The 72089-nt window shown below is 44.3% G+C and overlaps 1 protein-coding gene across 1 annotated transcript; it reads left to right on the forward strand.

Moving 5' to 3' along the window:
• Positions 1-42550: 42550 nt before the first annotated feature.
• Positions 42551-50308, forward strand: LOC100194375 (uncharacterized). The gene is given in 13 exon segments (NM_001139410.1): positions 42551-42722; positions 42830-42925; positions 43029-43106; positions 44677-44757; positions 44844-45063; positions 45152-45210; positions 48156-48205; positions 48311-48398; positions 48477-48716; positions 48802-48894; positions 49027-49131; positions 49655-49771; positions 50091-50308. Coding segments are annotated over 13 exon segments (1371 nt in total). The 5' UTR covers positions 42551-42656; the 3' UTR covers positions 50169-50308.
• Positions 50309-72089: the final 21781 nt, after the last annotated feature.

Genomic DNA, 72089 nt, shown 5'->3' on the forward strand with positions numbered 1-72089 from the left:
TACTCAGCAAGTCTTACCCGACTAAAGAAAAGACTCTCAAGGGTATGCTGGCTTAAGGGAGTCAAGGTAAGGCTTTTCAATAATCAAAGACTCTGTTTTGCAGAAATGCTTATTAAAGTGGATCCTTAAAAATCCAGTTTTATTTGTCAAGTTAAGTAGAATTACCTGTAACTAGAGTTCTTTCTACCCTAGTTCAATCAGTTGACCTACACTAGCCAATTTCTTATCAAAACCATCATCTTTAGTGGATTGCTACGTATAGGGCAGTGACCAAGTCTTCATAACCGCGAAGGTACGTCGATCCGAATCGATTATACTCAGCTGAGGATCTCCAATCACACGACATATGTAGCACTTAACCCTTGCATATGTCAACCCGCCACCGGGGTTCTTAAGACCAGATCAGGTTCACGCAAACCGAGAGCACAGCTACACCACCGTCCAGCCTCTTGCCACGGAGGGTACACGCTACTCTCGCCACCGCTCCACGCCCATTTCGTGTTATCTTATTCTGGCCTTAGTCTGCCCGAGGCAAGGCTTACCCATGACGAGGCATGTGACCAGTTAAAGGGTCCTCGGTCAGCAAGCCTACATCGAGACGGTCCTTAATCGACTCAGACGGAGACACTACACCGAGACTCTCTTCTCGTGCAAGTCACCCGCCCGGTCTCAGCTTACTCATTAAACCCAAAAACTTGGTACCTGGCAGAGGTACATCTTTTCCGATGTTGAATCCATCACGGCCGTGATGGATCCACCATCAAGTTTTATTTTTGAAAACACCCTCCCACTTTGCCAATCATCTTTTGTAAAACAAATCCTTTTGTTTTTCTAAAGCAACACTAAGCATAGTAAAACCTTTTTGTAAAAACAGGGTTTCAAGGAAGGTAATCAAGTTCAAGGAAGGTAATGCAGGAATTGTTTAAGCATTCAACTCCTATCACCTAATGCTCATGAGAGTGCGAAGATAATAAAGATTTATTATCTAAGTCTTGAATACAACTTTCCTTCATGGAACTCCGAGAACTTAGGGTTTTTGGAGTCATTGAAGGAGTTCAAAGGGCAGGGGAGGTTTTAGGTTCTAGTTATCAAACATGGTCCAAATCAATTCAAACTCTACCCAAGGATTCTAAATAATGTGTAGAGCTCACATAAAAAGTTTGGACATTTTTGGGATTATTATCTATTTTCTAAAAATCCATAACTACTACTTTAAACTACTTTAAATGCCTTAAAATTCCTTATTTGATCTAAAAATCAGTCAACTATTTTTATCAAATTCTATGGAAAATAAGAAGCCTAGGAAAATTGGTTTCACAATTTTAGGATTTTTCTACAATTTTATACATATTTCTAAAGTTCTTCTGAAAAAGAAAAACGAAAAGGCTCAATAGTGATGGGCCGTTTCTAGCCCAGGCGGCCCGCTATGGGCGAAAACGCGCCCGCACGCGCGCTCCCGCGGGGCAGATTTGCGCAGAGGCCCTCGGGGTTTTCACTAACTGCGAACGGGTTCCGTCACTGTTACTCAGAGTCACTGACGCGTTACAGAAAAGCCCCTGAAGTTCTAATTCTTCGCAGAGGGAGGTCCCCGACGGCGCTCACGCCCAGCCGAGCTCCGGCGAGCGCCTGCGCCGGCTGAATGGGGCAACGGCTAGGGTCTCTGAGCGGCTGACACACAATTGGATCTATCCCGACCATTTCCCCTAACCCAATTTCACAAATGGTCACAAGGATTGCTCTGGCCACGGTGACAGCGGGCACCACGAGTAATCAATCGTGTTCCCGGTGATCCATGGGGCCTTAGCTCGATTGGGTGGGTTGGTGAGCATAACTAGTACATAAAGATGCTAAAACACGAACAAGTAAGGTATGATCAGACCTGGAAGTGGCTGGCCACGGCGAGGGTGCTTTTGCGGCGGCGGAAAACTGATTTGGGGAGAATTTGAAATTCGCGGGCGATGGTGAATGATCGAGGGTGGGAGCGGGTGCTATGGCTTCGGGATGATCTAGCGCAGTTGCCCGAGCCTTCAATTTATAGGGCTCGCAAGCGGTGGCCGGTGAATCGGGCGGGACGCGCGGTGGCCAGAGGAAGAAGAAAGCACTGGCGCAAACGCTAGGTGGCTTCTACCGTGGCGGTATCTCCGGCGATCACCGGACGCTCCTAGCGTAACTATTCGCGACGTGGTAAAGCACCCGGACACGCGGCGCAAGACCCAGCGACGGCGGCTCACCGGCGTTCTTATCGGTCCCAGCCGCAAGCCAGAGGGGATGTACAGGGGGTCATCGGAGTGGCGTCCAGCGCATGGGGAAAGACGATCTTTTTACCCCACGGCGCTATCCAACCAGCCAGGCACGAATCCCGACGCCGGTGACACGAATCGCAGCGGAGGGAGCCGTCGGCGGTGAGGACAACCACGCTGGCGGTCTGATCTACACCGAGCTTACTGTACCATGGCGCATCTACATCAGTTGCCTGACAGCCAAGTTCTAGGGCAGTTTTTCTCTCAAATTTCTATGGCAACATCCCCAAGTCTCTGCATTAAAGTTGTAGTGCTACATACCAGCTACAAATCGACTATAGGGATTAAACTTAGTTGAGCACTGGATCATGCTCAGAATTGAGCTTGAAGTTGATGTCAGTCCACTGTTAGTCTGAAAATTCAGACCTTAACAGCCTGACAGCCTGATTTTGAGCATGATTATCTCCAAATTTTTCACACGAACATGGCTTGCACTCTTAAGCAAAATTGTTCCCCTTTGTTTGCTATACAATTTTGATGTGGTGACCTAGGGCAAAAACCCTATGATTAAAAAGTTACAAAGCTCAAAAGTTGAGCCCATAACACTGTTTTTCAGACTTAGGATAGAACTCAATTGAGGTCTATTTTGCAATTAGGTCCAAAACTCAGGGTTTGGCTTGTAAATTCACATATGAGTGACCCAAATGATTTAAGATACTTATTTAACTTGGTTTTTGAACTTTAGTCCAAAAGTGGACTAATTTTGCACATAGGTCCCTAGGGTTTGGTTTTAGGATTTTCCAGGGTTCCATTTAGGGTTTTTGGTATCCCAGGGGTATAAATGTGATTCAACTTTATTTTTGGGAACATTTTATGACTATTCCCCTAGGGCTTTTAGGTTTTCTCAATTTGGGTTATGTTTTACCCCTTTAATCCCTATTTAGGGTTAAGCTTCCTACCTAGGGTTCTATTTGCAAAGTGCTATAACAATACAACTTGTTTGAAATTTTTACCTAGTGAATGCACTCTAGGTGTATCAAACATATGCAATGCCAATGTTTATGATGTCATGCTCAAGTTTTAGTTACAGTAACATCAGGGGTGTTACATGGCCGCTACGCATTACGGGCCTAATTTGTAAAGGCTCCCCTGTAATTACAGTCTGTAACCCTGCTTTATGGGAATATTCCGGGGATTACCTGGGCGCCTGAGGGCACATGCGTCCTTAACTCAAGATGCTGGGCACTCAGGCACCTATAAATACCCCCACACAGTGCCCTGAGAGGCTAGATTAACAGAGCAATTGCCTTCCTGAGCAAAAAACCTTGTCTGCATTACTTTTACTCCCCCGTTGGATCATCTTGCTCGGGAGAGCAAGTTCCAACATTTGGAGCCCACCGTTCGTGCTATGAAAAACCACCTGCGATGGCACCCAAGAGAGCTAGCTCAAAGGCAGCCCCATCCGTTGACGAAGCTGCGAAGGCAGCGCTGCTGGCTGAGAAAAAGGGCAAGGCCCTTGTCGACACCACCCACCAAGAAGGCTGCGAAGACGATGCACTCAGCAAGAGGCAGCGCAATGAACAACTCACACCCGAAGGCAGCCTTCGCACCTACAGCTCCGGAGGCCAACCGCAACCTCCCCCAGGCTTCGCTGCGCCAGAGGGTGTGGACGCCACCGAGGACGGCGAAGTCATCGGCGTTTCCGCAGAGGAACAACTACAGCTGCGTGCCTTGCGCATCAAGAACCGCAACCTCCAGAAGCAAAAGGAGATCCTCGAGGCCAAACGCCAACGTGTGTCTGCGCAAGCCAAGGTGCGCCAGATGATACACGACGAAGAGCAAAAGGCTCAGGAGCTTGAGCAAGAAATCGCACTCATGCAGCGTGAAGGCCAACTCGGTCTGCAACACGACCCACCCCTCCAACAGCATGCGCAAATCGAAGACATGTTCATCCCTTAGCGCGGACACGCCATTCCGCACGCCACGGCATTCCAAGGTGTCAACTACCTTGACGAGCGGAGTCCCCTGGCGCCCCACCTGCAAGTATCACCATGGCCCGCCAACTTCAGGGCAGGGACCTATCCCAAGTACAACGGCAGCACTGACCCAGCACAGTACATCATGAGCTATCAGGTCGCCGTTGCATCATCCGGAGGGGACGACGCCACGATGGCCAAGTCATTTATCATCGCCCTCAAAGGCCCGGCCCTCACCTGGTACACCAGGTTGTCCCTGTTGTCCATCGACTCCTGGAGAAGTCTTCGGGACAAATTCCTGCTCAATTTCCAAGGGTACTGCCCAGACACCGACGCCTTGGCTGAACTTTCACTCTGCAAGCAGCTGGAAAGAGAGACTCTGCGGGAGTACTACCGCAAGTTTCTGACCCTCAAGTCACAACTGCCTTCGGTTGATGACCAAATCGCCATCCACTACGCCATTAGTGGCCTTCGGGCCGGCGTCCTTTACAGCCACTGCATCAGAGATCCGCCTAGGAACCTCCAGGAGCTGTATCAGCTATTCGAAAAATACGCCAGATCCAAAGAGCTCCACCAGCGCAAAGTCGAGTCTTAGAGGAAACCTAAAGACTCTCCGCAGTCCAGCTGTACGTGGACGAGGCCTTCGCAAGCAGACTCCGGTCGGGACGGCCGCAATCAGCAACAGGTACACAACATCGCCAACCAGCACCCCGCTGACGAGGCCCCTCGCCGCCAAGAGTATCCCCCAGGGCCGCAGAAACGGAGCTCGCGGTCGGGGCCGGGGACGTGCGCAGCAGCCGCACAGATTTTACTGGTTGTTCCACGGCGAAGACTGCGTGCACCCCACAAGAGACTGCCCAGAGACGAAGGCCACCAAAGACAGGAGGGCACGGGCGCAACCAGCCGACAACCCTAGAGTTGTCGCGCACACATATCAACAACCCCCTCAACCATACAACCACGGCCCCGCTCCGCATCCACCGCACCACGCATACCAACACCACCAGGAGGTACAAATCGTACCTCCCCCACTCCCACCTCCACACCCGCAACAGCAAAATATCCACCACCCCAACCACCCCCAAGCCCCAAAGCAAAAAAGACTTCGCCGATCAGCCGTATCGCGGAGTCATTCACATGATTACTGGGGGGGTCCAGCGTCGACTTCGACATGAAGCGACAGAAGAGGGACCATTACCGCAACATCAACCACGTCGTCATCAATGGTCCAGTCATGCAGACGAAGTGGTCCCATGTGCCATTGACCTTCGACGCCCGAGACGTCGATCTGCGTAGTGAACCCCACATCGACGCCATGGTTATCAACTGCAGCGTGGCAGGCTGGGACCTGCACAAAGTCTTAGTCGACAATGGCAGCCAGGCTGATATTATTTTCCTCCATGCCTTCGACCGCATGGGCATAAGCCACAGCCTGCTCAAGCCTTCGGACAAGCCACTGTATGGCTTCAGCGGCAAGGGCACCTTTCCTGTCGGCAAAATAGAGTTACCTCTCTCCTTCGGTGTAGCACCCAATGCATGAAGTGAGCAAGTCACGTTCGACATCGTCGACATGGTGTACCCATACAACGCCATAATGGGTCGGGGCTCCATCAACAAGTTTGAGGCATCCATTCACGGAGTTTATCTGTGCATGAAGATCCTAGGTCCGCAAGGCGCCATCACAGTCTACGGCAACCAGCAGGCTGCGTGTAACATAGAAAGAGACTTCGTTCCCGGACAAAGGAACGTGCACTGCCTCACGGCCCAGCGCAAGGTCCCCGAGTCTGCCAGCCCAACCACCAAAGAACATGACAAAGCACAGCTGCAGAGCAACGACGGGACCAAGACTGTTCCCCTCGACCAGGCAACGCCCAAGCAGACGGTCACCATCAGCGAAGACCTCACTTCGCAGGACGAGGAGAGACTTCTCTGCTGTCTGTCCAAGAATAAAGACGTCTTCGTCTAGTTCGCCCTCGACCTGGTTGGAGTCAGTCGTTCCATCATCGAGCACATCTTGGGAATCGACCCTTCGGTGAGGCCGAAGAAACAGCGTCTGTGCAAGATGTCTGATGAGAAAACAGAAGCCGCCAAGGCCAAGGTACATCGCCTGCTTGAGGCCAAATTTATCGAGCCAATCGCCTACCCTACATGGCTCGCCAACGTAGTGATGGTGTAGAAGAAGAGCGGCAAATGGCGGATGTGCATCGATTTCACCAGTCTTAACAAGGCCTGCCCCAAAGACAACTTCCCGCTGCCTCGGATCGATAAAATCGTTGATAGTGCGGCCGGGTGCGAAGTCATGTCACTCCTTGATTGCTTCTCCGGCTACCATCAAATATATATGAAGGAGGAAGACAAGGCAAGCACCAGTTTCATAACACTCTTCGGCACATATTGCTTCATCAGAATGCCGGAGGGACTTAAGAACGCCGGGTCCACTTTCTCTCGGCTCACGAAAACGGTGCTCGAGGGCCAAGTCGGCAGAAACATATTTACGTAGGTGGACGACATCGTCGTCGCCAGCAGAAGCAAGGAAGACCATCTGGCTGATCTCGCCAAAACATTTGCGAACATGCGGGACGCACGACTTCGCCTAAACCCCGAGAAGTGCGTCTTCGGCGTTCGCCAGGGGAAAATATTGGGCTACCTGGTGTCGCACCGCGGGATTGAAGCCAATCCAACCAAAACTCATGCCATCATCAACATGATGCCCCCGCAGTCAGCCAGAGACGTCCAACGACTGACAGGCAGATTGGCCGCCCTCAACAGATTCATCTCCAAATCCGCAGAGCGAAGTCTCCCTTTCCTCAAAACACTCCGCGGCGCAAAAGACTTCGCATGGGGACCAGAGCAGGCGGTGGCCTTCGCTTCATTAAAGCAGTACCTATCAGAATTGGCAATTCTTACCAGCCCCAACCCCTCGCTACCCCTGTTGCTCTACGTCGCGGCTTCGCCGCATGCGGTCAGCGCAGCTCTGGTTCAAGAGCAGAACAGAGGGGGCACGATCAGGCAATGTCCAGTTTATTACGTCTCCGAAGTACTCACGACATCAAAATGCAATATGACGGAACTGGAAAATATCGCCTAAGCAGTTGTTATGGCCTCGCGCAAATTGCGCCACTATTTTGAAGCATTCAAGGTCCGGGTCACCTCAGATAGGGGACTCGGCGAATTGTTTAGAAACCCGGAGGCATCAGTCCGGATCGCCAAATGGGCAGCCGAACTCTCCGGCTACCACATCACATTCGAGCCCAGGACAGCCATCAAGTCGCAAGTCCTGGTAGACTTCGTCGTCGACTAGACTGGGCCAATAACACAGCCGGACCCATCCGCAGAGAAGGTGTGGACAATCCATTGCGACGGCGCATGGTGCCATGCGGGGGCAGGCGCCGCTGCAGTCATTACTTCACCCACAGGGGTCAAGCACAGATACGCAGCATGCCTCAGCTTTGCTTTGGAGTCTGACAGATGCACTAACAATATAGCAGAATACGAAGTTGTCATTCTCGGCCTTCGCAAGCTAAGGGCACTTGGTGTCACCACCTGCATCATCAGAACAGACTCCAAGGTAGTCGCCGGCCAAGTCGAGAAAGACTACACAGCGAAGGACCCCGCACTTATGCAGTACCTCGCGGCTATCTGCAGTCTCGAAAGACAATTCAAAGGTTTTACCTTGCAGCATGTGGACCGAGCCAAGAATGAGGAGGTCGACGCATTGGCCAAGGCAGCCGCCAGAGGCGAGGCCTTGCCCTCCGACGTATTCTACCATGTCATCGGCACGCCAGCCGTCCGCAGCCCAAAGGGGCTCCAAATAACCAATGACAGCGAGGGCCACCGCATAGTCAACCTCATCATGACCGAAGACTGGCGGGCACCAATAACCCTGTTCCTGCAGGGGTACTATCATCCAACCGATATCAATGAGGCCAAGCGCCTCAAACATCGAAGCCGGGACTTCGCACTAATCGAAGGCCAGCTTTACAAGAAGGGGGTCAGTCAACCCATGCTTAAATGTGTCACCAAGACCGAAGGCGTCCAAATTCTGCGCGAAGTCCACAGCGGGACTTGCGGCTCTCAAGCAGGGCCTAGGGCCCTAGCCGCAAAGGTTATCTGTCAAGGTTTCTACTGGCCCGCCATGATCTGCGCTGCAAATTGAGTCACAAGGTCCTGCGAAGCCTGCCAGAAATTTTCTCCACGCTCAGGAAGCCCTTCGCAATTCATAAAGCTAATCGCCCACACGTGGCCTCTTCAGCGCTGGGGCCTGGACATTGTCGGGCCCCTACCCACGGCCCAGGGGAACCTCAAGTTCACCTTCGTCGCCGTTGAGTATTTTACCAAATGGATTGAGGCGAGGGTTGTATCCACGATAACATCGAAGACTGCCCAGAAATTCTTCTAGCAAAACATTGTTTGCCGCTTCGGAGTCCCGTCCGAACTCACAGTTGACAATGGCAAGCAATTTGACAGCCAAGACTTCAAGGATTTCTGCTTCTCCATCGGCACCAAGCTTGCCTTCGCCTCAGTGTACCACCCACAATCCAACGGAGTTGTGGAACGCGCCAATGGTAAAATTTTCACAGCCGTCAAGAAAATGCTCCTCGACGACAAAAAAAGCAAGTGGGCAGACCTGTTACCTGAAGCGGTCTGGGCGCTGAACACGACTGAGTGCAGGGCGACTGGGTTCACCCCTTTCCGCCTTCTATATGGATCGGAGGCCATGACCCCGCAAGAAATAAAACATGGGTCACCACGAACAGTCACGTCAGCCGTCCCCGACGTAGACGAGCCTACTTCGAAGGACCTCATCGACGGTGACCGCGTCTTCGCCCTACAGGCTCTAAACAAATACCAAGCTCAAACAAAAGCATGGCGCGACCACACAGTCATCCCGAGGGAATTCAGCGAAGGAGACCTCATACTCGTCCGGACAGCTCGGACAGAGTCCCGGGGCAAGCTAGAACCAAAGTGGGAGGGCCCTTTCATCGTCAAGACGAAGGCGTCCCCCAGCGCGTACAGGCTCACAACGCCATCCGGCGAAGACTTAGAGCATTCTTGGAACATTGACAATCTTCGCAAATTTTTTGTTTGACTCCTCAGGGCCAGCTCGCCCTTGTAATTCCCAAAACAGCTTTATTCTGGCCCGCACTCTTTTCCTCCCGGGGGGTGAGGTTTTTAATGAGGCGGAGCCATGTAATATACACGCAAAAAATCCCCCGCAAAAAATTACAACGTCGAACAAAGGCCGCATCGACGGTCTTCGGCATTCGACAAACACGAAGTCACCGCGAGGGGCAGCGCTGGCTACCCTCGCGTGCGACAGTCCGTGCAAAAGTCGCCTAATGGTGCAGCCGGACTAGCACAACAAGTGCGCAAAACCAGTCTTCCCCAAAAGACTATCCGTGCAAAAGTCGCCTAATGGTGCAGCTGGACTAGCACAACAAGTGTGCAAAACCAGTCTTCCCCAAAAGACTATCCGTGCAAAAGTCGCCTAATGGTGTAGCCGGACTAGCACAACAAGTGCACAATACCGAAGTCTTCCTCCAAAGACTATCCGTGCAAAAGTCGCCTAAGGGTGCAGTCGGACTAGCACAATAAGTGCGCAAAATCGAAGTCTCCCTCAAAAGACTACCTGTGCAACGACCGACTACAGGTGCAGCTGGACCGACATAATAAACACGCTAAGACTTAGTGCACAAGTCCCTTACGGACAAGGCCGGATCAGCGAAGGCACACAGCCTCTTCATACAAATTATAGTTACATACGTACAACGAGGGCATCACACCTTACATTGGTTCAACCTTCGGGATAATACCCATCTCCCTATAGTTAAACAACATTATCCTCAGCTCCTCACCCTCAAAAAGACTTCGCAATTCCCCCTCACCTACACTCGCCCCAGCTGGCGAGGACAACAATTCATGGTTGCCAGTCCTGTCCACACGAAGACGACCACCCTCCACCTCACTCACTCTACGCTTCGCCACCGCCCTTCGACGCTTACACCCAACACTTGGACCGGGAACTTCAGCACCCACCACACGCGGAGAAGCCTCCGCCGCAGCCACATCCAATGCCGCAAAATAATCCAAATCATCATCCGAAGACTCTTTCGTCCACACCACCGAACTCCCAGAATCATCAGACTCAAAAAACTTAGACACAGAATCACCCGAATCATTTTCCGCACCCACGGTCGAAGCCGCCACAAAATTAGCAGTATCAGTAGCGGTTGCGTGCGCAGGCCCAAAATCTTGAACCTGCGCAGCAACCAAGGTTCAGTAACACAAACAAAATTTACTAACTCCCCCACACCTACTAAGCCACCTGCGAAGGCCCTGCCTCCGCCTTGGGATCCTCCGCTGCCAGCTCCGCCACCGCCTTCGGGGGGCCCTCCGCCGTCGGCGCAGGGGCTGGCAAGGAGCCTTCACCAGACACAGTGGGCACAGGTCCGGCGGAGGAGCCCTCAACAGCTTCAGGGTTGACCTCAGCCTCGGGCAGCACCGGGTTGACCTCAGCCTCGGACCGCGCGCCGTTTAGATCCCCAAGGTCTTTGACATCCTCAACACGCGCCATCTACAGCAACAGCACACTCATTCAGCAAACCCACATGTACCCACATTCAATCACACGAAACAACAGACAAGCCTTACATGCTCTCTCGCCCGATCAGACCGCTCCCTAACCGCCTCCCGACCATGAGGACCCCACATCCGATCGAAGAGGGCCCCCGCGGAATCCTTCACCACAGGGTCTTTGACCTTAAAAATTTTGCGCCCAAAGTTTTCATCGGCCCGGTCGAAGACCTCATAGTGCTTGCACCCCTCGCGAGACAGCGCATTCATAGCCCCTTCGCAGGTGACGAGGGAGGCAAAGGACATGAAGCCCTCAACGAGGGTCGGGAGTACCAGCAGTTCCTCCTGCAACCACTCGAGGAAGCGAAGGCCCGCCTCTCGGTCGGGCACCTCGAAGTCAGTAGTCCGCGCACCCAGCTCGCGGTACGAGTCCATGAGCTGTGCGCGCGTCCGCTCAATCTCCGAGCGCGTGGAGGCCTCGGCCTTGTCCACGCGGCTGCGCAGAGCGTTGTACCTCACTTCCCATTCCTCGGCGCGTTGGCTGGCGAGACTTCCCTCCGCCCGCGCCAGTTTGGCCTCCGCCTGCGCAGCCTGCGCCTCAGCGATGGCCTGGTTGGCCTCCTCCTTTCCTCCACCAGCTGGCGGCGGAGGTCCGTCTTCTCGGCCTCTAGGGCGGCCACCTTCTCCGCCAGCCTACAGTTTTTACTCTCCACAGCCGACTTCTCCCGAACGGTGTCCACGTGCTGCGCCCGAAGTCTCTCGACTTTGGCAGACACATCTACAGTAAGGGTACCCGACGCCACCCGATCGGCGAAGTCGGCCGCCTAACAGAAACACATAAGACCACAATCCCCATGGAAGCAGCAAATACTGAAGTCCGGCTCAACTTACTTGACTTAGCTGTTGCGCTAACTGCTGCGACGCCTCCCTCAGCCGGCGGGACATGGTGCCCGCCTCGTCCTTAACGGCGGCGGCCAACAAAATCTCGCCGCTCGCGCAGAAAGCGTCACCCTTCACCCCAACCACCGTGGTTGACGTCGTGGTTGCCACCGCAGGCGGGACAACAACCATTTGCCCCTCGCCCGACCCTGCAACGCACCGGTCAAAAAAAATTATTATTATTATATGCTTACCAACGAGATAGTCGTCCATGCTAATATTCGTGCCGAAGTCGGCAACGTGTTTCCCCGGCGAAGGCAGCTCCCGGACCTTCGCAGCTCCGTCCAGGGCAGAATTGGTTCCGCCGGCGCCGACCGCCTTCGTGCTCTCCGGCACCTTGCTGGATCCAGGCGTGGCAGGCTTCGCAGCCAGCGTCGGCTGGCTACCGCTGGGGACGGCAGCCTTCGCACTCCCCCGCGCTCTCTTCGCTTCACGCCTAGCATCGGGGAGCCTGATGACCGCCCGACACTTCTGCGCAGCATCCTAGCGATCCTTGTTCATCACTGCCGACACAACAGCAGCAATATTCCACCCGTAAGGAAACACTCTCAAGTCACGAGCCATGTGAGACGTAAAGAAGTCTTCGCCAGCCGCGCGAGGGATAGGAACGTTCTTGGGCCATCGACCCCCGGTAACCTCCAGCATTCGCGCCGAAGACTCCCAGAGCTCGGGCGAAGACATCCTTCCCCCGGGGGCCGCGCATGTCTCCATCAACTCCATAGCAAAACTATCGGAGACCCCCAGTTCTCCCACCGCAGTACCTAGCTTCCTTTTCTTAGTGGCCGGGGCAGCCTCCAGCGCGGGGTCGTCTTCAGTCACAGCCGCTGGTTTTTTCCCGTGGCGGTCGACAACGTCTTCCCCGGGATAACCGCCATACGGAAAACAATTCAACTCGAAGACCCTATTCAGGCGGTCGTTGGATCCACGTATATCCCAGCTCCGCTGGGCCTCCGTCTTCGGCACGTAGCGCCCAACAATTCGCACCGCCCCATCCTCCGCCTCACGCACAACCGCGGCAGGATCCCGCCCTCGCACATCCAAAGCAAAAAGCGGACTTCGCACTTTCCGTCCACCCAGGGAGGGCATCTCGCGAGGGCATACTTCGCCCAGCGCCCATCCATGCGCTAAGGGCCACACCCCATACCCTATGAATTCCTCAACTAGATCACGCCCACTACTCGTATGGGCAGCGATCCGAAGGGCCCTTTCATTCTCATCATCCTCCGCCACTTCAAATGGCGGGTACGCCACATAATAATGAGAGCACATAATGGCAGTGGGGAGCCCTGGGTGATCTTCGACTTCAGCCTCCGAAACATAGAACCAGTAGTCCCACCAGTTGCCCCACTTATTTCGGGCACAGGGGACCAGCTCCACAACTTCCATCGAAGTCTTCCCGGACTTCGGCGTGAAAGTGCACGATCCGAATTGTGCAATCTTATGTCCAATTTTTCTCTTCTGCCAGTGCAGACAGTATTGCTTGGCGAAGACTTCCACCGAAGGTTGACCGCCATACGACGTCGTTGCCCAGACATACTTCGCCAACGCCACCACGGCGTTCGGTGTCAGCTGATGAACCTGGACTTCGAACTTCTGCAGAACCTCCGACACAAAACGATGCGCAGGTAGACGAAGACCGGTGATGAAGAATGCCTCAAAAACAACCAATTCGCCCTCGGGCTCGAGAACCTCCTCTGCCCCCGGGACATGCCCAACCCCGCGGCCAAAATACCCCAACTGTTGCATATCTTGCACGCGGACCAACGACATCAGCGAAACACCGAATTCCACCGTATCACCCGGTCGTAATTCCGTCGCCGCCACAGTGCCCGAGGTATCTTCGGAAGACGCCTCGGCCGTCGGCGTGGTTGCAGCAGACGAGGAGGAAGACGGCATGGCTACGTATCGTTGACGGCAGCGGGCGGTCTGCTTCACGCGGGCCAGTTCTCCGACGAACAGGAGCAAGCAGGGCAGACGAGCAAGCGAGCAGTTTGAAAGGGAGGTTAGGGTTTTCGCGGCGCGCAGAAAGGTAAATTTCAATCCGCGCTGCCCCCACCCCCTTTTATACACAGTGCGCGACGCTTCGGGAAACCCGCAATCCAACAGTGCGGCGTCAATCAACGGTCATGTCAAAAACCCCCCGCGGAACCACTTCGAGCGAGGGCAGCGTCTCCACCATCTAGCGACGCCTTTGGCACCAGATGACTTAGTCGAACTAGTCCCTCGGAGGGCAAATGTTGGGGCGAAGGCGAAGACGCCACCTTTCGCTCGATGCCTTCGCCAGTCTCGCTGCACCAACGGAGACAAGACGACTGGCAGACTTTACCCTTCGTCCCACGCGTCGCAGGACGAAGGCCTATGACGAGGTCGTCCCATCCCGCGGTCTCGTCCAACACGGAGGCCCACGCGTGATCCGACCCATTGTAACAGGCCCTGCGTGGCCGCTACGCATTACGAGCCTAATTTGTAAAGGCTCCCCTGTAATTACAGTTTGTAACCCTGCTTTATGGGAATATTCCGGGGATAACCTGGGCACTTGAGGGCACATGCATCCTTAACTCAAGATGCTGGGCACTCAGGCACCTATAAATACCCCCGCACAGTGCCCTTGAGAGGCTAGATTAACAGAGCAATTGCCTTCCTGAGCAAAAAACCTTGTCTGCATTACTTTTACTCCCCCGTTGGATCATCTTGCTCGGGAGAGCAAGTTCCAACAGGGAGTTGAAGTATTTTCTAGGATTTCAAGTCAAGCAACTCCAAGAGTGCACCTTCATTAGCCAAACAAAGTACATTCAAGATATACTCACCAAGTTTGGGATGAAGGATGCCAAACCTATCAAGACACCTAGGGAACCAATGGACATCTCGACCTCGACACGGGAGGTAAATCCGTAGATCAAAAGGTATATCGGTTGATGATAGGTTCTCTACTCTATTTATGTGCATCTCGACCGGATATTATGCTTTCCATATGCATGTGTGCAAGATTCCAAGCCGATCTTAAGGAAGTTCACCTTAGGGCCGTAAAACAAATCTTGAGATATTTAGTTCATACTCCTAAGTTTGGCCTTTGGTACCCCAAGGGATCCACTTTTGATTTAATTGGATATTCAGATGCTGATTGGGCAGGGTGTAAGATTGATAGAAAGAGCACATCAGGGACTTGCCAGTTCTTGGGAAGATCTCTGATGTCTTGGGCTTCTAAGAAACAAAATTATGTAGCTCTTTCTACCGCCAAAGCCGAGTACATTGCCGCAGGCCATTGTTGCACGCAATTGCTTTAGATGAGGCAAACCCTTAGGGACTATGGTTACAAATTAACCAAAGTCCCTCTCTTATGTGATAATGAGAGTGCAATCCGCATGGCGGATAATCCCGTTGAACACAGCCGCACTAAGCACATAGCCATTCGGTATCACTTTTTGAGGGATCACCAACAACGGGGGATATCGAGATTGCATATGTTAGCACCAAAGAACAATTAGTCGATATCTTTACCAAGCCATTAGATGAGAAAACATTTACCAAACTTAGGCATGAGCTAAACATTCTTGATTCTAGGAACTTTGATTGATTCCTTGCACACATAGCTCATTTATATACCTTTGATCATATCTCTTTCATTTGCTATGACTAATGTGGTTTTGAAGTGTATTACATGCTAAGTCATAGATTGAAAGGGAAATGGAGTCTTCGGCGAAGACAAGGCTTCCACTCCACTCCATTGTATTATTTTCCTTCGCCGTCACTCCGCACTGTTCTCCAATTTGGTATAATCTTCACTCATATATTATTTACCAAAGGGGGAGAAAGTTTGAAAAAGGGCTTATATTTCACTCACAAGTAACCGTTTTTGGCGATTCATGCCAAAGGGGGAGAAAGTATTAGCCCAAAGCAAAAGGACCGCACCACCACCAATTTCAAAAATGTAGTCTTTCAATTGGTATTAAAAGAAGTTTTTCAATTGGTATCTTATTTTTGATATAATTTCAAATTGGTATGACTCCTTTCAAAATTAATATCTAAAACCCTCTTGAACACTAAGAGGAGAATTTCCTTGAGGGGGAGTTTTGTTTAGTCAAAGGAAAAGCATTTGAAACAGGGGGAGAAAATTTCAAATCTTGAAAATGCTTCTCAAAATCATACTCATATGCCTTTGACTATTTGCAAAAAGACTTTGAAAAGAATTTCCAAAAATATTTGCAAAAACAAAACAAGTGGTGCAAGCGTGGTCCAAAATGTTAAAATAGAAGAAAGCATCCATGCATATCTTATGAAATGTAAATTGGTTTAATTCAAAGTAACCTTTGCACTTACATTATGCAAACTAGTTCAATTCAGCACTTATATATTTGCTTTGGTTTGTGTTGGCATCAATCACCAAAAAGGGGGAGATTGAAAGGGAAATAGGGTCAAACCTTTTCCTAAATAATTTTGGTGGTTGAATTGCCCAACACAAATAATTGGACTAACTAGTTTGCTCTAGATTATAAGTTCTACAGGTGCCAAAGGTTCAACACAAACCAATAAAAAGTCCAGGAAAGGGTTCAAATAAAAAGAGCAAAAGGCAACCGAAGGCTGCCCTGGTCTGGCGCACCGGACAGTGTCCGGTGCACCAGGGAGAATCACTCCGAACTTGTCACTTCGGGTTTCTGGAATTGCCCTCCGCTATAATTCACCGGACTGTCCGGTGTAGCACCGGACTGTCCGGTGTGCCAAGTGGAGTAACGGCTACAGCGCCAACGGTCGACTGCAAAACTGAACAGTGAACAGTGCCAACTACGCACGCAGAGTCAGAGCAGGCGCCAGATGGCGCACCGGGCAGTGAACAGTACCTGTCCGGTGCACCACCGGACTGTCCGATGGCCCACATGTCAGAAGCTCCAACGGTCGAACCCTAACGGTTGGGTGATGTGGCTGGCGCACCGGACTGTCCGGTGCGCCCGTCGACAGAAGCCTTCCCCAACGGCCACTTTGGTGGTTGGGGCTATAAATACCTCCAACCACCACACTTCAAGGCATCCAAGTTTTCAGCCAACACATTCAATACAAGAGCTAGTGCATTCAATACAAGACACAAATAGAGTGAATCAAAATCTCTCCAAGTCCCAATTCCACTCAAAGCAATAGTGACTAGAAGAGAGAGTTTTGTTGTGTTCTTTGGAGCTCTTGCGCTTGGATCGCTTTTCTTCTTCCTCTATTCTTGCTTCCAAGTTCTTTGTAATCAAAGCAAGAGACACCAATTGTGTGGTGGTCCTTGCGGGGACTAAGTGTCTCAATTGATTGAGAAGAGAAGCTCACTCGGTCTAAGTGACCGTTTGAGAGAGGGAAAGGGGTGAAAGAGACCCGATCTTTGTGACCACCTCAACGGGGAGTAGGTTTGCAAGAACCGAACCTCGGTAAAACAAATCATCGTGTCATCCGCTCTTATTCGCTTGTGATTTGTTTTCGCCCTCTCTTTCTGACTCGATTATATTTCTAATGCTAACCTCGGCTTGTAGTTGTGCTTAAACTTTATAAATTTCAGATTTGCCTATTTACCCCCCCCCCCCCCCTCTAGGCGACTTTCGTTGCCGCGTTGCGATCTCTCTCTATATGATGAAATTCCAACCCTTCAAATTTGTCTTCCAGCTTTCGGACGGCTGTGCAGTACTTGCCCATAGAGTCGTTCAAGCAATCCCATTCTTTATTTATCTGACTTATGACCACCAGTGAATCTCCATATACCATCAATCTCTTAATGCCCAGTGATATGGCGATGTTCAGTCCGTGGATCAAAGCTTCATATTCTGCTGCAGTATTGGATGCTGAGAATAACAACTGAAGAGCATATTTAAGTTGTTCACCTCCAGGTGCAATGAAGAGGACTGCGCCTGCCCCCTACAGCTTCAGCGAGCCATCGAAATACATCCGCCATACTTCTGCAGTCTCCGGGTTATCTGGTACTTGTTGCTCGGTCCACTCTGATACGAAGTCAACTAGTGCTTGAGTCTTTATTGCAGTGCGAGGCCTAAACTCGATGTCGTGAGCTCCCAGCTCGTAGGCCCACTTGGCTATCCTCCCGATGGCTTCTTTGTTGTGGAGAATATCCCCTATTGGAAATCCAGTGACTACTATGACTTTGTGGTCGTCAAAGTAGTGACGGAGCTTGCGTGCAGTTAGAAGTACTGCATACAATAGTTTTTGAACTTGAGGATATTTCTTCTTTAAGGGTCCCAAAACTTCACTGATGAAATAGACGGGATGTTGTACTGGATATGCATGTCCTTCCTCTGCTCACTCGACTACCAACGCGGTGCTCACCACGTGAGTCGTGCAAGAGATGTACAACAACAGATCTTCGGTCGGCTGACTTGGCGTGGCTCGGCGTGGTGGCTTTAACACTGGCGGTGTTGTCAGGAACTTTTTCAAAGTATCAAGGGCTTCCTGGGCTTCTGAGGTCCACTAGAACTTATCCACCTTCTTGAGCAATTTGTAGAATGGTAAGCCTTTTTCTCCTAACCTTGATATGAACCTGCTTAAAGCTACCATGCATCCAGTAAGTCTTTGCACTTTCTTCTGTGACCGTGGTGCTTCCATCCTCATGATAGCCTCGATCTTTTCTGGGTTAGCTTCAATTCCTCGGTGGCTGACAATGAATCCGAGCAATTTTCCTGCTGGTACTCCAAAGACACATTTTTCTGGATTAAGCTTCCACCGATATCACCGCAGACTGTTGAAGACCAACTATAAATCTTCAATGATTTTTTCTGAGTTTTCTGTCTTGATCATCACGTCATCCACATAAGCTTCTACACACTTGCCCCAGTGATCGGCTAAGCATGTCTGAATGACTCTCTGGTAACTCGCTCCAGCGTTTTTGAGGCCGAACGACATGGATGTATAGCAAAAAGCTCCAAACGGGGTGATGAATGCAGTTTTTTCCTCGTCTTCTTTTGCCAGGCTGATCTAATGGTACCCGGAGTAGCAATCCAAGAAGGACAACACAAAACACCTGGCGGTTGAGTCTACCACCTAGTCTATTCTAGAAAGTCCGAAGGGATCCTTCGAACAATGTTTGTTGAGATTTGTATAGTCGACGCACATGCGCCAATCCACTTTATTCTTTTTGAGTACAAGAACAGGATTTGCTAACCACTCAGGATGCAGTACTTCTCTAATGAATCCTGCCGCGACTAGGCGAGCTAACTCAGCACGGATGGCTTCTCTCTTGTCGGGCGTGAAACGACATCGGATCGGCCTCGCCTGGGGATAGACCTTCAATTTGTGCTCGGCCAGCTCTCTCGGGACTCCCGGCATATCCGCAGGTTGCCATGCGAATACGACTTGGTTATCTTGCAGAAACTGGACGAGCTCGCTTTCCTATTTGTCATCCAGGTTGGAGCTGATGATGGCAGTCTTGCGTTCATCAGCGAACCCGAGGTTGATTCTCTTGGTTTCCTCAGTCGGTCGCATAGAGGTCACAACTTGAGCTTCATTTGCAGGTACTGTGAGGTCCTCCTTAGGCTTTGAGTTCGCCTGCGTAGAAGAAGTCGTTGATGGTTTAGTGGTGAGGGCCACCTGAATGGCCACTCGGAAGCACTCTGCGGTGCCTTGGAAGTCAGCACGCACAATGATGATTCCTTGTGGTCTAGGCATCTTCAATATCATGTATGTATAATGCGGAATGGCCATGAACTTCGCCAATCTAGGCCTGCTGATGATGGTGTTATATCCGCAGTCGAAGCTTGCCACCTCGAACCTCAGGAACTCGGTTCTGTAGTTTTCCAGAGTTCCGAAGGTGACCGGCATGTAGATGTGTCCGAGTGGATATTCTCCTTCAGTCGGCACGATGCCGAAGAAAGGAGTGTCTAACTCGTGGAGCTCTTTTAGTGCGACTCCCAAGCCTTGAAGTGTCCGGGGGAAGGTGACATTGATGCTGCTTCCCCCGTCCACTAACACCTTCTTTACCCTGCTCTCTCGGATCACCGGATCGACGAGGAGCGGGTACTTGCCCGAATGATCGAAGTTGAGCCACTAATCCGCCCGAGTGAAGATGATCGGGTGTTCGAACCATCGATACGGGGCGGGAGGACCGGTGGCCGCCACCAGTATCTGACGGTCGTTGAGCTTCTACTGCCTCTTACTTTCTTGCGACCCATGTCCGTCGAAGATGACGTTGACTTCTCCGTCGACGTGTGGGAATGCTCCGCCTCCTCCCCCTTCTTATTGTTGAGGTTGTCGAGGTTCTCCGGGTCCCCCTCGTGGTGGGGGAGGTGGTAGAGGTTGGAAGGGTCGGCCGTTCCCGATAGAGTGCTTGAAGTCTTTGCAGTTCCGGAGGGTGTGGCACATGTCCTTGTGGTACGGGCACTGGGCGTCGAGGATGTCGTCCAATGTACGTTCGCCTCAGCGAGGTGCTCCTCGGGCGTGAGAGGCGGGTGGTCCGGCGGTGTGGACTTCTTCGCGAGGCCTCTTCTCCCAACGCTTGTCGGGTTGTTGGTTCGTGTCGCATCGCGGTGCTGTCGGTGTAGGATTTGCTCCTCCGATGAGGTCTTGAGCTTGTTCGTCAGTGGTGATGTAGAAGTCCACTTCCCAGAATAGCTGCTCGGAGGTAGTCGGCGCCTTTTGCAGTATGGCTCGGACGAAGGCCGAGTCATTAGATCCCCGGTAGAAGTCCTCGATTACTGCTGCTTTTGCAACCTCGGGGATACGATTTCTCATGGTCTGAAACCTTTTGAGATACGACCGGAGAGTCTCATCCCCTCGGCGCTTGATGGATTTGAGGTCCCATGGCTGCGCTAGTTTGTCGGAGAGAGATTGGAAGTTGGCGATGAAGCACCGACTGAAATCGCTCCAGTCGTCGATGTAGTGTCGGGGTAGGTGTCATAGCCATTGCAGCGCATCTTGCCCGAGGACGATGGGCAAGTATGCAGTCATCACATCTTCAGTTGCCCTAGCGGCTCGGATAGCGGTGGTATAGACGACCAACCAGCCTCCCGGGTCCTACTTAGGCTCGTACTTGTCGACGTTGGAGACTTTGAAGTTAGGGGGCCACTGAATGGCCCTGAGACATGGAGTGAGCGCCGATACTCCACATGTGTCCTCCTGTCGATGATGATGATGTCGGTCCCAGGGAGGGGAGTTGTGGACGTGGTGCCTCGACCGTCCCCGGGTCGTGCCGCCGGTTGAAGCTGTTGCCGACTCAACTCTGGTGGCCTGACTTCACGCAGGGATGCTGTGATCTCGATCATACTCTTCTTGGCGTCGAATCTTGTTCTCGTGTCGTCGTTCGTGTGAAGCATTGATGGAGCTTCGTGCGTCCCGCCGACTGTTGATGGCATGTCGTAGATCGCTCGGAGGATGAGCGAGAGGCAGAAGATGATTAGCTGCCCGAGTGAGCAGCCGCCCTTAGCCCTCGGCGTCTAGAGTCTGGGGGAGGCCATCGGATATCCGAGCCAATACTCCACCAACCTCGCTCGGTGTGTTCATGGCTCGGGCGAAGTCGGGGTTCAGGTTCCGTCCGAGAAGAGGGTTCTCTCAGCGTTGTCTCACCTCCTGTTCGGCCTGCTCTTGAGCTTGCCGACGATCACATCGTCGGGAATTCCTTCTTTCCCTGAAGACCCGTTCTTCTGGAGTTTCTCCTACCTCTGAGATCTCATCTCGTGACACAGGCTACGCTGGATCCCGCTCTCCAGCTTCATGATGTCGCCGGATATTTTGGCGTCGGTTCCTTCGTTGGCGAGATTCCCGCTGAAGAGGTTCCTCCCCCAGCACGGTTGGTTCATCGTCGGAGACGAGGGTCGATTCCACTCTTCCCCCGATGAAGAGGACATCGGGTAGAATGGAACCGTCGTAGCGACAAGCTTCTTTCTGTTCTCCTTTGAGGGCAGAGGTACCAGAAGAGCAGCTTGATGAGCATTTACCTCGTTTGCTTCCTTTTTCCTTGTGATCCGTGTCCATTTTTCTATAGAGGAGGTGGACAGTGGGGTTCTCCGGGTAGACGGATCCTCTGCTCCTGGCTTGCTGGAGGTAGTATTCGCTCGGAGCGCTGGAGGGTGCGCTTTTTCCTGCTTCGCTCTGGCTTTCCCGGAGATTGTCGAGGAAGGTTTTCTCTCCGGCGGATCCACGATGTGATGTAGAGTTCCCTCTTCGTCTGCCACGGATGAAATGGTTCCGAAGCAGAAAACGGATCCAGGGCGGAGGATGATCTTGTGCTGGAAAGTGATGGCCATTGAGCTAGCTTGGATCAGTGACACACCCCCTACCTGGCACGCCAGCTGTCAGTGTTTTGGGTCCGACCGTGCACCCAGGGTTGCCCCTCGAGGTGCTTTTTGGAGTAGGACGGTGTTACCGACTGTAGCTCGATGGTTCATGCCGGATGCACGAGAGACAGTAGACAATCTTGTATAGGTTCGGGCCGCTTTGAGATGTGTAATACCCTACGTCCTGGTGTGGATCTTTTATGTGGTGGGTTACAGGGGAGTTCTCTAGTACCAGAGATGCTAGAGAGCTAAGTAGATGGCTAATGAGTGAGTTGTGTTCGAGGGGGTGCCCCCTAGGCCTTATATACTCGACCGTGGGGCGTTACATGTGGATATGATAACAACATGCGACTAAGTAATAGTGAACCGACTGAGCTTATCTTCCTATTATTCTGCCGACTTATCATCATTCAGCTCCGACGCCTGAGGCCGCAGCGTGGGAGAAACAGATCACTGCTGTGGATAATGCTTGAATTCATTGGGCCACCTAGGCTCGAGTTGATCCAATCTTGCGCCGATCCATTCTGCTAGACATTCCTCCCCAGGCCCACGAAGGGATGGCCTTGCGAAACAATGGGCCCAAGGCCTTTCGCGAGGTATTCTAGCCTTCTAGTGGACCCGGGGGATATATATCCCCCACAGGAGCGTAATACCCTACTCCACTTTGTTGGCTGTATTGTTGAGGTTCAAGATAAACTCGGGTCCTCCCGAACTCGGATGTTCCCCCCTCACTATTGTGTGTGCGCTCTCCCTTTTATAGCCCAAAGGAGGCACATACATGGTGACCGAGCCACCGACCAGTGGGCTTGGTAATCTAATACTAAATGTATAGAAGACTGAGTGACGAATCTTGGCATACCAAGATTTCCTATGCGACCATCAGATATCTTCTCTTGGTCTTCGTGTGGATTTCCTGCCAAGCCACACTCTTGTCTCGTCTAGTCAGAGCTCGAGCATAGGCTTTGATGTAGGTTGCGGTATAGCCTGATACGTTGTCGTGCATAGGGGAGTATGGACAGTGTCATCCTGCCCCCTCCACCCGTCTCTTCACCTGGTGTTGTAGTGGGAATAGCAAGAGTCATGATAGGAGTTACTCACACGCAGCGCAGTGGGTCAATGGTCTTTGCCTCGATAACACGTGGGTAACAGTGCAGCCCATGTGTTGCGGAACTGATCATGCCACCTGCCACCATAGTGGACCGGTGCACGTCTTATCTGTATTTAATGCAGGGTTGCCACATGCGAGTGGCTTTCATCAGGCTTCGCCTGTTGGCTTACGTCACGCGCCACAAGCCACAAGCCACATGGCGGCACTGGGACTCCGCCCGAGCGGGGAGCACGGACCAAGAGCTACTGGACACATGTGAAAGGGAAATGGCTCCAACCATTTTCTCTAATTGATTTTGGTACTTTATTACCATCATAACCTTATGGACTAACTTGTATGCCTAGTCTATGATTCACAGGTGCATAAGTTCACTCAACTCAGTTCTAAGTCAGAAACAACTCAAAACCAACCATAGAGGGGTAAATCTTGGAAAATATAAAGAATACCTAGTTTCACATTTTGGTCAAGTTGCATATACCCCTAGGAACCATTTTGACACATCTAAGGAGGTTGGAATGCTCAGTTTCAAAGAATCACTCTTTTGGAGCTAGTTTGGGCAAAATCAAAGTTATGAGTTGGAGACAAAAAAGTCCAAGAAATAATGCTTACACTAGTTGGATTGATAGCACATATCTTTGTCTAAATTATAGGAACACCCTAAAGGATAGTCAAAAGGATTTGAAAAAGAATTGAAGAAAAGAAAGAAAATTGGTATGCTGCTAGATGGCACTAGACTGTCTGGTGTGCACTAGACTGTCTGGTGTGCACTAGACTGTCTGGTGTGCACTAGACTGTCTGATGCTATTTATAGCGGAGGTCAACAAACCAGCTAGCCTCGGGAAAATTCGACAGGGAGCACCGGAATTTCCGGTGTGCACCGGACAATCTGTCAATAGCAGCAACGGTCACCTGCAACACAGAACGACTACATGTATGAGGTATTGTATACTATTCGGTGGTGCACCAGATAGGCACTGTTCATTGTCCGGTGCACCACCCAATTGTGTAGTTATTGCTACTTTTCTCCCACGGCTATTTGAGTGGTTGGGGTATAAATATCCCCTCAACCAGCACATTAAGGACATAAGACCCCTCCCAACCTTCCAAACATTAAGTGCAACATCTCCATGCATTCAAAGCTCTTCCTGCGCTGCATTTGTTCGATTTGTGCTTGAGAGACATAGCGGCTAGCGCATTTGAGCGTTGCAAGATCTTGTTGTCATTTGAGCTTTGTTTGTTCTCTTCGCTCTCGCTCTTATTCTCTTGATTGTAAAGTGAGGCAAGAGGCTCCAATTCTTTGTATGGAGGCCCTTGCGGGACTTGGTGTCCCGAGATAGTGAAGCATGCTCAACCGGTCTTCGTGATCGTTTGAGAGAGGGAAAGGGTAGAAAGATACTAGGCCCGCATGGCCTCCTCAAGGGGAGTAGGTTCTTCGGAACCGAACCACACAAAACAAATTGTTGTCTTCATTTGTGTTGATCATTACTTCTTGTTTTGATTCCTCTTCTCTCCTCTCTCTAAAGTTCTCTTGGTTATCTTTTTGAGTTAGCTCCCAAAATTATCCACGTTGATTGAGCAACTCGTGGCAAGAAGAACTCTCTTCCACACTCTGATTATATTCATACTTATTCTAATGCTAATCTCCGACGGAGATTGTGTTCAAAGTTTATAATTTTTAGGTTTTGCCTATTCACCCCCTCTAGGAGACTTTTAACGTGGCTCAACCAGACCTCCCATGATTGGGAGTCTGGAAGGGACTTAGGGAAGTCTGGATCCTTCCGTAATGGCTCAGGCACATGGCGGCATCGGACTTCCCTTGGTCAGGCGACTAGATGGCACATGTGGGGGTCTGAGACCGCCCCATAGGTGTAGTTGTCGAGTAGTCCCACCACCAGGACCTGAGATGACACCAAACCAAAGGTTTGAGGCCCTGCCGAACGGGCATAGGCCCTAAGTCATGGTAGATCACTCGTTATCCATGGCTACGGATAGCCACATGGGTCTTTCCTAGACCCAGCAGGAGTGGGTACCCCATATTTGGGGCACCGATAGTCATGACAATGGAAAAAGCAAAGAAAAAGGCAACATCTAGAAGGGTGATGCAAGTGCCTCAAAACATGTGATGAAGGCAAAAAAAGGCAACATCTAGAAAGGCGATGCAAGTGCCTCAAAACATGCTAACAAAGGTTGTTTCAGGTGTGAGTTCCTACAACATTTGTTCCGTCAATGCGCCATTGAGAAACATCTAATTGGCATGTATTGAGATTTGAAGAAATGCCAAAACTCATATGCTCACTTTGCCCGGTCACTTGTAGAAGCTTGGAATGAAGAGCCCCACCCTAAGTCGCCTAAGACTGCTGAACAATCTAGTCATGCCACCATGGATGTTGATGTCCACCACTGTTAGTGAAGCTCTGCTAGGCAATGGTGGTTTTAGTTATGATAATGGTGGTCTCATGGAGTAGATCGAGTTATCGACCATTAGCTCCATACTTAACTTCTTAGCTAATATTTTGATTTTGAAATAACTTTAATTTGGCCATGATGTAATAAATGCTCTCTTCTAACATACTTGATTTTGATAATTGAGATTGATTTTTTGTGTGATCTTGTTATACATATGTTGGTATGTATGGTTTGCTTGTCTTTATTTTGTTATATATTATCACCCTGAATGATAAATTTATATTTTATATATTTAGAACAAGACCGCTACTTCCCGTGATGGAGGCAAATGATAAAGTGTGTCTGATTGATGGTGCGACCATAAATTCAATACTTAGAGAGACAACTTATTTTTAGACACTTCAAAAGAAGGCTAAGAATATTACTACTATCATAAACAATAGTAACCATGTTGTAGGCTCTAGTAGAGACGCTATCATCCTCCATAATGATAATAGGTTCTTTATTGAAGAAGTGTTCTTGTATCCAAGAGCAACTCATACTTTCCTCACGTTCAAATATATTGGTCATAGTGGTTATCACGTTACAACTACATGTGCGGATGATGTTGAATACCTCCATATTACTACATCAGACATATGCGAGACAGAGTGGTATAAAAAACTTGACACCTCTTCTGGGTTGTATTTCTTTAGAATTAAACCACCTAATGAATTCGTGGCGATGTTTACTGAATTTAAAAATCTAGAGCCCTTCCGAGTATGGCATGAAAGACTAGGAAACATCATAACTAATTCTGCTGGCCATGGCATGAAAACTAAATAAAAAATATAAATACTTTCTATATGTCTCTTGTGCTAAAGAAAAATTGATAATTAAGCCTTCATACCTAAAAGTAAAGGCGGAGACCACGAATTTCCTAGAGATACTTTAAGATGACATCTGTGGTCCGGCTCACCCCCTGCCGATGCCCTTTATAAATTTCATGGTTCTTACATATGCTTATACTAAGTGGAGACACATGTTGTCCATACAGAACAACATATTTGCAAAAAAATATTGCCTAGATTATCTATTTGTGTGCGAGCTTCTCAAAGGACCGCATATAGCCAATAGGAATGAATAATGTTGGAGAGTTTACCTCCAAGGCATAAACATGGATCATTCTATACCCCATGTGCATACACAAAATGAACTCATTGGGTCCTTGCTTAAAAGAATAAAATTCATTACCATGCTATTTCTACAAGATAACACACTTCCAACTAGTTTTTGGGACACACAATTTTGCATGTTGCAGAATTGATTCAATATAAACCATATGCTTACCACTTTGCTTTTTCCCACCAGTTAAGGCGTAGTCAACAACCAATGGTTTCCAATCTATGTAAATTTGGTTGTGCTATATATGTGTTGATATCATGACCCTAGGTACATCCGTAGAACCTCGTAGGAAGTTGGTGATATATGTTGGTTATAAATCTCTATCCACAATCCAATATTTAGAGCCTAGAACTAGAGATTTGTTCATGACTTAGTACATTGATAACATCTTCAATGAAGATCATTTCCCAACACTAGGGGAATTGTACCTAAACAATAAAGAATATCGAGAAATTGCATGTGGTTCTAGCAGCATCCAATCACTTAACCCACACGCTAAAGAAACTAAACTTGAAGTTCAATGAATAATCTATACTACTCCTATTAAGATAGCAAGGTAGGCGTCCACACGAGCCGCACCCTCGCCTGCCCCCGCGCACACGACTCCTCCCCTCGGCCCCATCTTGGTGATATGGTAGTCGTCGTCCCCCCTCCCCCCGTGTGTTCTCTCTCACTACTCTGAACCCTAGGTGACGTTGCGCTCTCCCTCGTAGCTGTGGCTATCACGACGATAACCGCGTACCTGTCCTCTCCAACTCCCACAACATGACATCCTCCTCATCGTCGCAGCTTCCCCCGAACCCTGTCCACCAGCGCCTCTACACACAACGGCTCTGGCATCGGTGCTCGTGCTTGACTGGCTGACTCCAGCCTCTGGCACCCCCAACCCCACATCGTTGGCATCGTTGGCGCCGTCCGATCGGTAGGTGTGTGGATCCACGGCCTCCATGTGCGGATCCAGTTGTACGTTCCCCATATCTAGTGTCCGCTCGCCCGAGTGGGCTTTGATGCTCAGCCTGGCTCTCTGTCGCTGTGCATCGTCTCTCACACCATGCCAGCATGGCGCTTGATCGAAGCATTACTCTTCTGTTCGATGACGTCGTCGTGTTTCTCTTAGATGTGGCATACAACACGAAGAAGGGAGACGATGACATCGAATCTTCAAAGCCGAAAGGTGGTGGCTCCTTCATGCCAAGGCACCTCAGGCCAGGTGATACTTTCATTGCTTTTGCTGGGCACCGCATTGGCTACAAAGAGCCATATTCTTCTGCTATGTTGTGTAAATCATATCTGTCACTTTCGTTCTTGTCCTATGTCGTGGATACGGTGCCATCAATTTCGATGGGTGTTGGCCTACCGAAGTGTATAACTTTGTTCAGTAACAATCACTCTTTTAAGTAAAGGGTGCATGCAAAGTTGTATAACTCTTTTAAGTAAAGGGTGTATAACAGTCCAAATATTTGTTGTAGAAACCTGCAAAAATTCGTCCAGGTGATTGATGCAAGCATTGTGTATGGTCCTTGGACAAGGGAATCGTGTGGGTTTGGGTTTTTTACCATGGCTGCTGTTAAGGAGGCAGATCGCTACATCAAATATCTAGACCGTTCTGTGTTGCAAGGTCGGGTCATAACTGTTGAGAAGGTAAAATCATAAGATTGGGAGCATATAAGTTTCCTTTGTTTAATTTCGCCTCGCCTCGCTCGAGAAGGTTTGTTTTAGTTGATGTGGACAATTTATATTTGCCAGTGATAGATAGATGAATTCTACACCAACTTGAGTTTTCCTTTGGAGTCATTTTTAAGGCATTAAATCTTTTTTCCATGTAAATATGTTAAAATACAACCCTGTTCTATTTTTTATGTTATAAGAGGTTATCAAGTTGTGCTATTGGCTATCTATTTGCTCATGTCTGATGTGATAATTTGCTCATAGGTCATAGGTCTGTGACTCTGTGCTTGACATTATTTCATCCAACCTTTTGTATCATATATCACGATGGAAAAACATCTTGGGGATTTTAGGACTCGCTAGCATATTATTGGATGACCATATTTGAATCCTTCTAAAGTTCCTTAGATTATTCTGTGCTTGTAGTGAACTAATACTAACACCTGATCGACAATATTTTGTCAATCAGCAATAATCCTGAAAATTGGGGTTGACACATTTCTTTCTTTCTTTCAATTGGGGTTGACACATTTCTTTCTTTCTTTCATTTTTAAAGTAAGGGACTGCCACATTAGTCATATTTTGGACAGTCTTATTCTTTTGATGATGGTGGGCACACATGTTATGCTAAATTGAAAAGGTTTATTTCTGCACCTTCAGTTTTTGTGTTACCCATCTTGTATTTGCAAAGATAGAAAATAGAAAGTTTACCAACTAGCTCATTCCTGATAGTTCTGACTTCATTGTTTCTACCTTTGGGCACGTTGTGCAAGGAACTCTACATTTAGCCTTTGATGATAAATTATATCTCTGTTATCACTTGTTACTTTTCCATAGTTCCAATTTCCATAGACTGGTGTCTTATTCAATTTTCATCTAGATCAGCACCCTCACGGGATCGAGGACGAAGGGACCAAGGAAGAAGGCACTCCTTGGATGGGGGCAGAAGTTCCAAGTCCCTGTGGATCATGCTGAATCTGTTGCTCATGTTTTGTGCAGTCTTATTCAGTGTTAGATCAAATTGTTATCAGTATATGTGTGACACTATGAAAATCATTAAATAAAATAATATATTTAGTTAATAATGATATTTATGGTAATTAATTTTCTCTTAAGTGTTCGTTATTTATTTGCCTTTGGGATGATTTTTGAATGCTCATGATTGATTTTGAATATGTAATATCATTTCTTCCTAAATGAAAATTCACATAAATAATATAATAAATATTAGTCCAAGAATTAATATGTTGTTTATAAATAATTTTGGTTTGATTATTATGATTTTTAGGGTTATTTCGAAATGTATTTTGAATTCGGAAAAGGAAAAGAAAAAAGAAAAAGAAAAAAAGAAAAAAAGAAACAAAACCCTAACTAAATTGGCCCATTTGGCCCAGCAAGGAACCGCGCCGCGCCCCTGCCCTTCTCCTTCCTGTAGCCGCCGCCGGCCCCCTGGCCACCTCTCACTCCCTCTTCTCTCTCATTCCTCTCCCCTGCTCTCTCTGTTGCACACCAGCCGTCGCGCCCCAGTCGAGCGCATCCCGCGTGTGCACGCCGCCCGGCCGAGCGACTGCTGCAGCCAGAGGCCGCGCAACCTCGCCCCCGCCTCGACGCCCAGAGCCGCGCGCAAGCCCGACCCCGTCCGACCGCGCGCTGCCGAACCAGGACGCTGCGACCGAGCCACCCGCCCACGACCGTTCGTCTTCGTCGTTAATGGGGCTTCAATGTCGACCGTTTCTCCCTCCTCCATTACCTCCCTCTCTTCATGGCCGCCGCCCGCCATTAATGGCCACCGACCACATCCCTCCCCTCGGCGTCTCTCCCTCTCCCTCCCGCTCTCTATAAAAGCCCGGCCACACCATGGAGCTCTCCCTCCCAGCCGAGCCCTCTCCCTTTCTCCCACTGTCGAGCTCGCTCTCTTCTCGCGCCCTTCTTCCTGGCCGAGACCTTGCCACCGGAGCTCGCCCACACCGCCTCGCCAGAACTCGTGCTCGCCGGCCGGACCGTCTGCGCCCACCCCGGCCACCTCGACCGAGCTCCCTTCCGCTCCTCTGCCTCCGTGACCGACCACCAACACCGTTGTGCCGAGCGCTCGTCGCTGCTCTACGCCCTCGTCGGGAGCCGACCGTCGCGGCCGTGGCCGTCGTTGCCCGCGCCGGAGCTTGCCCGTGCAACACCCGGTGACCGTGCCCACACCATTCGTCAATCGTCCACCATCCGTGGAGCCTCACCGTCGCGCCCCACCGTCCAAACGCATCGTCGGAGTTACGCCGTTCGTCATCGACGCGATCGCGCAGCACACCAACTGGACCGTCCGCACGCCGTTCACCGCCCGTGGAACTCGCCGGAGTTCGTCTACGCCGTCGCCGTCCACCCCGCTGTCCGTGGAACCTCGCCGGAGTTCCATCCGCGCAACACGACGACCGCGCCCGTTCCCCTGCCGTCGAACCCCCTGTCCCGCTCCTGCTCGTCGACGCACATGAGCCCCTGTCGTCGAACCCCCTGTCCCGCTCCTGCTCGTCGACGCACATGAGCTAACCCAAGGTTGAAGATAACCTCGAAATATTTATTTTCTAAATCATGCGTTGAATTAATTTATGAATTTATGAATTATTGTTGTAATATTATGATGATACGATTTGCCGATTCATTTATGATTTTGGAGTTTATGATTCCGATGTATACGTGTGACCAAAATTGAACCCCGCGATAATATTTTAAAATGCGTATGATTTTATAATTCTAAAAATGAACACGATCACTATTCACTAACTTAGTGATTTTTATACTAGAAATATAGTTAATTTCGCTTTTGTGTGTGGAACGATAATTGTTAGTAGTAGTTTAAGTATAAACTTATTTGCATGAAGAAATTGAAATAGGCACTAAGTCACGTATTTTCTAGTCGAATGAAAATATATAGATTTTACTATTCATAATAAATGTATTCATAAGTATGACACTAAATTACGTAGAATTAGTAAAGTAATTATGTACGTAGTAATAACCATGAATAGGTTATTTAAAGTCCTATTTAGTAATTTACAATTAATTCTTAGTATATTAATGTTAAAGGAATTAAATAAACAATTTTTAGCATACGTATAAATTCTATTTAAGGAGAAAAATCGAAAGAATAGAATTTTATTACTAAAGAAATGGATAGTTATATTGGTAAATATAGGTTTCTTACTAAAGAATTAGAGAAGTTGTTTCTAACTACAAAATGACCTTTTAATAGACATCATGATTTTGATTTAATAGGACTTATTATAGATGTTTAAGTATAGCCGTATTAAATAGAAACTTAAAAGTAATATGTCATATAACTTTTCTAACAATTATATAATGGCTTAATTAAGTGCTCACATCGTCATAACTAAAACAATAGTTAATAACATACCAATGAATATAATATTCATATTTAGGTCATATGTTTCTAAACTAAATGTAAAGATAAATAATAGAGTAATTATGTCCTCTCATAACCTAGTTAATTAGATTTATATTGGTTTACAACTAGTTATATAGGCTTAAGTAATCATTTAATTAAAATTAGTTCATATTATTTATATATGTGTCACTTAGTTTTTCCTAAAGAATAAACTAAGGAAATTAGTGTTCATGTTCTTTAATAATAATGTTAGTTTGTATATTGTTTTGTATATGGCTTTCTTAATAAAATATAGGACATGTACTTTATAATAAAATATAATTGTTTGTTTATTGTCTTTTACATAAAAGTTCATTAAAACATATATCATAACTTTCCATAAATAGGTGTTTAATAATAATGATCTTTTCACATAAAATCTATTTAGACTTATATCTTAATTTGTCATAAGTGAAGGTTTAACAATGATTTATAATATGTTCCATAATGCTTCTAAAATTAATAACGTGTTTCGTAGGCCATTAACCTTAGATATATAATATTTATCTTTTCTAAAAAGGTTAAAAAGGTTTAACATCGTTCTAACGTGTTTTATCGTCTTATAAACCCTTAATATTAGACATATCACGTATGACGCTTTATAAAATATTAATTTGGTGAACCAAATATTTGTATACATTAATTAATATATTTTAAGCTCATGTCTTGTTTTATAAATTATAGATCACACATTTTTGAAAAGAATACCCTCGTATTATAACCATTACTTGCGACGTTTTAGAAAAACGAATGCTCTTTTCGTTAGGCTTTCTTTTAGCTTTACATATGGTGAATGTGGTATGTTATTGAGTGGTGTTTGTTCTTGTTTGTTTGTGTGATATTCAGTGGTTGATCTAGTAGTTAAGAATCAAGATCTATTCAGATCTGTGGAAGAGTCTCAAGTTTTCAATAAGCAAGGCAAGTGGACTTCTCCCTCTGCATACTCTGTTTGATCCCAAACAATACATTTAATAAAGTTTATTCTTCGATGAATATATGCATAATTTGATGGGTTACCTATTTAGATAACCTTTCCATCCTTACTCCTTGTTTAACCTGGGATTATGATCTAATCAAGTAGCTATGCTATTGCTACAACTTAACTTTATGCAGTTACTCCCGCTTATGATATTAATGTTCCAAAATGGTAAGTTTTCATTATTGTTGTTAACCCGATGGTTAAACATGATTATTGCATATTAATTGGAACATGGAGTGACCACCCGGGAAAACAGTGCTACCATGAGAACTATCATGGCTCTGGTCTTGGCTAAATAACTAGGGAAGTCTTATGTTGGGTGTTGGTCGTGGTCGACCGGAACAGGGGCATCTAGCAAGCGCTTATAGTTTCGGCTCAGGCAGATTGGATACGGGCATAGTTCCCAAAGCTTTACCCTGTAGTCTGGACTATAAGTTGGTTACGGTAGGTGTGCCTTATGCAGTTTGACCATTTCCAGCATTTGCGTAATGAGGACTCTAGGGAGAAGCCTCGTAGTGAGACCCTGGCCATTCACCTCGGAAGTGAATACGGGTCTAGCTAACCCGGGCTAGAAGGGAATCGCGACTCATGGGTAAAGATGCGCCACCTCTGCAGAGTGTAAAACTGATATATCAGCCGTGCTCATGGTTATGAGCAGCCTGGACTCCTCACATGATAATTGAACTTGAAGATGGAAATAAATCGAGATCCGATGATCTGCCAATGGTTTTGCTTAAGTGGTTTCACTTAAGTGTTTTTGATATACTCTTATACCTTTGCTTAATGGGAATACTTGGGATTCACACTTATTATTAAGACGGGTGTTGTTAATAAAATGTTGACCAACTAAAATGCTTACTGCTCAACCTCAGCCTCACCTTGTTACCTTGCATTAGTTTTTCCCCCACTTGCTGAGCCCCGACCATAAGTGAGCTCACCCTTGCTTAATTTTGATCAGAAGTTGCAGATGAAGATATGATGCTGAACTCCATGGATGCTAGTCTAGTGATACCCCCGGTCATCTTCCTGTGGATGGATGTCCATGTTCGTTGTACTTTGATGAATAAAGGTTAAGACATTATGTCTGTTTGAAGTGTAATATGTTAATATAATCGTTATTTACGCCCTTATGCATTGTTCTTTTGATATATTACACTTGTGACGTCAACATATGTGTGGAAATAGATCCTGGCACACATATGTTATGCACCCGGCTCTGCCCTTAGAAACAGGTGTGACAGAAGTGGTATCAGAGCAATGTGACCGTAGGTCGCTAGATTAGTTAGAAATGGAAAGCCCAGTCAGTCGTTCAAAACTTGACTTAATTGTCTCCATAAAAACTTACTTTATATAAAACCTCGTCTCTTTTATCTTCAACCCTTCTTGTCTGATTTTTGGTCTATCAGAAGGTTCTAATGAGAAGCATTGCAAGATGATCAAGCTAGGATTGCGGAACTTGAAGCGAAGTTTGCCAGAAGAAACCCTCTCGAAGCTGTCGACGATGCCCTATTCTCTATCTTATCCCCACTCTGCAAGAAGTTTTGTTATGGATCCCCTGGATCTATTATTTGATTTCTTGGCTAAGGTGATAGGATTGTTCTTTAGTACTAAGATTTTCGACTAGATCGGTAATGGCGATATTATATTATATTATAAGTGGTTTTTTAATCCCTAATATTGCTATATAACCCTTGACTTCTTATACTTTTGTTTTCTTTCCATTGTATTGCCACCCTTGCGCAATATCTACCTTGATATATTGAATTCTTTGTCTCCCTACTCCTACTTGAAAATGCCTCTCTATTTTGTCTCCTTGATAAAGCTTTCTCCCTAACTCACTTTATATCCTTGGTTGTATCATTTATCCTCACTTTAATAGTTCATGGTTATCTTATTTCACTCTTGGCCACCAACAAATAAGTCTTGTCTAACTCCTTGCTATTTCTTACCTGACTCCTTGACTTTATAATATCTTTCTTATTCCAAACCTTGTCTCACCTTTTGTTTTGGTTGAATGAGTAGAATTGGATTGTGTTGTGTTGGTATGTTTGAGTTCATTGTCCTTTGTGTTCATGTTTGATTTGCTTCTTTGAAATGATTGTTGGTGTATTGTGTGATTTTTGTCCACAATGGCATCAGTTAGCTAGGTAAAACCTTAGATATATTGGTTTTCTCTGCTCTCTATAATCTGTCTTTGCTCAACCCTTTCGTCCCTTCCATTCTTCCATACCCATACAGATGTCAGACCTTGGAATATCAACGACAAGTGATGTCACTAAATGCAAAGAATGCGGTGTGTTGGCAAATCAAAACAACACTATGAATAAAACAACTGATGAATAGAAATTCAAGACCCAAAAGGATGCACAACCAAACCAACAAACAATTAACCCTGGAACCTGTTGTTGTTGCGAGTATTATGGAATTCCTTGTCGCCAGATCAGTACAAACGAAAGTGAAACTACAAAACAGAAGAACCGGATTTTGTTTTCTGGTATAAAAAGACAATGGTCTCCCCAAGAACAACTAATAGCAGATGCACTATCAGACGATGAATTGTCAGGTATTCCAAAAAGGAAACATCACAAGAATGCCCAGCCCCAAGAAGAAACACATGAGTGTTACATTGATGGATGGACTATTACTTGCACACAGTTTCAGCCTCGTCGTCGCATCAGGTCCAAGAAACGAAAAGGTAAATATGGAAAAGGTCAAGAAATAACTTCAAGAAAAGCTTGCTATCAATGTGGACGTGAAGGTCATTACTTCCGTAACTGTCCTGAGAAGAGTTCACTACAGATCACCTCCGAGATTAAGCTATCTCAGTCTTCAGACATGGAATATGAACAAAAATGCACAGAAACTTCTACCAACACCATAAAGACAACTCCACCATGTAACTCATCAAATCGTGCTTGCTTTGGCTGTGGAGATACCGACCATCTTGTTAATGGTTGTCCTAAGAAGGATGTGGAGATCAATAAGGTCCAAAAGAAAAGACAACACCCTCAAACCCATGCATCAACAAAGAATAAACAACGGAAAGAGTCCACAGTAAGGATAAGTTATGCAGTGACAGGAACTATTCCATATGATAATGCGGTGATTTTTGGAACATTAGTCATTCACAAAACCATCGCCACCGTGTTGTATGATCCTCATACAACACATTCTTTTATCAGTGCCCAATTTGCAACAAAGTATGGTATCTTTAAGTGTCCCTTGAGATCAAGGAAGACCATCAGTACACCCGAAGGAAAAATGTTAGTAAACTACATATGTCCAAATGTAAGTGTTAAAATCAATGGGATAGATTTTCCAGTTGATCTTATAGTGATAGAATCAATAGGAAAGGATGTGATTCTTGGAAATAATTGGTTACAAAGAATTAAGGCAGTGATCCAACATACTGAGAGAACCATGTGTTTGGAAACCCCGTCTGGAGAAAGAATAGTAGTTGAAGACAATCGACCTCCAGCTCAGATTGGTACATCTATCAAGGAAGAATAATATATCGTTTAGCTAGAAGGAGTATGTCTCACGAAAAAGTGTCAAGTTGTTGCCCCTTTGAGAAATTGTAGTTGTGCTAAGTGATATATGAATAAATTTGGAGAATCTTTCGCACCTATTGTGTTTTGTCTTTTTATAAAGAAAATAAAGTATGGTGTCATCTATTATATGCAAACAATGTGATGCTCTATTCTAGTTGCCCTAAAGTCTCGCTCAAATCTTTCTCTCAATTTGTGCTCAAAGAAATACTCTTGGATCAGAAAGATGATTTGGATATCATGCTCTGAAATCTATAAAGTTTAAAAGATCTATGTTAAGGATTATAACACTTGTATGCTCTTGTAGTATGATGAAGCTAGGCGGAAATCTGAAACCATCCTTGTTCCTTAACTAATCTTATATTGGAAATCAAAATGTTGCTCTTTATCTTAATGTCATGCAAGCCTCTTATGCAGTCTGTCTCACTAACTCTTTTACCCTCTGACTAGATGATGAACCCTAATGGAAATGAAGTAAATGATGCCAACGACAATATTCCTACCTTAACAACTATGAACGAGAAAAATGAGTCACAGAGATATTCGATGAATAGAATGAAGAACAACAAAAGGAATAGAAAAATGTTTGGATATATGATTAGTTCACCCCAACCACAAGCAAAAGCCACGAAACACATGGATACCCAAACAGAAGAATCAAGTCAGACTCAGCTATATGAGATATAGACACCCAATCAACCCTCACCCCCTGTTGGTCAAGCAAAGTTGACTCGCAAAGAACTCAAAGCAAGAGGTGCTTGCTACTACTGCAAAAATGAAGGACACATTATTCGTGAATGCCCCAAGAAGCGTCTGGACCGACTAGAGAAGAAAGCTGCCAAGCATGACCTAAGCAATAGTTCAGAAGACCCACCATTTTATAAGTATGATGATGAAGGACGCTTGATTAGTATACATTTTGGAGCAAAGAAGTAAGAAAGTTCCTTAAGTTTGGAGGAGTTCAATGAGAACTAAGAACCTACAAATAAACCATGTATCACCTTTGTTTTCTTGCTAGCCTTTCTTAATCTCGAGGACAAGATTCTTTTTAAGAGGGGTAGATTTGTGACACTATGAAAATCATTAAATAAAATAATATATTTAGTTAATAATGATATTTATGGTAATTAATTTTATCTTAAGTGTTCGTTATTTATTTGCCTTTGGGATGATTTTTGAATGCTCATGATTGATTTTGAATATGTAATATCATTTCTTCCTAAATGAAAATTCACATAAATAATATAATAAATATTAGTCCAAGAATTAATATGTTGTTTATAAATAATTTTGGTTTGATTATTATGATTTTTAGGGTTATTTCGAAATGTATTTTGAATTCGGAAAAGGAAAAGAAAAAGAAAAAAAGAAAAAAAAGAAACAAAACCCTAACTAAATTGGCCCATTTGGCCCAGCAAGGAGCCGCGCCGCGCCCCTGCCCTTCTCCTTCCTGTAGCCGCCGCCGGCCCCCTGGCCACCTCTCACTCCCTCTTCTCTCTCATTCCTCTCCCCTGCTCTCTCAGTTGCACACCAGCCGTCGCGCCCCAGCCGAGCGCATCCCGCGCGTGCACGCCGCCCGGCCGAGCAGTAGCTGCAGCCAGAGGCCGCGCAACCTCGCCCCCGCCTCGACGCCCAGAGCCGCGCGCAAGCCCGACCCCGTCCGACCGCGCGCTGCCGAACCAGGACGCTGCGACCGAGCCACCCGCCCACGACCGTTCGTCTTCGTCGTTAATGGAGCTTCAATGCCGTCCGTTTCTCCCTCCTCCATTACCTCCCTCTCTTCATGGCCGCCGCCCGCCATTAATGGCCACCGACCACATCCCTCCCCTCGGCGTCTCTCCCTCTCCCTCCCGCTCTCTATAAAAGCCCGGCCACACCATGGAGCTCTCCCTCCCAGCCGAGCCCTCTCCCTTTCTCCCACTGCCGAGCTCGCTCTCTTCTCGCGCCCTTCTTCCTGGCCGAGACCTTGCCACCGGAGCTCGCCCACACCGCCTCGCCAGAACTCGTGCTCGCCGGCCGGACCGTCTGCGCCCACCCCGCCCACCCTGGACCGCCTCGCCAGATTTTACTATTCATAATAAATGTATTCATAAGTATGACACTAAATTACGTAGAATTAGTAAAGTAATTATGTACGTAGTAATAACCATGAATAGGTTATTTAAAGTCCCATTTAGTAATTTATAATTAATTCTTAGTATATTAATGTTAAAGGAATTAAATAAACAATTTTTAGCATACGTATAAATTCTATTTAAGGAGAAAAATCGAAAAAATAGAATTTTAGTACTAAAGAAATGGATAGTTATATTGGTAAATATAGGTTTCTTACTAAAGAATTAGAGAATTTGTTTCTAACTACAAAATGACCTTTTAATAGACATCATGATTTTGATTTAATAGGATTTATTATAGATGTTTAAGTATAGCCGTATTAAATAGAAACTTAAAAGTAATATGTCATATAACTTTTCTAACAATTATATAATGGCTTAATTAAGTGCTCACATCGTCATAACTAAAAACAATAGTTAATAACATACCAATGAATATAATATTCATATTTAGGTCATATGTTTCTAAACTAAATGTAAAGATAAATAATAGATTAATTATGTCCTCTCATAACCTAGTTAATTAGATTTATATTAGTTTACAACTAGTTATATAGGCTTAAGTAATCATTTAATTAAAATTAGTTCATATTATTTATATATGTGTCACTTAGTTTTTCCTAAAGAATAAACTAAGGAAATTAGTGTTCATGTTCTTTAATAATAATGTTAGTTTGTATATTGTTTTGTATATGGCTTCCTTAATAAAATATAGGACATGTACTTTATAATAAAATATAATTGTTTGTTTATTGTCTTTTACATAAAAGTTTATTAAAACATATATCATAACTTTCCATAAATAGGTGTTTAATAATAATGATCTTTTCACATAAAATCTATTTAGACTTATATCTTAATTTGTCATAAGTGAAGGTTTAACGATGATTTATAATATGTTCCATAATGCTTCTAAAATTAATAACGTGTTTCGTAGGCCATTAACCTTAGATATATAATATTTATCTTTTCTAAAAAGGTTAAAAAGGTTTAACATCGTTCTAACGTGTTTTATCGTCTTATAAACCCTTAATATTAGACATATCACGTATGACGCTTTATAAAATATTAATTTGGTGAACCAAATATTTGTATATATTAATTAATATATTTTAAGCTCATGTCTTGTTTTATAAAGTATAGATCACACATTTTTGAAAAGAATACCCTCGTATTATAACCATTACTTGCGACGTTTTAGAAAAACGAATGCTCTTTTCGTTAGGCTTTCTTTTAGCTTTACATATGGTGAATGTGGTATGTTATTGAGTGGTGTTTGTTCTTGTTTGTTTGTGTGATATTCAGTGGTTGATCTAGTAGTTAAGAATCAAGATCTATTCAGATCCGTGGAAGAGTCTCAAGTTTTCAATAAGCAAGGCAAGTGGACTTCTCCCTCTGCATACTCTGTTTGATCCCAAACAATACATTTAATAAAGTTTATTCTTAGATGAATATATGCATAATTTGATGGGTTACCTATTTAGATAACCTTTCCATCCTTACTCCTTGTTTAACCTAGGATTATGATCTAATCAAGTAGCTATGATATTGCTACAACTTAACTTTATGCAGTTACTTCCGCTTATGATATTAATGTTCCAAAATGGTAAGTTTTCATTATTGTTGTTAACCCGATGGTTAAACATGATTATTGCATATTAATTGGAACATGGAGTGACCACCCGGGAAAACAGTGCTACCATGAGAACTATCATGACTCTGGTCTTGGCTAAATAACTAGGGAAGTCTTATGTTGGGTGCTGGTCGTGGTCGACCGGAACAGGGGCATCTGGCAAGCGCTTATAGTTTCGGCTCAGGCAGATTGGATACGGGCATAGTTCCCAAAGCTTTACCCTGTAGTCTGGACTATAAGTTGGTTACGGTAGGTGTGCCTTATGCAGTTTGACCATTTCCAGCATTTGCGTAATGAGGACTCTAGGGAGAAGCCTCGTAGTGAGACACTGGCCATTCACCTCGGAAGTGAATACGAGTCTAGCTAACCCGCGCTAGAAGGGAATCGCGACTCATGGGTAAAGATGCGCCACCTCTGCAGAGTGTAAAACTGATATATCAGCCGTGCTCATGGTTATGAGCAGCCTGGACTCCTCACATGATAATTGAACTTGAAGATGGAAATAAATCGAGATCCTATGATCTGCCAATGGTTTTGCTTAAGTGGTTTCACTTAAGTGTTTTTGATATACTCTTATACCTTTGCTTAATGGGAATACTTGGGATTCACACTTATTATTAAGATAGGTGTTGTTAATAAAATGTTGACCAACTAAAATGCTTACTGCTCAACCTCAGTCTCACCTTGTTACCTTGCATTAGTTTTCCCCCACTTGCTAAGCCCCGACCATAAGTGAGCTCACCCTTGCTTAATTTTGATCAGAAGTTGTAGATGAAGATATGATGCTGAACTCCATGGATGCTAGTCTAGTGATACCCCCGCTCATCTTCCTGTGGATGGATGTCCATGTTCGTTGTACTTTGATGAATAAAGGTTAAGACATTATGTCTGTTTGAAGTGTAATATGTTAATATAATCGTTATTTACGCTCTTATGCATTGTTATTTTGATATATTACACTTGTGACGTCAACATATGTGTGGAAATAGATCCTGGCACACATATGCTATGCACCCGGCTCTGCCCTCGGAAATGGGTGTGACAATATGTTATATAAATATATGTGGCATATAATTTAGTTTGAAAAATAAAAAACAAAACCAAAAAATTCAACATTATCATATAGTAGTTAGAGGGAACTGGACAAAACGAATGGATAAAGTTTTGGCTCTAATCTTAGATATTTCTATTATGCTATTTAATCCTTTTCATGATTTTTGTATCTTTGCAATGATGATACTACAAGGAGAACATAGTATCCATCATGAGTTGGATCCAATTCAATTAGCTTATTACCAACAGTAACACTCAAGTCTACAAGGCCATGTCTCTTGCAAGCTGACAGTATTGTACCCCAGAAAACTAGGTCAGGTGGGGTGCTCATCCCTTCGATCAATTCAACAGCAACCTGAACAAGACCAGCATGACTTAGAAGATCAACCTTGCATCCGTAATTCTCCATCTCTGACTCAATGCCATATTTCTCTGCCATCAGCTTGAAATATCGTCGCCCTTCATCAACAAGGCTAGTACGGCGCTGGCATTCAGCACCTCACAAATGTGATGCTTGTCAGGCAGAACCCCTCATTGACAAACTTCTCAAAGAGCTGGACTGCGACATGCCCCAATCCATGGGTAGCAAGACCGCAGATCATGGAGTTCCAAGCAAACACATCCCTCATGGACATGGCATCAAGAACTTCATCCGCCGCTGCCACACCTCCACACTTACAAATTAGAATACACATCAATCCGTACAACACACCTAACTTCGCATTCACTCTTAATTGCAGCCAGCACGACTACATGCTTTCTCATTACTAATCCATAGAGGAAAGGAGTGCTTTCAAGTAAAGACTGATATATTTTGCTATACAGACTTTATATCAGTTTATCGTTCCGTATTTATGTTTTATACTATTTTTAACTTATATAGAAACACATTGACACATACCTAGTACATATATACAAACTTAGCAAATAATCTATTTGTAGAGTGAAGTTTAAAATAAAGAATATGAAAGGGGATAAATATAAGATTGGAGGCAGGTTTAGGTCCCGTTTGGTTCCATTAGTCTTAGGACTAAAGTTTAATCCAGAGACTAAACTTTAGTACCTACTCTGTTTGGTTGTAGGGACTAAATAAATTCTAAATACATTAAATACAACACATAGAAACCAAAATACATCTTTTCTTGTTTCACACCATTTTTTAGGCAAAAGCAATTGGAGTAAATGTTTCCATTTAGTCCCTTTTAGCATCTATGTGACGGACTAGAGACTAAAATCAGTTAGTCTCTATTTTAGTCCTTTCGTTTGATAAAATAGAGACTAAACGAAACTAAAAACCAAGAATTAAAGATTAATCCCTCTAACAAACAGGGCCTTACAACGTAGCCCCAATGGCGCCAATGGCCAAGTTCGTTGCATCGTAGGAAAGCCCGGTCCGACGGTAAGGAAAAGGCCCAGTTTGGCAATTGGAGCCCTAAAGCCTGCAGAGTCCCCCCCTCTCCCAGTCCGGTACTCCCCAAGTCCCCATCGGGCATCGGCGCTGCCACGCCACGGCCGACGCTTGAGACGCTCCCCGCCGCCTGCCAGGCCGCCACCGCGCGTGACTTCGCCTCATCCTCTCCGGAGATGGACTTCCAGGTCGTCGTCCTCGCCGGAGGCACCTCCGAGAAACTCTCGCCCCTCGTTTCCAAGGTGGTACCCCCCCCCCCCCCCCCCCCCCAAATCTCACCTCACCCCTTGCTTGTCCCGCGTCTTAACATGTAGTCCTGTACCTAAGCTTCCTCCTCGTCGCTGCGCAGGACGTTCCCAAGGCGTTGCTCCCGGTCGCCAATCGCCCCGTACTCTCTTACGCGCTGGACCTCCTTGAGGCCAGCGACCTCAAGGACCTCATCGTGGTGAGCTCATCGCTCTTCTGCTTCTCTTCCTCCTATCAGGGCTGTGGCCCCAACTTCCCAAGGCACGAGCAGGATATTGTTTAGCTGATGCGGTGTGATGCAGGTGGTTGAGGGGCAGGAGGCAGCGCAGCTTGTCGACGCTTGGGTATCCAGTGCGTACCTGGATCGGCTTCGAGTGGAGGTGAGTTTGGTTCTGACTGTTACTTGGAAAATTGCCTTTGTGTTAGTGCTAAGAGTGATATGAAATTGGAGCTGAGAAGATCGTACAAGCATATACCTTTGTTTTAAGGATGCATGCAGATAAATTAGTTGGATGACAGAACCAAACAAACCTTTAGAAGTAGATATTAGGTGAATGTTTTAGTTCTTAGATTAGATTCTCGTTCATGTGGATTTTGAGTTAGTTTGACTAGGCAATTAGACATCCATCTACTAGCATTGTTATTGGGACTTCATGATTTTTTGTGGAAAAAATTCTCGTGTCGAGTGGATTTTCATTTAAACAAACTGATCTTGAAGAGTGGATATGCTATCATACCTGATACCTGTTTGTCTGAGTTGTTGAGGTGCTGATATTACGACTATTGAAGGCTAATCAGTGTTTGAGAGGCTGCCACTTAGGTGTTGCTTGGCCTCCCCTACTGACCTTTTTGAGCGTGCTCCTATACTTTTTTCTTGCTACAACTTCCTTTCATGCTAGTTAGCCACCTAAGTGGAGATGAGGCACTAGGCAGCAGCCAATCACTCACCGAGTTTTGAATCGAATGCCTTCTATGACACATATGCTAATTTATTTATGATTTATGAATGTAGCATAACATAAACAAATCCTTTAGTTCTAAATAAAAATTTGATTTCAAGTATGTTCCCTCTATAGCTCAGTACCATTTCATGGTTGTAAATTGTTATTGAAACAAGAGTATATTCTAACTGTGATCTCCCATTTTTGCTCTTTATTGTGTTTAAAGTTGGAGTTAAGCTGGCTACTAGTTTGATTTTTACATGATTTATATTATTTTTACCAATGTTTGAATGTACCAAAACAATATACCCAAAGTTGACATGGGAAAGAATGGAATGTACCCAAAGATTTAGCCTTGAATAGGAGTGCGGGGAAAATGGCTATCCATGTGCCCAAACCTTGACTTGTGGGTTTTGTTGGGGTTTAACTCTTGCTTACCCCTACTTGCTTGGGACTAAAAGGCTTTGTTGTTGTTAGCAATGTTTGAATGTAATCTTCGTTGTTTTTTGAACACTTCGATGAAGTGAGAATGTGAAGCTTGCGGACTATGGGCCTGTTTGGTTCGTGCCTAACTGTGTCACATTTTGCCTAAGGTTAGTCGTCCGAATTGAAGAACTAACCTTATGCAGAAAAGTTAGGCAGCAAACCAAACATGCCCTATATGTCAATCCAAACATAACTCCATTAAACTTTAAATTTCTCGTGAGCATGCCTTTCTTCTATCTTATTTCCTTTTTCATCAATTCTAATCATTAAGCTCATGGATGTTTCTGTTCATGATATGTATAGAGTCAGTATAATATATGATTCTATTTCTAGTAACTTTATAACTTCTTGAGTTCATTCCTGTTTTTATGAAGTTTTCTCCTAATTCTTTGTTTTGTATGATTGAGATTTGTTTATTTATGGTATGCTACAAGCTCAATCTCATTGACAAACAATTGAATGACTGTAGGGGGAGGAACATTATTTCATTTTGTTTGCAGAAGTAACTCTTTTTTGTATTCAGGTAGTTGTGGTTTCTGAAGACCTTGGAAGTGCTGGTGCATTACGAGCTATTTCAAAGCGACTGATGGCAAACGATATTTTGGTAATGTTCCTTGTTTGTACTTTCATGTTATGGCAATGTTGGCAAAATGTTGCACGATTCTGACATATTGAGATGTGTTTGAATAGGTAGTTAGCGGTGACCTGGTAACAGATGTGTTGCCTGGGGCTGTTGCTGCTACTCATAGAAGAAATGGTGCTGCTGTTACTGCTTTACTATGTTCTGTTCCTGTCAGTGGTCCTTCAGACACTTCTTCTTCTAGTGGGAAAGATAAAGCTAAAAAGCCAAATCGTTTGAACATAGTAGGACTGGACAGGAGTAAACAATTCTTGTTACATATTGTGTCAGGTTTGCTTACTGTGATTTCATAAAGTGTAATAGAAGGCTAGTAATGTCATGCATGCATGATTCTCATACATGCCAATGTCACCTGTAGGAACTGATGTTGAAAAAGATATTCAAGTTCATAAAAGAAAAATACAGGCTGTTGGTCAGGTAAGGCACCTATTCTATGTATGAAGTCAGCTACATTTGTTTCTGAGGAATTTCACATTCAACGCTGTACTTATGTTGACATTGTTATGCATCACGATTCTTGAAAAACAAACAGGCCAATGCTAGGTTGTGTCAGTGTCAAGTTTTTGCAACTGGGTTGTCCTTGCAGTGATTTAGATAGACAAATCGGCTGCCATGGCAGCCATCTACATATAAGATATAGGATTGTTGATGGACAATTGGGTTCTTGTCATAATCACTCAGAACTAGTCTTGGGTTTTGGATGCCAAATAGGACTAAACATAGATTAAAAAAACTAATGATTATTAATTGATGGTTAGACTTAGACCATTAGAGGCCAATGGAAAAAATAGTTCACATTTAGCCTATTATCGTACGATGACTGTCAAGAACAAATCATTATGAGTTGCACCAATCTGATAAGTAATACTTCATAACTCACACCTCTTCATTTTCATTGGAAGCATCAGAAAAATGGAAACTTTCAGAAAGTCTATTTCAGCTTTCAACAATGTTCTCTTATATAAATTATAAAGTGCATCTCTTTACTATTTGTCTTCCCTATTTCATATACTGGCCTTCTAATCATGTTCATATTGCTGTGTTGTTGGGTTATGACATTGAACATATCTGATATAGTCGCTCATATGGAGTTTGGGCATTCCTTTACTTTTTAGAATATAATGATGTTAGGGGTGCAAGGAGTAATCTTGAGCCTGATTGGTTGATGGACAAAATTTGGTTGCCAAAACTTAGGCAAGCCAAGGTTTTGACAGCCATTTGGTTTGGTACCAAAGTTTGCCAATGCGTCACAATTGGCATTACCAAATCTATGGCAAATACTTTTGCCCAAGTTTTGCAACTCTTTCCAAATCTTGGGTATGGCAAATTTTGGTAGCTAACTAATCAGGCCCATTGTTAGAGCATCTCTAAGAGCTCCCAAAAGACTCGCAATTCTTTGATTTTTGGCAAGATCGAAAAAACATATCTCCAATAACCCCCAATTCCACCTCCCAATATTTTGTCACTTGGAAAAAATGAACCTCATGTGTGGACAAATTCGCGCAGTCACGGTCGCGTGTATCCTCCTTCGTGTAGTCGCGGTCAGCGCTAGACACCGAGCGCGACATGCATGTAGGGGTGACAATGGACTCTAAATTTTACACTATAAAACAATGTTTTCAAGTCGTCCGATCAATCACGATTAATCGTCCAAGTCGGTTTGGACCAATCGCGATTAATCGCCCAAGTCGTCCGACTAATCGTGATTAATTAACCAAGTCGTCTGACTAATCGTGATTAATCGCCCAAGTCGTCCGACTAATCGTGATTAATCGCCCAAGTCGGTCAGCCAGAACGAGTCGTCCGACTTGAAAACATTGCTATAAAATGTAAGGATCGGATCGGATTAGGATCGGTCTCTATTTCTATTCAGTTTTGAACTAAAAATAATTTAGGGCCCTAGGAAATTGTGAAGAAACATTTGAATCGCGATCCATTACACCCCTACATGCATGCACAACGACTGGGTTCCGATGCAGCCGTGACGCCCCTCTGCGCCGCGGCTTCTGGTAATGGAGGCACCCTATGTGCTCGGTGGTGGCTTCATGTGCTCTTGTGGTGGCGCCATGGTGAATGAGCCCCTAGGCGACACCTTGATCTGCCACAACAACATGGTGCACCACGACAGGTGGTACAATGACACCAAGCTGGCGCAAATCTGGTGCATCATCGCCACAAACAAGAAGTGCCACGAGCCCACGAGTCGTTGTGAGGAAGGGAGGGGCCGCTAGGTTTTCAGTCGGAGGAGCTGCCCATGTCGCTCGCGTCGTAGCGATGCGGGGGCTGAAGGTTCCCAGAAATAACTAGGTATTTTTATTTTATTTTGGATTTTTTTGCTCCTGTGTGCCCATCATGGGCACTGGTTTAGGATGTACCTTTAACAAATATAAATGTATTTCAAGCTTAATTCACCCTTTATTTTTTGATGTTTTTAAAAACCTCTGTTTAACAAAGTTGTGGGTTGGTATCACAAGAAATGGCCATTTTTGGCTAAAACTTTGGTGCCTTAGTTGTGGACACATTACTTGTTGAAAAGTATTGAATCTCAAATTTTATTGATTGATGAGTCGATCTGATATAACCTCAAACTTTACAAAAGCTCAACTTAGCTGTCAGAAGACTGAAAATCTCATTCTTTCTGTTGTCTGTGTCCGCATTATTTGTTTACATGTAGCACAGCAACTGCTAATATAGGAGTCATACTCTTCTAAGGAAGCAAGTGAAGAAACAATTGTTTTCAAGTCGGACGACTTGCTGGCCGTTGTTCTGGCTGAGTGGCTGACCGACTTGGGCGATTAATCATGAATAGTCGGACGACTTGGGCGATTAATCATGATTGGTCCAAACCGACTTGGACGATTAATCGTGACTAATCGCGCTTAACCTGACGACTTGAAACCAGTGGAAGAAACTTATCGTCCCTTTATGGACGGTCTGCTCTGGGAACTGAATGATAGCTCCATCGGTAGAACCTCCAGTAGAGAGGCTTGCCACTCGCCAGCCAGCTTTCCTGAGAGCTGGTTTCAGGGAGTTTTTTAGCCAGCCAGGGCTGGGTACTCCTTAAATGCGAAGCCATGGTGAAGTCTTCTCCCTGTGGTCAAGTTATTTTTTCTTTTTAAGATGGCCTTGGTCCCTTGATAGCTTAGTTGCAATTGCAATAGACGGTACTTGACACTTGGATGCTACCATTTTTATAATAGTTGCATTTTTTGTTGGATGCCCATATCAAATTTTAATGGGAAGTAATAACTGTCATGTTAATTGGTCTGTAATGATTTGGTTTAATTTAAATTCAGAAAAGCACTCAGTTTGAATGGTTTGATGAACTATAAATTCAACTAAATATGCTATCCTTTTGTTAGATGGAAATTCGAAGTGACCTAATGGATGCACATCTTTATGCTTTTAAGAGGTTTGTTTATATTTTGTAACCTTTTGGGATGTCTTATTTAGTCGTTCTTTTGAATATGCCCACACTCAAGCCATACATTTTGCTCTTATTTACTTCTGGTCACAGGACAATATTACAGGACGTACTGGAACAAAAGGAAGCATACCGTAGCATTAGACTTGAAGTCCTCCCGTATTTAGTTAGGAGTCAATTGGTATGCTCATGCTTTATAACATGTAAACATGCAACACTTCCCTCTGAAGGAGTATTTAACTGTTGTAAACATGAACAGAGATCAACTCCATCAGGTGGCAGTGGAACATCAGTTGACGAAATTGAGAGTAGTGCCTTTCAGTCCAGTGGTAATTTGCAGTGTTTGTCGCAGCATCGGGTCATTGCACCATCTGCTTTCAAGCAGGATGTATTATCAAGATCAAGTGGTGGACATAGGTGCTGTGCTTATATTGCTAGTAAAAGCAAATACTGTCACCGCTTGAACTCAATCCAGTCATATTGTGATATCAATCGAGATGTAAGGATTTCATTGTACAGGGATTTATTTTGTCACATGCACCACTATCAAATCATGATTAAATTATTATTATTTTATATTTCAGGTTATAGGGGAAGTTAGCCACCTGTCTGGTTATTCGTTTTCTGCACAAAACAATATTATCCACCCATCCTCTGTTCTTGGATCAAAGACTACAGTAAGTCTGTTAAACTACTAGCATTCTCTGTTCTTGGATCAAAGACTACAGCAAGTATGTTGAACTACTAGCATAGCATCATGAAATGGTTACAATTTCTATTTTGGCTTATTTTATTTTATGTTTGTTTAGATAGGACCACACTGTATTCTTGCTGAGGGTTCACAGCTTGGTGACAAGTGTAGTGTGAAGCGATCTGTGATTGGTCGTCATTGCCGAATTGGTTCCAATGTAAAGGTAATTCTAGTGTGGCTTGTTATTCCATTGTAATGATTTTTGTGTGCTCCAGGATATAAAAAAAATCACTACCAAGTTGTACATGCTAAAAAGTTCTACATGCTGGCTTATGTAGCAAAACTAGGAATTGGCATGTTGGGTGTGCATTACAAGGTACAGAAACTGGTTGTATTTGTAATCAATAGTGTTCTTTTAGTATTAAGAGTGTTCTGTAATATAGCCTTCCTTGCAGAGGCATAGGTATCCATATTTCTATACTATTCTTCTTTGCCATCATGCTGCATTCCTTGGAAAAGGAGTCAATATTCATGAACCTTTCAAAAGGTTTTCTGTTAGCTAGCAAGTTACAATTGATAATATATGTTCTCTGTAAGGTATCCTTTGTGATTGTCTACAATTATATCTTGATGCTTTATTGAATTACTGTTTGTCCTTGGATATCCATGCCGGATTTAAGTTCCATTCTCCTTTAAGATTCTTTGATTCCTTCTCATGAAAGAAACCATTTCCACCCTTGCTGCAGATCGTCAACTCTGTTGTGATGAATCATGTTGTTATTGAAGATGGTTGCCACATCCAAGGTTCTGTTGTATGTAATAATGTTCAACTGCAAGAACGGGCAGTTCTGAAAGATTGCCAGGTACTCTCTTCTGTACTCTCTGTAGCAGAAAATGTATGCACAAGAATCGACCAGCAGTATCTTCCATTGTGTCATAGCCTTACCAGGTTTATTTAATAGAAAAATAATCATTTAGTTGCCAAAAGTTTGTTTGTTGGGCTGTCAAGGTCCATAGTGATTTAGTCTTGATCAGGAGTGGAGCTCCTTAGTCGTGCAGTGATGGTCTTATCATGTGGACTGGAGTGCAGCTGCTTACCAGTTTGTTAACTGAAATGAATGCAAAGCTTAAATTCATATCTAGTGTCTTATTCAGTAATTTCTCCAATCTCACATTTTTCAGGTTGGAGCTGGTTATATTGTGACTGCTGGCAGCGAGCACAAAGCAGAATCCCTAGCAAGAAAGTACAGTGAGCTTTGACTGGTTTGTTAGATCCTGAATGTTTTTTTTTTGTGTTCACTTGAGATGCACCCCCTCAGAAAAAAGGGTAGCAGTTGTCCAAATTTTATAAAATGTCATTATGTACAACAGCACAGTTCAGTGCGAAAGGTTTGGTTGCTTATCTTTCCTACCAGGCGGCTTGTTAGAGCGAAAGGTTTGGTCGCCTATCTATCCTACCAGCTGCTTGAGCAAGTTGCATGCTGTCTGAGGACGATGGGTTGATAGTTGGGGCATGTAGTTGGGACCTACTATTGTCGGAAATTCTGGATTCGGTTTCTCTTCCGCCTTGTGTTTTTGTGAGGCCAGGTGATTGCCTCTTATACCCCTTAGGTCCTCTTAGGACCACAGGTTTCTTGAAATGCATGAATAGGAAAAATGCAGGAATAGAATGCGTAACATCTTGAATCCTACGGATCGAAAGCACACAAGAAACTGCAAGATTGAAACATTTGGACGGGGCGCATGAAAAATACAGAAATTCGTTGAGAGAGACATGTTTTTGTTAGCTTTCTTCTTTCTACATCAAAAATTATACTCCCAATGTTTTTTTTACTTTGTCGCCGTTTGATTCAAAAATGAACTAGCGGATGACAAATGTTCGAGATAAATATTCGAAAATGGAGTTAGTATATGATTTTGTATGAGACGATCTACGAGGTTGATACCTACCTATGTTTTTTATGTTGACTTTATGTCTTCTCGTTGTTGAGCATTGTCCACCAATTACACCATGTTACGTAGGACAGTTATAAATCATACATATATTCTAGAAGTAGTGTGGCTTGGGCGTATTAATGTAGGATGATGGGCTCGCACTGATTTTCTTCTGTTACTGAAAACGATAGTGGTCAACGAGTAAATAATTAGGATGAATATAAATTCTCAGGCCATAATCAGTTGAATAATCGATACATATTCTAGAAGTGGTATTTTGGCAAACAACTAGGTAGGACTCCACATGTACTATATGCGAATTGCGCTATGTCTAACAATATTATAAATTTATATTCTAAGTTTCTAACGTTCTTGTGGTCATTAGGCAGCTACCGGAAAAGGCTGTGGATCCGTAAAAAGGGAACCGTGGTATACGATGCGGAATTCTCCGTATTCTCTCTACTCGCGTTATTGGACACCGGATGCGAGTGCTGCTCGACTCCACTTCGGGTCTCGTCTGCATGCACGTGGTGGGTCCAATACGGAAACCAAGTTTTTTTTTTGCATCCGCACTGAACCAAGCCTTATGAGTGCAAAACGTGCAGTACAATAATTGGTCGACACGTATTATATATTTAGTATTTTGACATTTGTTCTTAGAGCGACTCCAATAGTTATCTAGAAAAAACCTCTCTAAACTTATGTTTACATAGTTGCTAAATAGTTATTGTGAGTAAAAAATAGCTTGATCTTCGACAGTTCCATTTCCTTATATTTAGACAATTGTTCAATTTAAATCTATTTTGTTAGGCCGGCTTTTATAAAAGATTTGGATTCAACTCTATTTTTTGTCCGCCAATCTCCAAGGAGCGGTGTAGGGGAGTCACACCCGCCACCGAGGGAGATCTACAAGGGAGCGCAAGAGTGATTTGAGCTCCTCACAAATTTAATAGCTATAATAAAGATCACTCTAGAGTTTTCTCTCTCTAAATCCTTGAAAACAAGTTGAGAGCTTAAGTAGAGATCTTGCTCAGTCGAAGTTGTCCTTAAGAACTAATTTATTTAGATATCATATGTATTTTTCTCCTAGATTTAATTCTAAAGTATATATATATATATATATATATATATATATATATATATATATATATATATATATATATATATATATATATATATATATATAGTTAACTAATTCGAAGCCATTTTTACTCGGGACTACTATAGTAGAGCTTTATCAGACTCAAATTCTCTATAGAACTCGATTCTATGACTAAAAGTGTTTCTCTTTGGTTCTTTGGAACACTCAAAATTACAAAGATATTTTTTCAGCTTTTAGTTTATGTAGTTTACATGTTTATTTTAGAGAAACAGAGAATCACTTTTGTCTAAAAGCACACACGCTAGATTCAACTCTCAGAGCTCTGCATAAGAGGCTAAGGATGTGTTTGGTAATGCCTCCAGAACAGAACTCCAAAAAGCCGACAGAGCCTGCCAAACACTCTAACTCCAGAGTTGCAAACTCCATAGAGTTTTCAAAGCTATAGTACAAATTTTTGGAGTACCTCTTTTGCTACTCAAAAAACTCTAAAAAAGCAACATAGACGTGGAGTTTGGAGCTATTTACTCGCTACTGCTACCAGTTATGAGAAAACAATTTGAACTCTAGAGCAGAGTTACTACACCCAGACTTTTGAAGTAATGTTGCTATGAGTGGAGCAGAGCCATGCCAAACACGCCCTAAAGCTCCCACGTCTTCGCACCCCACGAGAATCATCTGCTATTTGTGCGATCGCTCCCACCGCTCCGCCTAGCTTGCACTGCAAACTCGCTCGGTGCCACCCATTCGCCTTCCCCGCGAAGTCATACGTGTCCTCGCCTTCCAGCTAGCCATCCTCGCCTCCGTCATACCGCCTCTCGACCTTCCTCTATTTTCGTCGTGCCCTCCTCCCCGTCGACGTTGTGACCTCCGAGGTTGTGGTAGCGCCCGTTGACTGTTGTGTCCAAGCTTGCACTCGGCATTTCCATCGCCTCCGAAGTAGTGTTGGTCTTAAGGGTGGGGCAGAGGGGTGGCCGCCCCTGGTCTCTTAAGTCTATAGAACCCAACCCTAGCTATGCATTCAATAGTCAAACTATTAGTATACTAGTATATTGCTCGCACACTGCGCGAGTTTCTAGCTAATGTGTTTCCATGATTAAAGAAGTGTTATATAGGACCAAATAATATATGAATGTGTACACATAAAAGTGACAGAATCATTTGAACAATCAATTGTTTGCAGTAGTAGAATAGTTCATTCTGCAAATGTAACAAACATAAGTTGTTTAGATGTTATATTACATTGGTGCTACTTGTGAGGGGTTGAGTAGTTATGTATATGTACAAATAATAAAGCTTCTTCATAACAACAACAACAACTCATGTGTTAGATGGAACATTTCAGAAATAAAGCTTTTTCATAACAATGGCAAGAAAAAAATACATACAGGTCATTGTGCTTAGAAGGAGCTAACTGGTGTTGCTGCATGAACAATGACAAACCTGACCAAATGTTTGAAGCTCAGTGTCTATTGTGCTTCCAAAATACTAGACACTTCTAAATCAAATCTATTTTATCTAAAAAGACACCAACAGAGCCAGAGCGCTTTTAGCATCCCTGCAAACACAGAAGTCAGATCCGATGTGTATTCACTGTTCATGAACTTCAGGTTAGAAAGTCTATACTGAAATACAACATTTCCATTTTGAAATATTATGCAACTCTGAGTCTCTGACCCAAATTTAATGTTGTTCCATTTAAAATCAGTTTTTCGATGTCATATGGGTGGTTGAGGTGGTATGCAAAATATGTTTAACCATTGCATGGAAAATGCTAACAAAATTTACTACTCCCTCCGTTACAAAAATATTAGTCTTTGTAGCTATTGATTTTTACATCTATATTCAAATGGATGATGATAAATCTAGACACACATATTATATGAATCCATTAAAAGGGTAAAACTAATTTTAATTTGGGACAGAGGGAGTATTAAACAAATTTACCTTTTTGAATATACACTTATGTTTGCCTAAACTAAAGAGACCAAAGAATGTAAATTAGGAGAGCAAATAAGTCATAATACCTTGACTTGTTTTAATTCTGCTAAGCCTAACTTTGATTCTGTATTTCTGCTAATTCTAAAGGGATGGCGTGGTGTAACGCCCTAAAAATTAAACAATACTTATAATCCAAATATTGTGTGTCCTATGGATGATCGGAGGCCGTAGATGTATAGATCTCATCAAGATGGTTCCGATCAATCAGTAGTTTGCCTTGTTTGGAGTCTGGATGAGTCTTTTCGAGTGCCGGTTGATCTGAGCCATTGGATATTAGGATTGTGGAAGTTTTCTTTTATTTATACCTCCCTAACCCTAGAAGCCACGTCCTCCCACCCCTAGCAGCCATCACCCTTTTGTGCTTTGCTCCAAGAGAAGAGATGAAGAAAAAGGGAGAGAAGAGAGGGGAGATGAGGGCATACCGTCGCCCATCGTCGTTGTTCCTCTCCAAGAATTGGTGGCTGAAAGGGAAATAGGGTCAAACCTTTTCCTAAATGATTTTGGTGGTTGAATTGCCCAATACAAATAATTGGACTAACTAGTTTGCTCTAGATCATACATTCTATAGGTGCCAAAGGTTCAACACAAACCAATCAAAAGAACAAGTTAGGCTTCAAAAGAAAGGAACAAAAAGGAAACTGAAGTGTGCCCTAGTCTAGCGCACCGGACAGTGTTCGGTGCACCAGGGTAAATAAGCGCAAACTCCTCAGCTTCGGGTTTCCCAGGCGCAGCTCCGCTATAATTCACCAGACAGTCCGGTGTGCCACCGGACTGTCCGGTGCACCAGCGGGACAACGGCTACCTGCGCGCAACGGTCGTCTCTGCAAAGTGAACAGTGCAATTCAGTTGTTAGAGCAGATGGTCAGAGGGGCACCGGACTGTCCGGTGTAGCACCGGACTATCCGGTGCCGCATGAGGACAAAGCCTCCAATGGTCGACCAGCTCCAAGCCCTAACGGGAGGATGACGTGGCGGCGCACCAGACACTGTCCGGTGGCGCACCGGACTATCCGGTGTGCCCATCGCCAGCAGCCTTCTGCAACGGCTACAATTTGGTTGGTGGCTATAAATACCACCCCAACCGGCCACTTCGAGGTGTGGGAGCCCAAGCAACATTCCAAGTCATCGAGTTGACATATTCAAGCCCTCCCAACCACCTCTATTCATTGATCCATCCTATACACAAGATTTAGACCACTACAACCAACACAAGTGCCACAAAAGAGAGAGCAAGCAAGAGAGAGCTACTCATTTGAGTTTAGCACTAGTGCCTTGTGAGATTCATTGAGAGATAGTGTGTGCTACATCTTTGTGTTCATTTGTACGTGGAGTTTTGACTCCCATTGAACTTCCTCCAAAGTTTTGGAGGCTTGTAAAGCTAGCAAGAGACACCAAAGAGTGTGGTGGTCCTTGCGGGGTCTTAAGTGATCCTTGAGAAGAAGAAGAGCTCGCCGGTCTTGTGTGATCGGTGGAGAGAGGGAAAGGGTTGAAAGAGACCCGTCCTTAGTGGACTCCTCAACGGGGACTAGGCCTTTGAGGGCCGAACCTCGGTAAAACAAATCACCCGTGTCTCGTGTGCTTATTGCTTGTGATTTGTTTGTTCTTTCCCTTTCTAAGTTTTTCTTGCACTATTCTTGCTAATACTATTTGGTGTTGCTTTAAGTTAAATCCTCATTTAGTGAAGCAACACCTTGCAAGAAAGAACTTATGTTATTGCTCTTCTTATCTAAGCCCTCTTGATTTATTCTCATAGACTTATTAGTAGTATTGATTTATCAATTCCGCATTATTTGAAAGCAATACTCCTTACAAGCGAAGGACTTAGTTTTTATACTCCGACAATTGTGTATCTTGTTCTAACCACTAATCAAGGGATCTAGTTGGGGGTGTAAAGTTATAATTTTCAGGTTTCGCCTATCCACCCCCCTCTAGGCGACTTTCAATTGGTATCAGAGCTAGGCACTTCATATTGAGTCTAACAACTCGAAGTGATGGCTCGAGGAAGATCCCAAAAGAACAAGAAGACACCTCCGAAGAAAATCAAGGAGGTAACTCTTGAGATTTTACTTGATGATTGTTCTAATTATGCTTCATGGTCTACTAGTGTGATAAAAGCTTTTAGAACCATAGATTCACGATTAGAACAATTTTTAGAAAAAAAGTATCATACCCTCCAGCTATAATAATAAAAATATTTCCGAGGAAGATCAAAGATGTATACGCTTAAACTATCTAGCTTTTGACATCCTAGTTAATTCTCTTAGCAAGGAAGATTATCATGCCTTCATAATGAATCATTATGAACATATCCCTGATACGCATGATATTTGGACTAGAATTAAAATCAAATTTGATGAGTCCAAACATGATAGTTCATTTTATGCTTCTACTTCCTTTGGTCTTTGTGATACTAACCCTTGCAAGGAAGAAGAAGAAAATGACCGATGGAGACCAAACGATGAATCCACCTCTCCAAGAGGTTTGTCTTCCCATTTTGATTTCCACATATGTTGTGTGGCTAATGAAAATGATAGCGGAAGCACAAACGAGGATGAGGAGGAAGAAAGAAGCTTCATGCAACTCTACGCTCGCCTAAGCCAAGAAGATAAGGCGGTCATACTCAAACTTCTAGAAAGAGCGAGAGAACAAAGCGAAGCTCGTCAAAGGCTAGAAAATGTTCTCTCCATGAAAATGCTACACTTTGATGAGTTGACTAAAGAACATGAGGAGCTAAAGTGCTCTCATGTTGATTTGGTCCAAAGGTATGAAACTATTTCAATTGAGCAAGATAACGCTTTACATTGTATCGCTCAATTAGTAAATAGGAATGCCTTGCTTAAGGACCGAGTAGAAAAGCTAAAAGTTGAAAATCTAGCTTTTCAAGAAAAATATGATATGCTTCTATGTTCTCATGAAAATCTTATGGATAATCATATCATATTAAACACTGCTCATGAGGTTGTAATAGAAAACTTAAAATCCCAACAACCTCAACCATGCACATGTATTCAAATTGAAACTATATCATCATGTGCTTATGCTTGTTGTCCATCGACAAGCAAATCTTCCCTTGAGCTACAATTGGCAGGAACAAAAGATGAGACATATCAAAAGCTCAAGGAAGAAAATAAGAGGCTAAAAATGAGCTTGACACAACTAAAAGGGAAGTGCATTGCTCAACCTTCTCAAGAAAACCGTGATCACATGGTGAAGAAGCTTGAGACGGGAACAACCGTGGTGAAAGCATCTAGGCCCCTGGTTGGTTTTAGTGATTAATGACAATGTAATGTTATATGTGACTAACGTATGTTTTGCAGAGACAAATGGTAAGTTAGGTCGCATTACAAGTAGAAGTACTACAACGGTGAAAACAATCCCGGAGATAAGAACTCGAAGCGACGGCTAAAACGACGAAACAAAAGGTGAAGGACTACGGAGTCCGAGTGTCAAGGAGATGTGGACACTCGTGATTTAGTTTGGTCTTTTATTCTCTTTTAGCCGTACTATAAAGAGAGGTTGTCGATGAGTAGTTTGACCAATAGAGTTCTAGTGTAGTGTTGGTGCACATTCACACTCACATATAGTGCTAGGTGTCACTCTAGAACTCACTCACAAGTTAGAACGAAAACCGATTTGAAAAAAAACTGAAAACAGGAAATAGGGTTTCTGGCCTTGAGGCACCGGACTGTCCGGTGTGCACCGGACTGTCCGGTGCGCCCTCTGCCAGGTGGGGCCAGGCTGGCCTAGGGGAAGGGTTTCCCCGAGCAGAAAACCCGAGAGCGCCAGTTTCATAAATGAATTTTAGTGGCGCACCAGACAGTGCACCGGACTGTCCGGTGTGCCATCAGCCCAACAGCTAGCTGTCAGAACTAGCCATTGGAGTCGACCGTTGGCGCACCGGTAGCGCACCGGACTGTTCGGTGCGCCCATGCGCATAACAGTGCTGGTAACGGCTAGTTGGTGGGTGTGTGCTATTTATACCCCCTCCACCCACCATATTCAATGTCATGCTGCCCACATTAATTCCAGCACATTGCTAGAGCATTGCAAGCACCAAAAGCCTAGTGAGGAGATTAGAGAATCTTAATTCCGCATTTGTTCCTCATTAGCGCTAGCAAGAGCCACCTAGAGCACACACCACTTGCATTAGGCTTCTCTTGGTCAAGCGAAAGTCTACGGCTTGTTACTCTTGGTGATCGGCATCACCTAGACGGCTTGGTGGTGTTGGGAGCTCGGTGATCACCGTGAAGATCTTGTTGGTGACCCGACTGAAGTTTGTAAGCGGCCTCGAGGGATCCACTGCGCCGGAGTGGCAAAGGATCATCTCGTAGTGAGCACTTGGTTCTTGCGAGGACCAAGGGGGAGCGATACCCTTGTGCGGGTGCTCCAACGAGGACTAGTGGAGAGTGCCGACTCTTCGATACCTCGGGAAAAATTGGAGGAGTCTTCTAAACCTTGCTTTACATTCCGCACTTAATTCAAGCACTTTACATTGTGTATTTGTTTAGCAAGTATTTGAAGTATTGTCTTAGCATTGTTGTATTTCTAGTATTATTATCTTAGTGCTAGTTGTTGGGGTGAAGTTGGGTCTTGCTTAGCTCTTGCTTAGGTTTTAATTAGTGTTGATTTTTAGAAAAGCCCAATTCACCCCCCTCTTGGGCATCGTGATCCTTTCAATTGGTATCAGAGCCTTGTTGCTCTTAGATTAGCTTAACCGCTAGAGTTATGATGTCCGGTGGGGATGGACCTCCTCCCGTTTTTGATGGTGACGATTTTCCATATTGGAAAATTCGTATGGAAGCATATTTAGAGTCTATAGACATTGGTGTCTATAAAGCCGCCACACAAGGATTCCCCGAACCTAGAGATCACACAAATCTTGTAGGTGATGAGTTTAATTATGAGAAATGGAATACTAAGGCCAAAACACCCTTTTTAGAGGCCTTTGCAAAGATGTGTTCAATAGAGTTAGAAATCATAAAAATGCTCATGATTTGTGGATGGACATTTGTGCTCTACATGAAGGAACTAGAAGTGAGCGTGAGGAGAGATATCACATTGCTATGAGAAAGTTAAATTCTTTTGAAATGCTTGCTAATGAAAATGCCAATGCTATGTACTCACGTCTCAATATTCTTGTAGAGGAAGTAAATGGATTGGGGCTTACTCAAATCTCACAACCGGATGTTGTGAGGAAGATTCTCAGTGTCCTCCCAATAGAGAAATATGGACACATTGTCACTATGCTACATCAAATGGATCTTTCAGTTACCACACCTACACAGATATTGGAAAAGATCAATGCTCATGAGATGTACATGCACATCAATGACAAAGATGAGTCATCTTCCAAGAGAAAGGATTTGGCTCTCAAAGCAAATCAAGAAAGAAAAGGAAAAGCTAAAATACAAATTGAGGAAGAATCCTCAAGTGATGATGACCTTGATGCTAACATTGCCTTGATGGTGAGGAAGACCACCAAGATGTTAAAGAAGCTCAACAGAGAAGGCATCAAATTTGATTCAAGAAAGAAGAAATTCTTTTTCAGCAAAAGAAAGCCCATTTCTGAGATGGATTGCTACAACTGTGGAGAGCTTGGTCATCTTGCTCATCAATGTAACAAGCCCAAGAAGAACAAGTTCAAGGGAAAGAAAGAAGATGACAACGATGATGAGAAGAAGGAAAAGAGATTCTTCTAGAGGAAGGATGGGAAGCAAAAGAGGTTCCACAAAAAGAAAAATGGAAAGGCATATATTGTTGGTGACTGGCTCACTGACATTGAGTCTTCAAGTGGATCTTCTTCAAGTGAAGAAGAGAATGATGAAAAAGTTGCCGCCATCACCGGGGACTTCTCTTCACCACCACCATCGCCATCATCAACTTCTCACCTATGCCTCATGGCTAGAGGTGAACGGAAGGTACAAAATGATATTGATATTACTGATGATAGTGATAGTGATGAGGAATTTGCTTCACCTTCATATGATGAACTAGCTGACTTGCTTAAAGAATATACTCAAATCATTAGGAAGTCAAAAGCTAAATGTGATAAGTTGAAGAATGATAATGAATCTTTAAATGCCAAATGTTGGGGGCCTTCGGCTTACGAAGGTCCTCAAAAACAGGATTTAACAGTATTTCTGGAGTATAATGTGTGAACAGGTATCTTCGGACTCAAGTCGGTATCACAGCAGACCAGAATAATACGAAGGTTGATACAGCGCCGAAGGTGTGAGCAGGAAAGCTTCGGCGTGGTAGCAAAAAATGAAACCGACTTAAAGATGAAAAGGCTATTCAGACCTCGATAGATTACTATAGAATTATTATCAAATGTAAAGGGCATAAATGTAATTTTGTATGGGCTGTGTCCTGTGCCTATAAATAGGTGAACAGTACCCCCGTACTGTTCATGCGGATCTGACAATCGCTTTTGCGTCACGCTTGTACTTTCATCTCCTTCAAGCTGAAGGTACATTTGTAATTCGATGTTATTTCTGTTTCTACATAATAATAATGCAAAGATAAATTAATAATAATAATATGCAATTGTCTATGTTATTCTTTATATTCCTTATAATTCATCCTCCGTCATTGTATTTATGAAGGTACGCCCTTCATAACCTTCGTCCGAAAATCATTATATCCTAAGGGGAATAATGCTTCGAAGGATGAAGGACTTTAACGATTAACATTTTTCTATGTTGCCTTGTTCTTAACTCATAGCATTTGAGAACAAGTCCCCAACATTGGCGCCCACCTCCGGTGAACTCACTTCCACTCTTTGAGTTTTCTGAACACCTTCGGCGATCATAAACCTTCGCTATGGCGCCGAAGAAAGCTTCAGCAACTGGCACTGCAGCTCTTCAACCGCTGGACCACAATCAGGAGACTGTCTCTCTTCGGGAGGCCCGAAGCCAGAAAAGGAAGGCTGTTAGCCCGACACCACCAGAGGATGAGATAGACCAAGAAATCAGAGACATGGAGATGCTTCACCAACAAGTGCAGAGGAAGAAGGAAAAGATGGCCAGGCTAGCTGAACTACAAAGGCAGATAGACGAAGCCTCTGAGGAAGTTCGTCATCTTACTCAGGATGAGCAACACCGAAGGCCTCAGCACCAAGACCTTCATCAGGAGGGTTTCCTCAATGAAGATGACTGGTATGACAATTTCCATCATGGGAATTTTGTTTTTGATGATGCTTCTCCTCTGTCCGCTGAGCTGCAGGCTACACCTTGGCCTCCGTCCTACAAGTCGCCTCAGCTTCCCATATTTGATGGTCACTCAGACCCGAAGCAGTTTTTGATGAGCTACGAAGCAACAGTATCTTCGTATGGTGGCAATGCTGCGGTCATGGCCAAATCTTTTGTTATGGCTGTCAGGAGTGTTGCTCAAACCTGGTACTCCTCCCTTCGACCAGGAACCATCACTTCGTGGCAAAAGCTGAAGGACTTGTTGTTAACCAGCTTCCAAGGGTTCCAGACGAAGCCGGTCACGGCTCAAGCTCTATTCCAGTGCACCCAGGATCACGAAGAGTACCTTCAGGCGTACGTCCGGAGGTTCTTGCGTTTGAGGGCACAGGCACCAACAGTGCCCAACGAAATTGTCATTGAGGCCATGATCAAGGGGCTTCGGCCAGGACCGTCAGCTCAGTACTTCGCTAGGAAGCCTCCTCAAACTTTGGAGAAGCTGCTCCAGAAGATGGACGAGTACATTCGGGCCGATAATGATTTTCGCCAAAGAAGGGAGGAGGCTTTCAGGTTTTCTGAAATGACCAGGGGCTTCGGAGGGAGGTTCTATCCGAGGCACGTTAGATCAATTCATAACTCTACCCAAAATGATGATAGAGGGAGCCAACAGCAAAGGCCACAGTGTTCCTCACAAGCTTCGGGGCAACAGCAAGGCTCCTTCCGACCACCAGCTCCGAGAGGCAGAGGCGCCAGGGGCTTCGGCGGAAGATTTGGCGATCAACCGAGAAGAATCTTTTGCTTATTCTGTGGTGAGAACAAAGGTCATACCACCAGGATGTGCCATGTTACCATCCAGAAGCAAAAGGAAATAGCCGAAGCGGCAGCACAACAGGCTCAGCCGAAGCAGGTCATGCACACTGCTTCGTATCATTCGCCTTACATCCCAGAGTATGTAGGCAATCACCCTGCAGTTTCTGTTGCTTCGGCGAGTCAACCTCAAGCTTCCTGGCAACAGCCTCCGCCTCCACCACCGCTGCAACAAGGCCAGCAGCCAGAAGGGAGCCAATATGCTCCACACCAAAGGGACTTCAGAGAACAGTCCGAAGCTCGCACAGTCAACAGCACTGTGCCAGAGTCAAAGCACATCTATTGACAAATATCCTACCTTAATAGCAATCTTTTTCATTCAGTTTTATTTTCTGTGTAATAAAGGACATTGTTTAGGTTTCATGTAAATAGTTTCGTTGATTCCCACAAGGAAAATATATTTTCTTCACAGGCTTAAGTTGTTGAAGTTTAAAGATTTGTGCTAACAAAGAGAACCTTCAAATTATCGAAAATTCTTCGAAGCAACAAAAAGTCGTTCTAAGGAACGCAGAGTAAGTTTGCCAAAGTCACAAAAAGCCGCTCCATAGGGAGTGCAGTGTAAGTTTTCTGCTCCAAAGTCGTTCCAAAGGGAATGCAGAGCTTACAGCGAAAAGTCAACGCTGATACCGCCTAAGTAAAAAGGCGAAGCGCGAAAAGTCAACGCGAATACCGCTGAAAGTAAAAGGCGAAGAAGCTCCTAAGGGAGGCTTACAGCGAAAAATAAACGCTGATTCCGCTGAAGTAAAAGGCGAAGAAGCTCCTAAGGGAGGCTTATAAAAGATTGTGTGTTTTATTGCAGGGATGTGTGTGTATCTTCGGAATAAACACCACCTCACATAACATAACATCATCGCATCATTTCGCATAGCATAAGCATCATACATCATGTTGCATATGGCACAAGAGGCGGACGCAATATCAATCTGCAGAAGAACGTTTTGAAAAAAGGGAAAAATCATGATGTTACAAGGAGATACATTTTTGATCTTCGGAAGTGTAGCTTCGGAAAATATCTTCACGAAGCCTGGATATTATTCATCAGAACACTATGGATATTGTTGTGACAAAGAAAAATTCTTCTTCACGAAGCATGAAAAGAAGGGAAGGTGTTTTTTCGTCAAAGACTCAAAAATGGTACGTGTAAAATTTCATGCATCGTAAAGAATTGAGCAATAAAAACAGGTATATTACATTCAGGGTTACAAAATGTTACAATATATTACATTTCAGAAGTTTTTACAATAATACTTAATCTTCTCTCAAAACGACTTCTGCAGCCTCGTTCAGGAGCCGATTAACAACTTCATCCATGATAGCTTCAGCCATCTTTTTAATTTCGTCGTCTCCTTTCGGGGGAGGTCCCGAAGACGCTTTAGTAGGATCTGAAGGAGGACAGGATACGGCTACATTGCTATTACAAATTGCGAACGAAGTTTAAAATCGAAAATTACAACACAATAAAAACCATTAGTTGATACCTATTTGCCCTTCGGGCTCTGCGTTTTTTTCAGCAGCTTCAGCCACTTCTCTAGCATCGTGAATGCCCTTTTCGCTTTTTCGAATAATTTCTCGGGCCATTTCTCGACCACCATTATCCCAGACGTCGGTGAAAAATTTTCCACCTACCATGCTAGCTTCGGCTGAAGGATCTCTTGCATCTTCGAAGGACAAGCCAGCTTCGGATTGTGCTAAAATCTTTACATGCTCGCAGCCCTTTTTCTCTAAGATGGTGGCAATTCCCCTGGCACCCGAGAAAGCGCATATGTCTCCGCGGCTGTTTAAAATTTCCTCGAAAGCCTCAGCTTCGTGGTCGATCCATTCGATAGGGCCTTCGGGGTTGCCTCTTGTAAAGTTTTCTTCGCTCGAAAATGCGCCGACACTGGCGAAGCTAGCTTTCAACTTCTTCACACACTCTATAGATTTGTTATAACATCTTTTCTTGGATGAACGAAGCTCTTCAACAGTTCCCTCTAAATGATTTGCCCATTGGTCGCTGAGTTCTCGTTTCGTTTCTTCAAGCATGCGTTCCTCTTTGGCTCTGGCCAGTTGTTTTCGAAGATCTTCAATTTCGCGCTTCTGAGCTTCAGCTTGACCTTTAAAAGTAGCTTCGTCTTCCTTTATTTTATTTATTAATGAATGTAATATTTTATCTTTTTCGAGACCTTCGTTCCTCAGTTCAATTACTTCGGAACGAAGGTTGCTCAGGGCTATAGCACACCCTTCGTCTTCAGCATCTTTTTGGGCCCTGAGGGCATTGCTAAGTATCAGGCCCGACAAAGAAGAATATGTGTACGTCATTAGATTTAAGCAAACGAAAAATTTTGGTCTCAACAAAAAATACAAAGATCCCATTTGTTGCACCTTTAAGCTATTATATGCCAGGCTGTCGGCCAGATCGTTCTTCGACAGCACCGAGAGCCCGTCTTCTAGTGTTGGGAATCCGAAGCTCTTGCTCATCTCCCGACAGACAGAAATCTCCTTGCTGTCAGGGAGACAATACAAAAAGTCTTCTTCTCCACTACCATTGAATATTAACGCCCCCTTTGGATACTTCAGTTTTTGGGCATAGCGCTGGGCCTCTTGCTTTTCTTTTTCTGATAATTTTTTCCCCGAAGCATGACGAACAATATAATCAAGGACTTTGGGGGATGCTTCGGGGGCAATGACACTGATTTCTTCAACAAAAGTTGGCTCTGTTATTTTTTCTTCCTCGGTTTCCAAGGATTTTATCTTCGTGGGCTCTGAGGACCCAGCTTCGGCTTCAGTTTCTTGCTCTGGAACTTTAATATCAGAAATTTCAGTTTTCGCTTCGGGAATGGCAACAGTTTTCTTCGGAGATGTGCTTGAAGATTTAATTGTTTCCAGAACATCTAGCACATTAGCCATTCTCTTTCTTTTCAGAGTCACTGCTGGCACCTTTTGATTTTTTACTGTCTCAACATTTGCTGCAGGACTAAAAACTTCTGATGTTTTTTCCTCAGTTGGTCTTTTCACTTCTTCCATTTTTTCTGTGGATGGCACTTCGGCCATCTCTTTTGTTTCTGGTAACAAAATCTTCGGTTCTTCCAATTCTATCCTTGTTGGCGCTTCGGCCATTTCTGCGACTTCTGGCAGCAAGGTTGGTTTGGTTGGCTTTTCAGCTTCGGTGGCCGAAGAAGTTTCTCCGGTGAACTCAGGCACCGAAGCTAGTTCAATATAGCGCGACCGATGTGTGAGGACTTTTATCCTCTTTCTTTTCGGTTTTGGCTCGCTAGGAGCAGTTGCAGCTTCTTCTTTCGCAGAGGTTGTGTTTTTTCTTTTCTGCCCTCGAATGGGATAACGATAGTCAGGGTAGACGAACCCGATTGCATCAAACACCCGATTCAGCCTCTTCTTTTTTCGACCTCCGAAGGCTGCTGACAGTGCAGTATCTTCGGCCTTCAAATAAGCCCCGAGCAGTTCATCACTTAAATTTTCAATGCTTTTTAACCAGTCATCATCTGGCTCAACGAATTTATCTCCGAACTTAAAAGTATACTTCAGCCTGATAAGTCCACCTTCGTCGGCCTCCTTTATGGTTTCTTGCGGCATTTCCCATTTCTCCGCGAGCGGCCATACCCTGAAGGCAATATGCTCTTGTACCAAATCTCTCGTTCCAATAAAAGAACAAATAACGCCGAAGGCTCTCTGGCATTCTTCGGCAGCTTCATTCATTTCAACCTTCGGCCTCCGAAGGCCGAAGCTTTGCCAAATAGGGCGCATAATTATACCTTTGATATCTTCTCGTACTGTCAGGTCATTCTTCACATAAAACCATTCTGTCATCCAGTCGCCGGGCCATCTCTTCCGAAAGGTTGGCACGGGACAGCTTGACCCGGACCGAGAAACGAAACTGTAGCAGCCAAAATTATTGTGATACTGTTCCTTACCCCAAGGTTTTGTTTCGTATGATAATTCGTGTATATTGCAGAAACTTTTTGCATCAGGCTTCAGACCTTGGCTTCTCACGGCCCACACGAAGATATTCAGCCTTATGATTGCCTCGGGGGTAAGTTGGTGAAGATAGACTTCGAATATTTTCAGCACCTCTACGACAAACTCGCTCAGGGGAAATCGTAGTCCAGCTTTTAAAAAGCTTCGGTACACTACGACTTCATTCTCTTCAGGGTGTGGACAAGTCTTTTCCCCTTCGTCGGCCCTCACAATGGACAGATCCCGGAAATACCTTCCTCTCATGTTGACAAGATGATTTTCTTTGATAGTTGATTTGCCAAAAACCGCATGGCTTGGTCGCCAAGGGCGATCTTCGGAGTCTTCACCACCACTGTCCACATCATAACTGTCGCTGTCACCAGTATCTTCAGACAAACCTTCCAGAATCTCCTTGGTGATTTTTTTTGTATTGGTCTTCGACATCGCTATAAGAAACCCCAAGTTCTTCTCTTCGTCGAGACTCAGCTTCATCTCAGCAGCAGCCTTCTTATCTTCAGACATCTTCGGAAACACTAAAAAACTGTTTTCAAAGCCGAAGCTTCAAAACTAAAAGCTCAGCAAATCTTAGTGCACAAGAGCTAAAAATTGAGTGAGCGAGAGCAGATGGCAAGAGAGCGTGCCAAATGAGTTTGCGGTATGACCGTATTTATACGCCCAGTGCGTTGAAAATTGAAAGACCCCGCTTGTCAGTGAATGTTGCTATTCTAGCAAAGGGAAGGTGTTTTTTCGGACCTTCGGCGTAAAGCCTTCGTCCATGTCGCAATCTAAATTTATTATTGTAAACAAATTAATATTGCGAGGGGCTACTGTTGGGGGCCTTCGGCTTACGAAGGTCCTCAAAAACAGGATCTAACAGTATTTCTGGAGTATAATGTGTGAACAGGTATCTTCGGACTCAATTCGGTATCACAGCAGACCAGAATAATACGAAGGTTGATACAGCGCTGAAGGTGTGAGCAGGAAAGCTTCGGCGTGGTAGCAAAAAATGAAACCGACTTAAAGATGAAAAGGCTATTCAGACCTCGATAGATTACTATAGAATTATTATCAAATGTAAAGGGCATAAATGTAATTTTGTATGGGCTGTGTCCTGTGCCTATAAATAGGTGAACAGTACCCCCGTACTGTTCACGCGGATCTGACAATCGCTTTTGCGTCACGCTTGTACTTTCATCTCCTTCAAGCTGAAGGTACATTTGTAATTCGATGTTATTTCTGTTTCTACATAATAATAATGCAAAGATAAATTAATAATAATAATATGCAATTGTCTATGTTATTCTTTATATTCCTTATAATTCATCCTCCGTCATTGTATTTATGAAGGTACGCCCTTCATAACCTTCGTCCGAAAATCATTATATCCTAAGGGGAATAATGCTTCGAAGGACGAAGGACTTTAACGATTAACATTTTTCTATGTTGCCTTGTTCTTAACTCATAGCATTTGAGAACAAGTCCCCAACACCAAATATGATATAGTTATGAAAGCTAGTGATGAAATGAAAGAAGAGAACAAAACTATGTCATCCACTGTAAATGAGCTTACAACCTCCCTAAAAGATGCTAAGGATAAATGTGACAAGTTAAATGAAGCTAATAGGGAGTTAGAAGATATACTAGTGAAAATCAAGAAAGACTATACTAAGATTAAATTTGATCATGATAATCTTCTTGTTGAAAATGAACTTTTATCTTGCAATACACATGAGGCTATTAACCCTGTTGTTAAGATTGATGTAGCAACCTCATGTGATGATTTAAGTCAAGGAGAGCAAACTAGTCTACATGATGAATTGACCGAAAAAGTTGAAGTCTTGACTTTAGACAACCAAAAATTGAAGAGATACTTGACTGACGCAACTACTAGAGGAAAGGTTGCTATTGAGAACAACGATTTCAACAATGAGTTGGCAGTGGATAATGAAAGGCTTAAAAATGAGGTCAAGAAACTTAAGAGTGAAAATGAACATCTTGCAACAAGTGTGCAAAAGTTCAACAAGGGCCAATACCTCCAAAATGAGTTGCTTATGAACACTGTCATGAAAAACAACAAGAGTGGTATTGGATACAATGCTTTTGTGCAAAAGAAAGCTACTACTCAATACAAGCCAAAGCAGACTCACAAGCCTATCAAATGCTTTGAGTGTGGAAAAGAAGGTCACTTTGCCCACAACTGCAAAGCCAAACCACCAACTCCCTTGCCTAAGCACTCAAGACCATTTGCTTTCAATGCTCATTATGTTCTAAGAAAAGTTGCAAATGGAAAGGTCAAAGTTAAATTCCTAGGTCCACCAAACAAGAGTAGACCTAGACAAATTTGGGTTGCAAAGTCCTTGATTGAGGGAGTCACTGGTCCTATGCAATATAGGCCCTCAAAACTCAAGCTTGATTTGTCTGTGGATGTAGGTGAACTACAAGACCGGTGGGAGCCATTGGGTTATTGACAGTGGATGCACACAACATATGACAGGCAACCCACGGATGTTCACCTCACTTGATGAGAATGTTGATGGACAAGACAAAATCACATTTGGAGACAATTCAAAAGGGAAAGTGCAAGGACTTGGCAAGGTGGCAATTTCAAATGATTTATCAATTTCAAATGTTCTCTTGGTTGCACCTTTAAGCTTCAATTTATTATCAGTGGGTCAACTCTGTGATCTTGGACTTCAATGCTTATTCACTCCAACAGAGGTTATTGTATCAAAGATGGATAATGAATCAATGGTGTTCAAGGGATTTAGATACAACAATCTCTACTTAGTGGATTTCACTTCAGAAGATGCAGACTTAAGAACTTACCTCTTCACCAAAGCTTCACTTGGATGGCTTTCGCATAGGAGGCTTGCACATGTTGGGATGAGCACACTCAAGAAGGTATTAAAGGACATGGTTAGAGGATTAAAGGATGTGGTATTTGAAAAGGACAAACCTTGTAGTGCATGTCAAGCTGGGAAGCAAGTTGCTAATACACATCCTACTAAAGCTTTCATGTCAACATCAAGGCCACTGGAACTACTTCACATGGATTTATTTGCACCTACAAATTATGTAAGTGCTGGTGGCAACCTCTACTGTCTAGTGATTGTTGATGATTTCTCAAGATACACCTGGGTGTTCTTTCTCCATGACAAATCTGAAGTTGCATCTATATTCAACAAGTTTGCCAAGAAAGCTCAAAATGAATTTGATTGCAAGATCAAGAAGATTAGAAGTGATAATGGTAAAGAATTTGACAACACCAACATTCATGAGTACTGTGATGAAATTGGGATCAAGCATGAAGTTTCTACAACATGTACACCTCAACAAAATGGAGTTGTTGAAAGGAAAAACAGGACCTTATAACACACCGGAGAGGTTTTGGGCTGAAGCTGTCAACACTGCATGTTATGCATCAAACATGTTATTTCCTCACCGGCTGCTTGCGAAGACTCCCTATGAACTGCTAAATGGGAAAAAGCCAGACGTCTCCTTCTTCCGGGTGTTTGGATGCAAATGCTACATCTACAAGAAACGCCATCACCTAGGGAAGTTTCAAAGACGTTGTGATATTGGTTTTCTATTGGGTTATTCATTAAAGTCCAAAGCATATCGAGTATTCAACCATGCCACTGGCGTGGTAGAAGAAACATATGATGTGGAATTTGATGAGACTAATGGCTCCCAAGGAGCACTTGAAAATCTTGATGCTGTAGGTGATGAGCCACTTAGGGAAGCAATGAAGAACATGCCAATTGGAGCTATCAAACCAAAAGAAGATGAAGAAGAGGTGCAAAACATTGACATGCCTTCTTCATCAAATGTACCACAAGATGATGAAAAAGATGAGAGGCATGCAAATGAAGATACATTTGTCTCTCATGAACAAGCAAGGGTACAAGCCGAAGATGTTGATGCTCTAGGATCTTCTTCCCAATTGGTTGACAGGAGAAACTCATCACTACTTCAAGCTCATCCTCAAAACCAAATCATTGGGAGTCCTTCACAAGGGGTTATTACTCGATCACATAGACATGCTTCTTTTATTGAACATCACTCCTTTGTTTCTTATGTTGAGCCTACATGTATAGATGAGGCACTACAGGATCCGGATTGGGTGAACGCCATGCATGAAGAACTTAACAACTTCACCCATAACCAAGTTTGGACCTTGAAGAAGCCCCCACAAGATGCAAGAATAATTGGAACAAAGTGGGTGTTCAGAAACAAACAAGATGATCAAGGTGTGATTGTGAGGAACAAGGAAAGACTTGTCGCAAAGGGATTCTCTCAAGTTGAAGGCTTAGATTTTGGAGAGACCTTTGCACCAGTTGCTCGACTGGAAGCCATCCGTATCCTTCTCGCATATGCATCATGCTATGATATAAAGCTTTATCAAATGGATGTAAAAAGTGCATTTTTAAATGGCTCCATAAATGAACTTGTATATGTTGAGCAACCACCTGGATTTGAAGACCCTAGATATCCTAACCATGCTTACAGGTTGTCCAAGGCGCTATATGGGCTAAAGCAAGCTCCAAGGGCTTGGTATGAGCGTCTTCGCGACTTCCTCATCGAAAAGGGCTTCAAGATCGGGACCGTCGACACAACTCTATTCACAAAGAAACATAACAGTGATATTTTCATTTGTCAAGTATATGTTGATGATATAATCTTTGGCTCGACAAATGACTATCATTGCAAGGAATTTGGTGAGTTGATGTCGAAGGAGTTCGAGATGTCAATGATTGGTAATCTGACGTACTTCCTCGGCTTTCAAGTCAAGCAAATGAAAAATGGTAACTTTCTCTCACAAGAGAAGTATACCAAAGACTTGTTAAAAAGGTTCAACATGGAGAAGTGCAAACCAATCAAGACACCTATGCCAACAAATGGACATCTCGACCTAGATGAGGGAGGTAACCCGGTTAATCAAACTCTCTACCGTTCTATGATTGGTAGTTTATAGTACCTTACCGCATCTAGGCCCGATATCATGTTTAGTGTCTGCATGTGTGCTAGATTTCAATCTAATCCTAAGAAAGCTCATCTTCGCGCTGTTAAAAGAATTCTTAGGTATCTCAGGCACACCACAAGCGTTGGTCTGTGGTATCCCAAAGGAGCTACTTTTGATTTAATTGGCAATTCCGATTCGGATTATGCCGGTTGCAAAATTGATAGGAAAAGTACTTCTGGGGGATGCCATCTGCTTGGTAGATCACTAGTTTCATGGACATCCAAAAAGCAAAATAGTGTTGCCTTGTCAACCGCTGAAGCGGAATACATTGCCGCGGGTGCTTGTTGCACACAAATTTTATATATGAAACAAACTCTTCTAGACTATGGCGTAGTTCTAGAAAAGGTACCTCTGTTGTGTGATAATGAGAGTGTTGTTAAAATTGCTAATAATCCTGTACAACACTCTCGCACCAAGCACATTGATATCCGTCATCATTTCCTTAGAGATCATGTTGCTAAAGGAGATATCATTTTAGAAGGAGTGAGGTCGGAAGATCAATTAGCGGATATTTTCACTAAGCCACTTGATAAGACCCGGTTTTGCATGTTGAGGAATGAATTAAATATACTTGATCTCAGAAATTTTATTTAAGATGTCAAATGGTGTTGTCAAGCTTGCATTGCATATTTAAATTTCTTGTATTGCATCTAGGGCTTGTCTAACCTAGTTGAGATAACCGCCAACAAAGCGAGTGAAAAAGCTTAACTCGGATCAAACTTGACAAGTCTTAGTTTTAATCTTTTAGCACTTAAATTCTTACTTTTTATGCAATTGTTGGTTCTTGAAATATGCATGAGGTACTGCACTTAGGGGGAATATTCAAAACTCAAATCACTCATGAAAACCCCTAGTGCAAGGCCAAAATGCAAATTTCACCATTTGCCTATTTTCTCTAAAAATTATCTAGCCTATGGCAAAATATTTTGAAAATTATGAGAAAATATATGAGGGTGCCAATACCTGTCCCAACAAGTGTTATTTTGTGTGTTTATAAGTTGGGATTTGTTTGGTTGAAAACTAGATAGAAAAATTCAAAAAATCCAAATTTTCCCTCTGTCTGGGCTCACCGGACAGTCCGGTGTGCACCGGACACTACACTATGCACTGTCCGGTGCA

This window comes from Zea mays, chromosome 1 (genome assembly GCF_902167145.1).
Source record: "Zea mays cultivar B73 chromosome 1, Zm-B73-REFERENCE-NAM-5.0, whole genome shotgun sequence".
Lineage (NCBI taxonomy): Eukaryota > Viridiplantae > Streptophyta > Magnoliopsida > Poales > Poaceae > Zea > Zea mays.